This window comes from Serinus canaria, chromosome 15, assembly GCF_022539315.1.
Source record: "Serinus canaria isolate serCan28SL12 chromosome 15, serCan2020, whole genome shotgun sequence".
Taxonomy (NCBI): domain Eukaryota; kingdom Metazoa; phylum Chordata; class Aves; order Passeriformes; family Fringillidae; genus Serinus; species Serinus canaria.
Window position 1 is genome coordinate 9,078,676 of NC_066329.1, and position 71,405 is coordinate 9,150,080.

The following is a 71,405-nucleotide window of genomic DNA, read 5'->3' on the forward strand; positions in this document are numbered from 1 at the left end:
TGTGGAGCAAAGCTGAATTTGTGGCTTGTGCACATTCCTCTGTGGTCCCAGGGTGGTGACAGCCAAACCCCTGTGCTGCCTGCCCAAGATCCCTGCCTGCCCCACATCCCTGCCCTCTGGGATCCCTGTCTGCCTCTCATCCCTGCCCTCTGGGATCCCTGTCAGCCCAGGATTTGGTGCCCAGCCAGTGTGGGTGGTGGCAGCCAGCAGTGACTCTTGGCTGGGGACCCTCAGCTGGGGACCCTCGGCTGTGTACCCGACTGTGCAGGGCTTTCAAGGGGCCGGGTACATTTAATTTTTTTTTTCCAAGCTCTGATTTTCTCATGCCAATCCTTCAGCTGTCCTTGGGAACGCGGCTGCCAGCGCGGCGGCGGAGGGAGCCCGCGATGAGCGATGCCACAGAGCGACCCCTATAGTTAAGGTTACATGAGAATTTCTATAGGCTAAAAATTTTCCCAAACATTCACCTGCTGGGCTTAAATTTTCCATGCTTGTTGTTTGCCTGAAGGTGAATTGTTGTCAAGCTTGAGAAAAATTCCTTTGGCTGTGTCTGTGCTATGGGAGAAGAGAAAATACTCGCTTCCCACTGGAAAATCTTTAGCTACTTTTTCCCCCCTTCTCCTTCAGACAGGGCTACAGAAAATAGCCTGGAGTCTGAAAAACCTCGGAACTTGGCCTGGCCCAAGCACCTCATGGGAAGATTAAAGCGAAGGGAAAAAAGGGATAAGAAAATGGGAAACTGGGCAGAGGGGCTGGGGGAGGACACAGCTGTCAGAGCATGCTCTGTCTTGCCATGATTCCTCTCTCCTCTCTCTTTTTTTTTTGCTGTTGCCTCCAGCAGCATCACGAGGCGCAGATGGAGACGGGTTCGGTGTCTCGGAGCAGGCGGAGCTTGCCCGGGGAGGGGTGGAGAGCTGGGGCCGGTGCTGGCTCCTCACACCCCGTGCACACCAAGGTTCTGCCTTTCCTTCCATGCTGTGCAGCTCTGAGTGATAAAAACAAGGGGTGGGCACTTCCTCCTTCTCCAAAACCAGTGGTTAATCAGGGACAGGACTCCAGGCTGAGAAGCACTGAAATTTTCATGTTAAGAAACCCCTGTGGCTTCTTGTGAAGTTGGTTGTTTGGTATTTTTTTTAAGGTGTTGAGTTCCAAGCAGGATCTTTGTTGATGAGGAGTTGCACCATCAAAGGAAGAAAATATAAAAAGGTGGATTCTTACTCAGATTTCCCCTCCGTGGTGCTTATGAAGTTTTAGAAAGGGATTTTTTCTTTTTTTTTTTTTAATAAAAGTGCAATTTAGTAAATTGGGCCAAACAGCAAACCATGTAAGAACCTGCACATCCCTGCATGTGTTCTCTGGGTTTTGGAAATCTGAAGGATGTGTTTGAGAATGAGGAACCCCCTGAATGCATGGCCAGCAGTGCTGTGGGTCAGACAGAGTAAATGACTTATTCAGAGGGTGCCAAAGGTGGGATTTACACTTGACTCTCCAACCCTAACTGGGAAAACCCTTGTGGCATGAAGTGCCCAAGCTGCTGGGTGCAGGGTGAGGATTGACTGCTGTGTTCTTGACTGGTTTGCAGTTATGCAATCAGAGCATCACATTCCTGTCATTTTTGCATCTCATGCTGGCTCCTGCCTTTGGCTGGCAGGTATTTTCTGGAAAGGGAGGTGATTCCTGCCTTCCCCTTTCCCTCCCTCCTCCAGAAGCTGCAGGCAGTGCTCTGCCTCTCCCTGCAGGTGTGGTGACCATGGGTTTTGGTGGTGACCATGAGTTTTGGTGGACACTTGCCCTGTGCAGGGGGTTCTGCACAATGTGTGCTCCTGCTGTTCCCTGATCCCAGTTCCTGGGCAAAACCTGAAGAGGCTCCAGGAGCAAGAGGCTGCTGTGTCCTGCACAGGCATCCCAACCAAATCTCCCTCTCCCAGAGCAGGGGGTGCTCCTTCCCACCCCAAATCCTCCAGGTGCTTCCATGCTGTGCTAATCCCTCTTCCAGTGATGATTTTATCAGTCTCCAGATCTTGCTGCAGTATTCCACGGCTGTTAATGTATTTAATGTATTTAATGCTGCTCTTCCCACTGCTCCAAGCATCACAGAGACAAATGAAACAATATCTGGGCAGTGCCCCTTCTCCAGGCAGGGATTCCTGGGAGAGGGACAATGTTTGCATTGAGCAGCAGCTCCTCATGTCTGTCTGCTCCTGGAGAGGGGATCTGATCCGGCTCTTGAAGTGGTTTGGGCTGGAACAGAACACGCCTGTGCGGAGAACAGCACAGGGATTTTAGTCACTTCTTGAAATGGGGAAAATTGCCTCATTTTTCAGCATTTGGCCTGAGATCCCACACTTCCTAGCTCTATGTAGGGATTAGTTCATACTTTTTTGGTATTTTTGGCCCAAAATGAACGCTCCCAGCCAGAGGAGAGATAATTCCACTTGTGCTGATCCCCCGGGGCACATGCAGAGCTGCAGAAACAGGAAATAGGAAACGTATTACATACCTTTTCCCCTCAATTTTGTTTTCATAATGCATGGAAAACAGCAGAGCTCTGAATTATTTGAAATTTTAGAGTTATTTAATATTTATTTTTGAGAAACAATCTCCCTTTTCAGGGAGGCCTCGCGGTGTCAGAGCAGCTGTCTGGGCAGCTCCAGCTCCAACTCCAGATGGGGTGTGAGGGAGCTGGGGGCTGCATGGCCCCACATGGGGGTCCCTGTCCCCAAGCAGCCACCAGTGTGAGTGTCACAGGCCATTCCTGTGCTTGGCAGGAGCAGAAGGCATTCCCTTGGCAGCATTCACAATTCTTGGGTTCCTCCTAGGAAGGATCCATCCATGCAGAGCAGATCCTGTGACCTGGCTGTGTTAAAACCCCAGTTGGGGACAAGGGGAGCCTGGGATGCCCACAGGACTGTCTGGGTGCTGTGAGCCCTGCCCTCCCACTTGCCTCATCCTTTTTTCCCCTGTCTGTAGTTATTGCACGAGCCCAGCGGATTCCTGCTTCGTGTTTGCTACAATGGAAATAAAATCAAATGTCATTTGGAGACCGTATAAAAAAAGCAAAGAGCTAAAGAAAAGAATTAATGAAGAACTCATTATGCCAATCTGATGTTTTGGTTTCTAATTTTCTTCTCAAAACCCAGCCTCCCAGATTTGACAATCCATCTAATTATTGCTTGGCCTTTGGAGCGGTTTAACTGGCACGTGCTGGGACTTGGACAGTTTCTTATTAGCAGTGGGGAAAGTTGGGATTGAAAAAAGCCTTGTGTTGTGTTGGTGCATTTCTGGGTGTCAGAGGCTTCTAAGTGCCTTACGTTTTTCCAATCCATTCTGCATCTCTCTAATTTTCAGGGCTTTCAACACTTTCTGGCGAGCAAAGCCTGTGGATAACCCGAGTAAATGACTTTTTCCATGAATAGAGATTGGCCAGGGAAAGCTGAGTGATAAACAGAATAATCCTTTTTGTGCTTTTCCCAGCTCCAATCTTCTTTGCACACCAAATAAACACTCTCAAGCTGCTTAGAGCAAAATCTCTAATAGGCTGTGGTGGTGCTGAGCAGGGCTTGGCTCTGTGTCAGACCAAGGGACAGGACAGTGGAATAAAGTCCTAAGATTTTTTTGGGAATTAGTTTACATACCCCCAAGCATAGTGTATTTTGGCACTTGGGCTGCATTACAATATAATCCACCAGCACTCAAAATAGCCTCAAAAATGGCTTTTTTGCTCATTTCTTTGGCTTTTCCCAGAGCCCTGTGTGAGGACAGAGAGCTCAGTGTAGGGGACCTGGGACCTGCTAGGGTTTGGTGTCCATGATTGCCAAGTCCCCACTTGGGTCTGGCCCTGGGACACTGCTGTCACCTGCCAGCCCTTGGGGACCTGCTGCAGCCTGGCTCTGGGACATGGGGAGTGCAGGCTGGGGGTCACACCCTGGTGTGCTCATGGCCTTGGAGGCTCCATCTCCCTCTTTGTCAGCTTTGGGAATGAAAATTATTTGTTGTGTGAGGGTGGGTTCTTTCCCAAGTGGATAAATGTAAACTCAGTGGGTTGGCATGGGGGATATCTGAGGGGTGCAGAGCTGGGGTGAGCTGCTCATGTGCGTTCAGGATGTTTTAGCTAATGGTTTGACACTGTTATTGAAGAAACTGAACCAGTTTAAGGTTGAGGCCTCCAGAAATTTCCTCAGAGAGCAGAGGGGTGAGGCTGCTGCCTGCAGCAGCAGCACAGGGAGATCCTGTCCATGCTCCTCAAATCCAGGGTTTCCATCCTGCAACTTCTGCCTCTGCAAGTCCAGTAAAACTCTGCATTTCAAAGAGCCCCAGGTCCTTGGCCTGCAGGAATCCTCCTTTATTGGTGTATTAAGAGTGGCTTTGTAGAAATAACTTGTATAAAACCAGAGCATTTCTCATTCTCCCAGGTGGGAAATGAACAAACGAGGTAATATTTGCCTGAAGCCCAGGCCAGCCCCAGAACAGGTGGTGGCTGGTATTGTCAAGTAAGAAAATGATTTTGTAAGTAATTAGTTAAACTGCTCAGCCTACATCTCTCCAAAGAAATATCCCTTAAATTCATGGAGCCCATTGACTGAGATGCATCTGCTCAGTGTGTGGTGATGTGGGGCACAGCCAGGTAAATCTGCTCCAAAATACCCTCTGTGAACTGTGGCTGGAACTGAACTATCCACATAACTGCTATGTTTGGCCAAAAAGAAATACATCCTTTGTTTCTGGCAAATAATTCAGAAAAAAAAAAGTGGTTTTTTTGCAAATATTCCTTTGCAAAGAGTCCAGACTGACATGAATAGCAACAATATAGAAAATGAAAAAAAATTCCCATCTTGATCAGTAGTGCCTGAATGAACCAAAGCCTGACAGAGTGTGTTTGTTCCCCAGCTCCTAGCAGGGAAGCACAGGCAGGAAACCTGGGGAAATGTTTTTAAAGTGTTTACAGTGGCAGTGAGATGCACTTTTCACCAGCTCTCCGTGCCCAGCCTGCCCACGCTGGGGGGTCCTGTCAGAGGGGCCTCCCCTGCAGGTGGCAGGGGGACAGAGGGACAGGGGGGTCTCTTCCACCACCACCACTGACCTGGAGCGTGGTGGAAGAGCACAGTGGCTGTGCAGGATGACCCTGTGTCCCTGCTCCTCTTTGGGGGCAGTGGGTCTCAGAGATTTGGCACGGCTGCTTTAATTCCAAAATTAAAGTGGTTGTGGATGAGAGCCACCACTGTCACCTCCTCTGCTCCCAGTCCTACTTGCCCTGCTGGGCATCAAGGACTGGGCACCCAGTGACGTGAGGTGAGGTGAGGTCCCCTCCCACAGAGCCAGCCCAGCACACCCCTCCAACCCATGGCAGAAGGCAAAATGCTTGCCTGCTTCCCATGTCCTCATTTCCCTCCACTTGGGCACCTTCAGAAGCAAAACATTTTGGAGCAGCAGTAAAAATCTGCATTCTATCAGAAGGGCTTGAGTCCTTAACTGGAACTCTTCTGGTCTCCTGACTCAGGCCAGGTACCTCATGGCTCATCTGGGAAAACCAGGAAATTCATGATCTTGATTAGATGGAACCAGGCTTTGGCCCTGCTTAGGCTGGAGTGGCCCATCCTTCCCTGGAGGAATTGTGCCCCATCTTTGGCTCTTTCCTGCTCCTGCACAGTCCTGCCTTGTCTGCACTGGTTCTTCTGTTAATGGGAAGATCCCTTCCCTGGCCCTGCACCACGGGCAGCCCCACGATGGGGACAGAGCTGTGCCAAACCAGGCAACAGGAGATGCTGATGGGGGAGCGGGGAAATCCTTGGCTCTTTCCATGGTTTCTGTGGTTTCCACGGTTCACTGTGTCCTGGCTCGATTTTGGCAGCTGCTGCCTTGCCTTCCTGGGGTCAGCAGGTGGGAGACCAGCAGGATTCAGCTCTGCTTCCACCTGTCCTCTGCCTTTCAGACCTTCCTGGTGTCCCCTGCACACTCTGAAAGCCTGGAGAGGCTTGCCCAGCCCCTGTGTGCTGGCAGGGGAGGTCCAAGGTCTGGCAAGGAGTGCAGACGTGCAGCCCCTTTCCGTATGGTCCCCTCACAGCCAGAGTGGCTGCCCTGCGTCACCGAGCCTGGCTGCTGTCCCTGGAGCAGTGTGGCTTTGCCCTGCAGGCCCTTGGTGGCATTTGGAGACGATGCTACAGCTTCAAGGTAAGTGATGGAGAGGGCAGAGGCTGACTCAGCCCCTGCAGCTGCCTGGACATCCAGGAGTGCAGAGGAACCCAACTTTGTGAGTGTGGGGGAGAGCCAGGACCCTGCCCCTGCAGATCAATGCAGCCTTTCTTCTCCCAGCATAACCTGTCACTTGTTGGGTTCAGCCCACACTGGGAGGTTCATGCCCAGCCCCTGCCGAGGTTCTGTGCCAAGCAGGGAGGGAGGAGGTGAACGCGGTCTGTGCTGCCACGGAACCCAGCGAGCGCCGCGCTCAGGGCTGTCCCCAGTTCTCCATTTCTGCAAGAAACAGTGTCTGGCTGCATTGTGCCTGGAGCCTGCTAATTAGCTGTAAGTGATATAATGCGACTGGGATTTCAGCTCAAGCGTGAATGACCTATTCCCTGCTCGCCGTGGCGCTTGGCATGAGCGCTGCTCACGGACAAAGCGTGCTGGGAGGCATCCCCTGCCCCGAGCCTCACAGCCCGGCCTGCTGGCACCAAGCCTGACCTCACAAGTTCCTTTTTGCTCTGTCCCTTGTTCCTGTGGCTCTGGTGCTGTGAGCACAGAGCACGAGATCCCTGTTGGCCCCACAGCCCCTGGACTGATAGGTCAGGATGAGGCACTGGGGTTCTACCGAATTTCTGTGCAGCTTCAAAAGAGAAAATTGATTTCAGCAGGGAATGTGCTGAAGAGATGGGGGCAAGTTCTGCTGTGGGAATGCTGTGGTGAGGTCGCAGCTGGTGCTCCAGGTCTGGGGTTGGTGGAGGGGCTACTGGTGGCTCTGCTCTGTCCCACCTGACTGCAGGGCTCCATGGGCAGCTGAGGCCAGGGGACATCCAGCTTCAGGAGGAGAGGGGTGTTTGAGATCTTCATTGCAGATAAGCTCCACAGAGAGCTGGTGGTGCCTTGGGCTCTCTGTTTTCTCCAGATTACCATGAATCTACCCCAAATTCAAGCTGGGTTTGCCACAGATACCCAAGGTGTGTCCCTGGGGCTGGATGAGCACATGGGTCTGTGAGGATCCGTGTGTGTGACCCTCCAAAAACCAGGACAAAAATTCATTTGCAAAAATACACCTGGCAAACTCTGGCACCTAAAATTAGAAGTGCAATTTGATATCTGAGTGCCAGCAGCAGATGAACAACAGGTCACAGACAAATGTAAATTGCCACACGATTAACATTGGATGAACTTTTAAAATCTGGATGCCAGCAGATGCACGATAAAATTTTCCTACAAAATAAACATAAAGGGGTTGCTCTTGTGCCAGTCCTCAGTTTCTGCTGCATTTACAAAGGCAAGCTAATTGTGGGTAAAAATACTGAGTAGCAAATCCTCTTACCAGCAAAGGTGCAGTTTCCAAACCTGCCACTGCTCAGGGAGATCCTGCCCAAAGCCAGATATTCACAGTGTTTTAATCTGCTTGGCCAGAATTTCCTACTGCAGAAATCATACTGAGTAAGTAAAGGCTAAACACAAGAGCATGGGAAGATGAAATTGAAGGATATCAGTGGGTTCTGTGCTGTCACAGGGCATTTTGGGAAGGTGCTTGCTCCAGCACGTGCCCCACAGACTCACATGGCTGTTGGAGTGCCAGCCTGGAGCATGCTGCCTGGCTTTCAAGAGGAGCCAGCCCTCTTTGATGATGCAGAAATCATTTTACTTATTGAAGCAGTGAATGTTAATGATTATTAATTGGAAAAGGCTCTCCAGGGGCTATGTGTGTATGGGACTAGTGAGTGCTTTGCAATTCCAGCATGAAATGAGTTACTCCACAGCATTAAAATGAGCAGAGCTCTCCCCAGCATCCCCAGCAAGTAATTGAATTGTTACTGCGTGGCACCAGCCTTTCCTCCTCCCTCTGCACTGCCACCAGGAGCTGAGCCCCTTCACAGTGAGCATTCAACCTGAATTCAACCCAAAATCCAGGTGGAGAGATATGTTTTCAGCTCCCCTCTCAAGCAGTTGCAGATTCACCCCGTGTGCACTGGAGCCCCTGGGCTGCTTTGCCTCTGAGGGGTTTGTGCAGTGGTCACAGTCACACTGGGGATAGTGGGGACCAGTGACCCCGAGGGAGCTGGAAGGAACTGGTTTGGCTGCAGGGAAAGCTCTGAGGGGCCAAAGTGGTGCCAGGGATGAGGACAGAAGTGGCTGCAGCAGCTGCTGATGAGAATAGCTCAGTTTGCACAGGGGAACAAAGTTTTTGATGGCCTGTGCATTGCAGGGTGTGCAGAACCACCTGCCCAGGGGCAGGCTGAGTCCAGAGCAGTGGATCCAAGCTGCCAGGTCCATGCTGCACGTGGGAAGTGGTGTGGGATCAGCTGAAGGTGTGAGACTTGGGGAAAACTTGTCTTACAACAGAAATGGCCTCTTCAAGGCATCCATTTGTGCTCTGTGGAAGGGAAGGTGGAAGCAGGATCAATAAACCAGTGGTGACTTTTAAATTGTGGGAAGAGGTCACAGCCAGAGGGACAACCTGACCTGCTCATCATGCAGAGGGGCTTGTGCTCCTGCTGGGAAAGTGGCTGCTGCCACTTCCCTGCCTGCTGATGGAGCTTCCCAGCCCATGTGCTGTAAACACAGCCTTAATTTTCTGGGAAAAGGAGAGAAGTTGAGAACTGGAGAATGAAATGCCTGATGAAGGGCACCAGCTGGGTCTGTGGTCCTGCCGCCCATCATGCCAGTGATGTATTGCAATAACACATCATGGGCTGGTGGCATTTGGTGACTTATGGCTGCAATCTGTCACCAGGCCAGCACTGCTGGCACCCTACATCAGCAGAGCTTTGGGAAGCACCAGCACAGCAGGACCAGGCAGGGCACAGCAGGCAGGGGCAGCATCCCTCCAGCCACCTGGCTTGGTCAGGACACTGGGGATGGGACAGGGAAGGCACCAAGGGGATGGGAGTATTTTGTGGTGAGGAGCAATGGCTGGTGTGTGGGGAAGGCCCTGGGGCCAGATACCCATCTCTGTGAGCCAGGGCACACCTTTGCACGGGCCTGCATCCCTGCTTCCACTGTCTTCCAGAGGGTGAAGGAGGCCTGGCATAGATTGGAGGGGGCAAATCATTCTGGGGTGGTTGGTGCAGGGGCAGCTGAGTCTCCATCCATCAAGGGACACCCAGTGCCCAGCACAGCCCACACCTCCAGTGTTCACCCTGCAAAACTGACTGGCAGCTGAATGCCACCATGGGGACTGTCCCTGGGAGTGACCCACTGTGGGCTGGGTGGGCTGGCTGCCCTCAGGGCTGTGGGACTGGCAGGGAGAGGTGGCTCAGCTCAGCACAGTGGAGGGGCTGGTTGCTCCTGGGGCTCATGCTGGGGTGTGCAGCCTGGAGCAGGACAGCCACAGGCAGGGGCTGTGTGGTCAGGCAAGACCCCTGTGGTTCACAGCCTGCTCCCACATGAAGATTCCAGCGAGGAGTGGTGGGTAGAGCAGCTTGAGCCAGACTTTGTCCCTGCCCATGCACATGGCAGCTCCCTGAGCTCTCCAGGCCAAGAGGCTGTGAGAAAAGGGGCCTTTTGAGAGCTACAGCAATTTTCCCGGTGAATAGGAGTTGCTGTTCCTGTAACACGAGTTGTTCACACACATGCAGTAATGTCCTGTTTGGGGCTTATGTAATGGGATGGAGGGGCTCCAGTGAGGGACAGACCCCGTGGAGAGGCACTCGCGCCGTCTCGGGCTGGCAGAATGAGCCGGACTTTTCCAGGCCCTGCTGAGATGTTCATTTATAACTCCCACCGTCTGGAGGAAACCTTGCCAATCAAAACACGCCACGGGTTTTCCAACGGGTTAGGAGCACTCCTCTCAAAGAGGGTTTTTGAGGGGGGCCCAGGATATTTGATAGGAGTTAAGCTGTAAAATTAGTTTCAGAGCAGCGGGTTGTCTCCTTCCCAGCACGCTTGGCTGGCGGCTGCGGGAGCATTAACCCCTCATGGCTCTGCTCCCACCCTGCACTGCCAGGACACTGTATCCATCCTGCACCATGGGGACACCGTGTCCACCCTGCTCCCATGGCTAGGGACAGCTGTGCCTGGGTGGTTGGGCCATGTGGATGGTCATGGTGATGTCCTGCTTGTGATCCCAGCAACTCTCCCCAGGATCTCTGGTGGGATGTGCTGCTCCATGCCCCAAGCCTTTGCTCTGCAGCAGGGCCCTGCAGGAACATCTTTAGCTGCAATTCAGGTTGTTCCAGACGTGGTGAATGTACAAACCGACATGGCCACAGGGGAATGGGCTGGCCCCCACCTTCCCCAAATGCCTGCATGGAGACCACAACTGACCCACTCTGAGGCTGCATGGCCCTTGCTGGGAGGGCTCTGGGGCAGTGGTTGATGGAAGAGGGACCATAGCAAATGCCATTTCTATTGTTGGGAAGCATCAGGAACTATTGGTCTTGCTCTTTATCCTCTTTGCACATTCCTCCTCCAGTCCCTCCTGGGCTTGCTCAGCCCTGGAATGAATTTTCCCTTGCAGCTGGCAAAGGCGGGACTTGCAAGGAAGAAGGACCTGGTTTGGAAGAATCTGAGCACCTGCAACACCTCAGCCTGGCATGGGCACTTGCAAAATCCCAGAGCCTGTCTTGGAGTTTAGTTGTGAAACGAATGATCTCTTTGTTTTCTGCTGAATGATAATGAATCACTAGAAACTTGAAACCATTTTAAGGATGAATAAATGACACCTTCTAAGCTCCATGTTTATCTACTATTCTGCTACCAGAGCAATTTCATAGCAGAGCTATCAATGAATTTAATTTACATAATGGTTTATCATATACTTCAATATTTCAAACACACTTCATTAGGCAGCGCCACGAGCAGTTCCACACTCCCTGATAGTTCCTGCAAACTTTGCTGTGAAACACAGCCTCTCCACTCTAACTAATGCTTGAAAAAAGGAGGAAAAAACTCCTCAAATTCCCTAGAGCTGGGTTCAAGCAGCTTTTCCTTCTCTGCTTGCACAGAAGTGGCTGCCAATGGGTGGGGACTGGTGTGGGAACGGTGTTGGGGGGGACAGCAGGAGAGGGACAGTGGTGGGTGCACAGCAGTGCGGGGTTTGTGTGCCACAGTCTCCATCTGCATGTGAAGTGCCAGTGACAGGGAGAGTGTCACCAGCCTGGGACCAGGATCGACCATCTCCCGAGGGGAAGAGAGCGGTGCCGCTCTCGGAGGGCACAGCCAGTGTTGGGCGTGAACAGCGGCCCCAGCGATGTTTCACTGAAAGAAAGCTAAAAATAGGAATTGCTCCAGCTTCCAGGGGGCCTTACGGAGCAGCTCAGCCATCCTCGGGGGCTGTGTTCCTGCCGCCAACACCGGCCATGGGAAGGAACGGTGTGTTTTGTATTAAGTGTCGGCTGCAGGCAGGCGGGAACGTGCGGTCGGTCCATGCAGCGCCGGCTGCACAGGGCGCCCATCCTGCTCCCGCTGCCCCATCCCGTTCCTGCTGTCCCCACCCTATTCCTGCTGTCCCCATCCCGTTCCTGCTGCCTCCACCCTATTCCTGCTGTCCCCATCCCGTTCCTGCTGCCTCCATCCTATTCCTGCTGTCCCCATCCTATTCCTGCTGCCTGCATCCTGCTCCTGCTGTCCCCATCCCGTTCCTGCTGCCCCCATCCCTCTCCTGCTGCCCCCATCCCGCCGGTGCCTGGCACGGGTGAGCCGCGGGCTGCCGGCAGTGCCTGGCACGGGTGAGCCGCGGGCTGCTGGCAGTGCCTGGCACGGCGCTGCCAGGCTGAGCGCTGCCTTTCCCCTGTGAGCGTGTGCAGCACGTGTGTCACATTTCCGATAGCATCCTCTTACATAATTTACAGCAAGGATAACATAAAGGTTATTTTAAAAAATAAAACAACCTCCTTTACATTTATTAAATTTGCTGGAGCATCCCATATGCACCTTTGCAAACTCCAGGATTACCCACAGGGGTCTGATCTGCATGTCACATTAGGCAGATGGAATATTTTATTTATTCCACCTAGGTTGTAATGGAGAATTTAAACCATTTGCTGCAACACGTTTGTGTTCCAGGAAATGGTGTTGGATGCTGCTAAGTGCCCTGACACTCTTGTGGACCCTAAACATATGAGATTGTTGGGAATGTGGAGCTCAGAGCAGCTACTCCTTGGTAAACATTTTTGCAGCAACATAAAGCAATTCCAGTGCTGCCAAATAAATTTATTTTTTACTTCAGCCCCTATTCTTTGTTAAAAATAGGGTTTTACTTAGAAGAAACTTTAGGGTTTGGTTTATTAAGCTTTGCATTAAACTGAATTTCACACTTTTGACCATTAAAGCCATTGCAAGGGATGGACATGAGAAACTTTAACCATTGAGCAGTGTCTTGTCTTTTAGTAGCCTGTCTGTGGAGTGTATTAAAGATTCAGCTGTGCTCTGATAAGAATCATGAAGGATGTATATGTTTGCATTGTTTTTGGCAAGAAACATCCAAATGATCTGTATTTATTATATAAAATTGATTTTTTTGGCATGCATGCTATTTTTCATGGATTTTGGCCTCGTACCAACACAAACAGGGTGATCTTGAGCAAAGCCATGCATTTCTAAGGCTCTGTTTGGAGAATTTTTGAAAGAATCTGGGGTCATGGATTTGTCTGTGAATTTACTCTCCCTGCAATAGAAGCAGTGGTGGAAAACCACATTTCCAGCATGACTGCAAGGTGTCAGTTGCTGTTCAGATTTCACCAAGGTTTGCAGCTGATCTTTGCAAGGGGAGCTCTGGGGGCTCAGGCCAGGGAGTACTGGAAGGGGCAGGTGCTGTGGAGGGCTCAGACAGGGACAGGAGCCACTCACCAGTGCCAGTAGAATCACAGAAGGGTTTGTGTGAAAGGACCTTAAAGCACATCCAGCTCCAACCCCTTGCCATGGACTGCAACACCTTCCACTATCCCAGGATGCTCCAAACCCTGTCCAGCCTGGCCTTGAACACTTCCACGGATGGGGCAGCCATCACCTCATGTCTCAGCTTCTGCTGCCAAAAGGTTCCTCCTCTCTAGAGAGGGATGAATTGCTCTGCCAGATCTGTGTCCTCCAGGGACCTGCCCAAGCCAGGGGTTTCTACACTAAGAGCATTGTGGTGGCTCAGGGAGCTGTCAGAGGATGCCAGGAGAAGGACCCTGGCTGGAAAGTCCTATAAATTCCTTTCTGAATTGCAGAGATATCAACACCATAGGCTGCAGGCCAGGCCCTTTGGAGCCATTCTGGATAGGACAGAGTGATGTCCCCTGTGCCACCAATGCTGTCAAGTTCAGTGTCAGCTGTCCATGCAGAGGTGGGGGATTTGCTGGCACCAACAGCACTGGAGGTCAGACCTGGCTGGACCTGCCAGAGCTACCCTGCCCTGGCTCTCAGGAGGACCTGGTGAGAGCTTGGGGTCTGAGCAGGTGAAATCTGTGCTTCAAAGAAGAACAAATGCCCCTCCATGGCAGGGTTTGATTTGAGCATGGGACAGAGCATGTCACCTGCACTGTCCAACCTGGGGGACCCTGGTTTGTCACTGGAGAGCTGCCCCAGCTGTCCCTCCCCTCCCCTCAGCCCTTCATCCCTAGGAGCTGGACTGGCTCTGAACCCGCAGCAGTTTTGGCTCCCAGAGACACCAGGCTGAGCCTGCAGCCACTTCCCCTGCAGATGATGGTTATTTCAGTTCCACAGGTGGTGTTCATATATTCCTCTTCAGATTCCACTTCCTTGCACAGCCGAGTACAATGTAAATAACTCAGTTGTCATTTAAAAGGGAAGGAGGACTTGAACAGGCAGAAAAACCCCAGACTGAGATTTCAGCCACGGCATCGATCACAGACATCTCATACTCCTCTGTTCATGTTAATTTATTCTGCCAGCTCCAGAAAGATGCTGAGGACATGAGGATTGTCAGTGGGGAAAGCCCCGTGGCTTTTAATGTCTGCAAGGACACTGCAGGTACTCGAGGCTGCTGTCCCACACGGGTCTGCCCCCAAAACCAGAATGCCTCAGCCCAGTGGGGTGGGGGTGATGGGCCAGGCAGGTCAGGACATTGATAGCATTGTCTGGGTGCTGCTCTGGGACCTGCTGGCACTTGGAGGCTTATTCACAGCTTCTCCACACTTTTGTGCTGGGTGCTAAATGAACAGCAGTACCTCATAATGCCCTGTCCCAGCCCTGCCCCTTCTCACTCAAACCCCAGGAGCAGGGTTTGATCGATTTTGACAGAAACTAATTAGGGGGGAATGCCAGATCAGGAGGGGATTGGGTGGTAGGGACCAGCTCACTCCTCCAGGCAGGGCAGTGAGGGGGTTCCTGCTGGTGTTTGGCCCAGGGGCTTGGCAGCATCACCCCCAGCTCTGCTCCCTCCAATCAGAACCCCTCAGCTCCAGACACATCAATATTAACCTTTTTGAATTTACTTCTCTCTGTGTTTTTCTCTTGTTTTTGAAGAAAAGCCAGAGTGAGAGAGTTAACAGATCACTCAGACTTGATGGATGTGCTTGACCATGGAGGTGATCAGAAAAGGGAACATGAAACTCTGGAAGTTGACTCCTACCACCCACACAGCAGAATTGTGATTAAAATCCTGTGACCCTTTGTGTGAAGATGTTCAGTAAAGAGAAGTGTTGGATAAAAACTTGACACACTTTTGCTCTGAGCCTTGCTTTGAACCATCCACCCTTTGGGATTTTCTCAGTAAGAGTCAGGGACACGCTTTGGATGGAAATGGTGACCTGAGTGCAGGGAGAATCCAGGGGCTCTTTAAAAAGGTGCTGTACATAAAGGTCCTGGCTGGGGTAGAGGCCATGCAGCCTCAGCTTATTTCTTAGCTCTTTCCTCAGAGAAAGGCCTTCTCTTGCAATTCATGATGATAAAAATATAACTTGTATGTCTTGAAAAACTCTGTTGAACCTGGAAAACAGCCCTCCCAGAGACTCTGAGCTCTTGCCTTTCAGAACATTGTTTGTGGAGATAAAAATATTTCTGCCACACTTGTCACATATATTTGAAAAACATATTAATCATTTAAACAAATATTAGCTCCGAAAGCCTATAAATACATTCACTGGGAGGAATATACCCTTTGTTGTAATATTACAATGAAAAATATGCTAATATAGTTGCCTAATTGCTCATGTTTGAATAACCTCTTTTGTGACAATAAATGTTTGTGGCAGCATCATTCAAACACGAAATGGAGAATCTGGTGCCAGCGCGGATTACGTGTGCTGCTGCCACCACTCCTGATGTGAGAAGAAAAGTGTCTCTTCCTTCCCCCATGTCTGGGAGCTGATGTGGCTGGAGAGCAGACATCACAGTGGATATCACCAGCCTGGCACCATGCCCAGGCCCAGCAGCCCAGCACAGGCAGGGATGCTGGACCAGCTGCTGCTCCTGGCTCCTGGCATGTGGGTGAGGCAGTCAGAGCTCTCTGGGTGAGCAGTGCAAATCCAGAACCAATGCTGACAGCTGGGAAGATCCAAAACCTTGAGATCCAAAACTTTGCCATGTTTGGCTGCAAAACAGGCTCAATGTGAGTGCCTGGGCAGCAGAGGTGGGGTGCAGGTCAGGGGCTGCTTGCTGCCAGCCTGGCACTTCCCAGGGCTGAGCTGCTGTGTGCCAGCCTTGCCTCGCTGTGGCCACCCAGCAAACCTCCCACCAGGAAGAACCTGATCTTGGTTTTTTATGCTTCTCTTTTCTCCATTGCTGCCTGCATTTGCAGCAGGCTGTTGGATTTACAGAGGAGGCTCTGGAGGGTGACACAGGGATAAAGACTGAGGTGAGACCTGGCTTCTGGGGTCCTGCCCTGAAGCAAAGTCCAGGTATCTCTGAGCAGAGCCTGTTTAAGCAGCTTCTCAGCTGTAGTTTCTGCTCACGGGGTTCTCAGTGACACCATTCTTCCCTCTCCTTGTTGGTACTGTTTGCCTCACTGCCACCTCACTAGCTGCTGAGACTTTTGGTCAATGAAACCCTTTGCACTGACTCGTGGGCACTGGGCAGAGGCACTGGGGGGGCTTTGTGTACAAATTCACTGATTCTATTTATCCTTTTTGGCTTGACTGCCCTTTAAGGGTTTAAATAACAGCAACAGAAGGGACAGATTCTGTGTGTCATAGACTCACTTTCCAGAACTCCTCTTGCCCTTTCCCAGGGGATGCCCTGTACTGGGAGCCAACCCTGCAGTGCCATGTGGCACATCCTGGCCGTGCTGGCACAGTGGGAGCAGTGCCAGCTCCCCAGGCACCCTTTATGCTCCTGATTCTAATGGCCCCTATCTCATGGAGATAGAAATCTGGGCTCTTTGGTTACAGCTGGGGCTTTGGGTCTGGCTGTGAACTGTTTGTCACATCCTCTGGCTCCATGGCATCACTGAGGCTGGTTTTGGTGCCTGGCACTGGTGGAAATCCCTGTTCACAGACACAAATGGGGAGGTTATTGTAGTTTGGCAGAAGTTGATATCCACTGCAGCATTCCTCAAAAGGGAATTGGCTCTCAGAAAGAGAGATATGGCTCAGAAAGGAGTCACCTCCCTGTGCATTAGCCACTACTCCTAGTCTGGGGATGCAGGGAGGTCTCTCTCCTCCCCCTCCTCTGCCTTCAGCAACACACAGAATGAGGAAGACTTAAACACAACAGCAATGAAGGGAAAATATCATAAAGTCCTCTTGAAATTCCCATCAAACTCAATTAGCAGGGCAATGATACACCTAAACAACTGCAATGAGTTGACTTTTTATGCTTTGCTGGAGAGCTCCCAAGTTGATAATTAAATTGCACTGGGCTGCAAGATAAGTGGCTGTGAGTGTCTCTGTGCAGCAGCTTTGGAGGTGGATGGCCCAAGGCAGGGACAATCCCCAGACAGGAGCTCCATGGAGCCAAACCCTCACCCTGTGCTCTCTGCCTGTGCACAGCCAGGTGAAAAAATACTTCTTGAAGGGCTGGGCTGGGAATTGGGCAGCCTCTGGCTGGAGCAGCAGCTCTGGCAGGTAGGGGCTGCAGGAACCTCTGAGAGACTGGGAGCCACAGGAGCACAGCAGAAACAAACACACAACCACCAGAACAGGGGTGAGATAAACATGGTGTGGTTGGGAGGGTTCATTAGGGCTGTCCCTGCCTGGGTGAGCAGGCAGAGCTGTGCTCACTGTGAACCAAGGGCTGAGGAAGGCTCCTGCTCCCCTCCCCGTGTGCTTGTGGTGGACTGAGAGAGCAGGAGGATGCTTTTTGTAACAAACACTTTGCTTTCCACAAAATGTACTTCTGGGATGAGTGACAATATTTGTTAATGTGGATTTAATCTGGTGACTAGCAGGACAAAATGAAAAGTGAAAGGGGTATTTTTGGCAAAACAAAGGCTTGGTTACAGCTTTGTCAAGATGAAGCATTTGAGCCTTCTGTTCTGGAAAGATGCTCTGCTCTGAGATAAAATTCAGTTTGATCAACAAAAGGAAAGGGGTGGGAGGAAAGGCAGTGTCCAGACCTCATGGAGCAGGTAAAGCCCTCGAGTGGCTGGTCAGGAGGTTGTGACTGGGACAGTGACAGCATCTGCCTCAGAGGCCTAGATGTTTTAAAATAAATAACGCTAGATACAAAGAGGTGGCTGCCAGGGGGCTGCAGCAGGGCTGCCTCCCTCTGCCAGCCTCCACCTGCACCGAGGGTGATGCTCAGAGGTAGAGACCCCCTGCCAGCAGCTGAGGGTGGAGGGGAGCAGAGCTGGTGTGAGAGGGGGGGATGAGAGGGCACTTCACAGGTGTGAGCTCACCCTGGAGGTGTCCAGACCTGGCCAGGTCCCTCTCGTTCCTCTGAGGCATTCCTCCCTGCTGGTACTGCAGCCAGGCTCCTGCATCCAGCACCTTCCCACTGCTCTCCTTTGTGCCCCCTTCTCTCTGCTCTCCAAGGCCCCATCTGTTATTCTTCTGCTAATCCTGCTCCTCCTGCTTGCTCCCTTCTCCTTTGACTCTGAGACCCAAGAGTTCAGCTCAGCATGGTGAACGTTGTCTGAGTGTGGCGTCTCATCTTGCACATTTGGGTAAGTCAGCCGTGGAATTATCCTATAATGTGGAAATCATACAATTTCTCTCTGATCTTCCCTGAGCTGAGCATTTCATCTCACTTCTACCAAATGCAGCATGACTAAATAGGCAAGAAAGGGATTTGAGCCCTTTTGTTACTTAAAATGTGAATTAGATGTTCCTGAGGGAAGTTTGTGCCGCATTTGCAAGTTAAAAATGCATCAATTATTTGTACATGGACCCCTTCCTGAGCAATGGAGGAGCAGAGCTGGTGCCTTCAGAGGACCCACCACCCACAGAGGCTCTTGCTTGCAGGTGGCATCCTGTGTCCTAGGTGAAATACATCCTCCTGCTCAAAGGAGGGTGGGCTTTGAAGGTAGGTCTGACTTCAGAGCTTGAGCAGGTTTTCATGGGCCTTTTTTCCAGGTGAGTTGTGAATATTTTCAGGGATGGAGAATCCACAGCCTTTGCTTCAGCACCAAATAACTCTCACTGTGAAGCATTGCTACATTCAACTGGAATTCTGCTTTCCATGCAAATTGCACTCACAGAGAAGCAGTTGGTGTTTTGAGGAGCAATGTTGTCCCACAGAAAAAATAGGACAGGCTTCCCCTGCCTGTCCTTCTGCAGCTGGGTCTGAGCTGTCTGTGTGATTTTGGGGGAGCTGAGAGCTGTGCCCTGTTTCCCTGGCATCCCAGTCCCACCCTGTGGGAGCTTCCATGGGTGTCCAGAGCTGCTGCTGCACAAACAGAAGCATTTCCCATTTCCTGGGCTGACTCTACGTGCTGAACATCCCTGGGTTTGGTTTGGGGCAGGAGCCTTCACACCCGAGGTTTCAGCTCGCAGCCATGTCTTGTTGGCTGGATGAGTGTGTGAGAATGTGCAGCTGCAGGCTGTTTGTGGGATGTGCTCCTGCTCTGGATCTTCTTTTGGGACTTGGAGTTAATTAAGGAGTTGGAAGGAGCACTGGGTAATTTACAGGACAGTCCAAATGGTTTGAGCAGCAGCTCAAAGCAGGGCATGGGAAGGAATAATCAATGGCATTGGAATGTAAGCCAAGGGACTGTTCTCTAGGTAACAAATACAAGCTCAGGGATTTGGGCCCATTTTTACTTAACTATCCATTATTTTTGTGCAAAATATGTGAGTTCTTCAATGTGAATGTTTTGGATCCTCTGAGTTGCAGAAGCAATGGCTAATGAGTCTAAGATGGTTTGGGTTGACTTCTTATATATTTTCTCCCAGGATTACAGTCAACCCTCCTGCTGGCAGGAGCTCCAGGCTGCCAGTGCTGCTGAAGAGTAAGGGTGATATGTGCTGGTGTTTGGAGGACAGAATCATGGGCATTTACCCCAGAATGATCCCTGCCATTAGCACAGTGTATTACATTCCATGTATAACCCAAAACATGGAGTGTCCCAGCAGCATTGCTATGGCACCGAGGTGCAGAGCTGTGGTGGTTCTGCATGTGATGGGAATTTGCATGCTGGATGCATAATTACAGGGCAGTGATCTCCTCACAGGCAATACTGGTCTTTCCTTCAATTACACAGGGCACAAATACCCAGGTGCCAATAATTATTTCCAGTGAAGCCACACCTGCTTTTCCTGGGAGCCAAAGCTGCCGTGCTGCTGGAGCAGAGCAGCAAAGTCTTGGTTGTCAGGCAGAAGCACCCACAGTGTCCCCAGCACTGCTGAACATTCCCTCAGGCACAAACCCATTTTTCACACCAGCACGGTAGCCCCTCGTCCCTCCTTCTCCAAGTGTCACATCTTGTTTGTGCTCCAGCCTCTGGTGACGACATCCCTCTGGATAAATATTGTCTGACTGACCTCTTGCTTGTGAATACTTTGCCCTTAATGCTGTACTTGAATTTTCCCTCATCTGTTTTAAGGCTCTTAATCTTTGATGCCAAAAATCTTTGTCCCTTCCTGTTTTGGGCCAGTCCCCTGTTACTCTGCTTCTTCTGGGTTGTTCCTGTGTGAGACCCCCAGAAACCACTGCCTGGAGAATCCTGGCTGCAGCATCTTTTGGAAAATGGAACCTTTTTCCAAAGCCCTTTGTGATGAGCAGCCAGATGCTCAAAGATGTGGGAACTGTGAACAGGACTTGAAGCTGCCAAGAGAGAGGGGTTGGATGCTGCACCTTCAGCCTGGTGGGAATGGGAGGCAGGCAGGCTCTGCAGCGAGCCTAGCTCATCTTGCAGTGGGGCTAAGTCAGCTCCTAGGCAGGAGAGGCTCACGTGAGTGTGGCCACTCAGAAATTCCCCCAAAATGCAAGCAGCAGCATGCTCAGCCTTTTCCTGGGCACTTTCCCCACTCCTTTGGTTTGATCTGTCTGTGCCAAAGTCCCCCAGTGAGGTGGTGCTGTTCGGGGGTTTGGTGCCGTCTCTGCTGGCACATCCTGGGGTTCCAGCTGTGTTGGGGGATGCTGGTATTGGAGCCCATCTCCATCCCACAGCTGGTTTATGGGGACATGGATGTCACCTACCCTGAGGGAGATCTGGGATCCCAGCTGCCTGCCAGGCGGGGATCCCGGTGCTGAGGGAAGCAGGAGGTTTCTCCAGAGCTCCACAGCGAAGGCTGTGCCTTCCTGCCCGCCCAGCTGTGAGGCTCTGCAGCCACTGGGAAGGATCCCAGCTGCTAGAAGTGACAATTTGACTCAACAAGCTGAATAGGGAGCTCTTCCCAGTTCCAAACACTCTTTCTTGATATGAAAAAGGTTAAAGAAACCCAGCTGCTTTCTGAGTTCAGCTGAGCTGGAGGGTGGGATAAACGTTCCCTGGAATGGGAGGGAATTAGCAACATTTTGTCTGCCTTTCTGGAAAAGTGCTCTGGCAGTGTTATCTCTAAACAAACACAATTGGTGTGGGGAACAAGTATTGGGGTATCTTCAGCTCTCTCAGTGCCCTGGGCTCTTGGCACTCACCACACCCAGAGGGTGATGGCCCCAGCAGAATTCCGAGTTCAGTTCCTGGTATCACTGGCTATGACAAGATGTGAGTTTTCTTTAAAAGGAAATGGGTTTTGAGAGCTCTGCTCCCAGATTCTCCTAAGGAGACCCAGTCCTGATCTCCTGAAGTGGCTGCACACAGGGAAGCCCCAACTGCTTGGAACGGTGAAGCACAGAACGAGTTGCACACTGGAAATTTAAACCAACATTGATTTTCGTTGTGTCCCTTTAAACCTGATCTAGATAGAGTTGCACAGGGAACTCCTGGGACAGAATTGCTACCACCTAATTGATTTTGATTTTATTTTCACTGCAGCAGTGTAATTATGAAAGCCAGCCGTAATTATTGAAACACAACTAGAAGTATTTCATTATTAAAATACCCCTATGACTTATTATTAATTCATTAAATAAATTTGGATTATATCCCTCAATAATTAATGCACTGAAGTTTATTCTGTGAACTCTTCCTTTTACTCATAATGTGTCAGCTGTTGGTATTAAAGGGAAAAAATTCCCACTGAAGTATCAGAAAAAATAGACAACTCATTATAAAGGGAAGTGGGACCAGGGGGCTTTGGTCTGGTTTGAAATGGGTCTCTTGGGAAACTGGAGTTGGGCTGAGTCTGTGCAGCTCAGCATTTGTTTGGGAAACATTCCTGCAGATCCTGAAGTGCTGCTCAGACCTCGTCTGCACAGTGAAAGTGGATGGTGCCTCAGGTGCTGCAAGGGGAGGGGTCTTGGTGGCTTCTGGGGAGGGGGGCATTGCTAGCAGAGAAGGAACTGTTTTCTGGAACAGAGAGAATTTAGGCAAGTGCTGCAGGATCCGGTCTTGTGTTTTTCTCTCCTGCATCCCCTGCTTGGGTGACAGGGTGAGCGAGGTCATGTCCCTGCTCGTGGTTTGGCTTTCAGGGAACTGAGGTCTCCCAGGAATTCAGAGGCTGCTGCCAAGTGTGCTGGGGCTGTCCTGGGGGCAGGACATGTGGGTGTCCATCCCAGCTCTATGTACACATCTTACCCCCAATCTCTCTGGCAGCACCAGAATTCTCCAGGTGCGATTCTCTTCCTCCAGCTGCAGGATCCACACACAGTTCCCAGCTGCAGTCCTGGATCCAGGCAGAAGTATGTGCCTGGATGGAACAGACCCAGGGCTTTAGGGATTTACTTGGCTTTGATGGGGCTCCTCTGCCCAGGAAGGACAGGGATCCCACAGAAGAGCACATCTGTAATGGCACTGCTTCCCAGCTGTGCTCCCAGGAAGGCTTCACTGGTGATGCTGGCACAGGATGAGTTTGAAAGACTCAGCTTTCCCACTCAGCACATCTGCGTTTCACACGTTGCATTGGATGGGTGTTTATAGAGAAAAACAGACAAAAACATTGACTGAAGAAGAAATGTATTGATTCAGAATCTGCACTTGTGCTGCAGAGCTTGAGTCAAGATGGGGGAAACAAAATGTCAGTGGATTAGTTGTCACTGGATGTTGGGAAGTCTGTGTGATGTATCCTGCTCAGGATCAAGGTAAGATGCAGGTGTTTTGGTGGTGGGAGAGCTCTCCAGCTGCTCAGGTTGTCACACCCTCTTCCAGGGGATGGACAGTCTGAGCAGAATCACAGCATTACCAGCTCTGCCTGATCCCATGAGCTCTCTTTCCCTCCATTTTCTTCTGTCAGACTGAACTTCTTTTGGTCTCTGCCTCTCCTTAGGAACTTTTCTCAGAGCCTCGTTTCTGTAGAAGGAGTTCTGTCTTCTCAGTCCAGCATCCCAATTGTCTCTTTTCTGTCCTTTCTCCTTGCACTGGAGATGGAATGGGCTCTGGTTTATTCCTCATGATTTGTGCTGTCATGGATGGAGGACTTAGCTCTCAGGCTGGGACCACAGTGATCCTCTGCCCTTTTCCCCTCCTTCCCTTCCCTTTCCTGGCTCATGTCTCTCAAGGACAGCCCTCAATGGTGCCAGGTCCAGCCCCACAAGCATCTCCCTGAGCTGGATCCCCCTGGGATATGGGACCTGGGCTGGAGGCAGTGCTGATGCCAGAACACAGCTTGGGAGGAGTCACTGGTGCTGGAAAATTAACCTGCTTTTTGTTTGCAAGGAAATCCTCATCAGCACCTGATGTTAAGAGCAAACTTGTGCTTCCCCAGCCTCCCTCACACTTCCTTCACTGTGGAGCTTAATTATCAAACTGTTCTGCAGAGCAGTACTGTGGTTCCTGCTCCAGAACGCTCCTTTTCCAGCATCCTGCAATTCTCTCCGACCTCAGAGGGTAAAGCACTTAAGTTGCCCTTGAAGACAAAAAGAGAAAGTCTTGTTTGAGGTGAAGCCAGTATCTATCCAATTTTCAGCTGCCGTCACATCGAAATGAGAAATCTGAGGCAGAGCCAGGCACAAATAGCTGATAACAGACTTTCAGGTGCACCTCTTCACTTATCGCTTCTGGGGTCACCTCTGTTTCTAAAGACTTGTTTTCCTTAAAAAAAGATTGCTTAGGACATTTAACCGTGTGGTGTGATAACAAAGCCCTGCGAGGCGTTACTTCTGTGCCTGGGCTGCTGCAGAGACGCTGGTGTTCCCGAGTGTGCTTCTGAGATGGTTCCATGGATGGGATTGGATGGAGCTGGAGCAGCTGAGCCCTCCCTGGATGCTGCTACCTGGGTTGGGTCCAGGGCATTGCTGGATGGTGGTGCCTGTGACACACTGGCAGGTCCTTGCTCCTACCCTGGTGCACATCTCTTCCCTCCACACAGTGAATTCTCCTCTCCCATAGCCCCCTTGGGATGGATCTGACCCCCCTGAGGGCCCACAACAAGCCCAGCCCAGCACAAGAGAGAGTTCTGGACCAACAGAGGCACAATTTGTTCAGAAACTGGGCGTTTGGCACGTACAGAGAGCTGCACACAGACTGGCGCACAGATTTGTTTAGCAAACAATAACCTGTGTTTTGTGCATGAATAAATAATTAACCTTATTTAAAAGAAGAATACCCCCCAAGTTTTGCTGTCTGCAAATATCTCTCTCCCTGTCTGGGCTCGGTGGTGTCCCCGAGCCCCTCGGGAGTGTGTCTTGTGGTGCAGGAGGTGGCACCTCTGGCACTCCCCTTTGCCAGCACTAGTCACTGAGTGGATGCAGTGCCCAGTGGAGTTCCCCTGTTCCCCCTCTGAGTGCTGGTGCCAGATTCACAGCCGAGTCAGAGGCTGTGTCAGCTGCCTGGATGCTCCTGTGGCTGCTGCTGGGAGTGGGGGAGCAGACACCCCCCGCCACCTTCCCCCCTCAGCTGCTGGCTCCATTCTCACACTTCAGCACAATGGTTTTCTGTGCTGCATTTCCTCATGTCTGCTCTAGCCCAGATTTCTGTGGAACAAGCAAAGCCTTTCTCCCATCTGCTCATGAGATCATTCCTTCATCTGAACAATCCAGCTCTGAGGAAGCTTTTGTGGACAGCCAGCCTCCAAGCACTCTGTTGTGCTCCACCATTTCTGCTCCTGCACTTAATTAGACTCACGAAATGCGGTGGGTACAGGACGTGTGTCAAGGTGCTGCAGCTTTGCTTGGCTGAGTGAGGCATTCCCAGCTCCCCAAGCACATGGCCCAGCAAAGACATTGCTCCTGGCCTGGGGACTGAGTCCTGCCTCAATCCAGCCCAACACCCCAAGGGCTCAGACTCCAATTTGTGTCATTATTCTCCCTGTCTGCTACTGATCTGGCTGTTCAGGCTTCTGCCTTCCCAAGCTTTATGTTGGGAATTAGCTTTTTGATGCTGAGGATTCTGTGTGTTGGCTGTCATGGGTTCTTCCCACTGAGGAATGAGCTCTGAAGGAGCAGACAGAGCTGCTTCCTGGGAGTTCAGCAGGGGGAGGGAGGTCAGCAAGTCCTTCTCTTGCTGGGGAGTCACCACACTCAATAAACCACGTGCTGGAACAGCAGGCGTGGAATTCCAAGACAAACACGCACCTTCCTGTGCCAGGGAATGATCCTATGTATTTGTGGAATTACTGAGCACTGGATAGTCCCTTGGTACTGCATGGTTCACCAGAAAATATTCTGCCACTGCTCTCCCAGAGCTGTTCCTGCTCTGCCTCTTACTGATGGGGCAAGAGGTAACTCCTGTGGTTGCTGTGTATCATTGAATAGCACCAGGGCCCCTCAGTGGAGGGGAGTGCTGAGCCTTGGAGTGCTGAGCCTTGTGTCTGCAGCAGCCCTTGCCCATGCTTCCTGGGCTGCCTCTCCACCATCTTTCATCCTTTTCCACTTCAGAACTGTTTTTCTTTGGTGTCAAGGAATAACTTTAGGAAAGGACCCCCAGATCCCAACCTGATTGAGGATGAATGGGGTAAGAGAAACAGGAGGAATTTAGGTAATGAGTGACTTAAAGAAGGAGAGCCAAGAATGTCATCTTTGGAGAAGGAAAGGAGAACTTGCAAGTGTTTTCATGCTGTTGTTATTTTCTATATGTGTTTTAAGACAGGTTTGGCTCCTGCCCAGACCTCCCCTATTACAGCACATGTACGTTCAGCCCATAGCTTGGCTCCAGCCCTTGACCTGGAGAAAAGGCCTCACTGCTTGTAGCAATGACCACCCCCCCCTTATTTCAGATTCAGAGTCCAAGCTCCTCCTGCCAGTGGCATCAAATTTGTTTATTCCTATAATATCCTTGTTCTTCCCAGTCAGACATGTTCTTGTTTTCTGTGTCACTTGGAAGCCAGGTGTCACTCCATGGACTCAAGAGAGCCCTGAGTCTCTTGAAGGTGAGGAAGGCACTACACTGTGCAGACACACCACAACAAAGTGCATCTTTAGCTGCACAGTGAAGTGTTGGCTGCCAGTGGCAGGTCACTCATGGTGGGATGCCTCCCCATGCTGGCAGAGCGGCCATGTCACCAGCCACTATCCCCACATCTGACCTGGCATCTCCCCCAGTGCTGGTCACAGGAGCCTCACAGGCTGGGCATTAATGTTGAGTCCCAAGTAGTGACCAGGCTCCAGGCAGAGCTGCTTCTTCATTCCATCATCCCCCAGTTTCCAGGGCCAAATCCGAGTCAGAGAAAAGGATCCTCCATCTGCGCCTTGGCAAACGCGCAGATGCAAGCCCAGATGGCAGCTCCCACTCTGCCGTACCTTCTCCCTGTTCTTTTCATGGTGCCGAAGCCTTCTTCGGAATCAGATGCTGAGCATGTGTTCAGTGGTTGTGTGCAGGGACTGGAGCTCCTGTTTCAGCACAGGGACGGGATGGGAGGGCAGTCATTGGTGCTGATTGCTAATTTGAATAGTTGGGGTTTTTTAGCTCCGGCATTGACACATCCACCTTTGAATATGAAATAAGGCCATGGCATGGCAGCTTGCCAGAGGATTTTGACACCAGTGCAGCACATTGCTCTGGACTAGCCAGGCTGGTCTTGGTACAGGCTGGTCTGCGATCCAGCCTGGCTCAACCCTGCACTGTAGTAAGGACATGGCGAAATGTCCTGGGAGTGCTGGAGCAGAGCTGCACCTCTGGGTGGCCAGGACACCCTGGGAGCCAGAGCAATTACCCGGCTAATTCCTGCCGCGGAGCAGGGCGGGTGCAACGCCTCACAGGCTGCTTCCATCGCGCTGGCACTTGCCAGAGAAATGCTACTGATCCCTTGCCAAGGGCGATCCCTCCTGCAGCTGGGCCATGCCCGTGCCAGGCCAGCCCATCCCACTGGCCAGGGACATGCTGGAGTGCTGGAACGCGGATACCCTGCCCCGGCTGGCGTCAGCCAGGGACATCTGTGACCCCCCTGCCAGCCCCCAGGGAAGGGAATACCTGTCAGCGTGCCAGAGCCCTCAGATGTCTCTTTCTTATGGAGAAGATTTCGGGATAAAAGGTTCAGTCTAATTTATTCCATCAGTGTAACAGTTAAGCATTCAATTCCAATATTGGAAACAGCTTTGCCAAAAAGCAGCGATGGGAAGGCAGTGAAGACTGGCTGAGCTCAGTGTGCTCTGTGACCCTTGCTGCCCCTGCCCCAGTGGCTTGTTGGCTCTGGGATCCTGCTGTCGCCCCCTTTGACATGGGGCTTTCCCCCCTCCAAAACACAGAGCTGGCTCCTGTCATTATTTCCATCAGAGGGAATTCTTGCTCCCTGTGCTTCAGCCTCTCCCTCCCCGGGAGACCAGCTCCTCCAATTGGCCACTGCATAGTCCAACTTCTTGCAGAACTGGAGGAGGTTCCCATCCTCTTGTTTTTATCCTGGTGCTCCAATACCTGGAGAACAGAAAAATAAATGCTATTTTTGAGGTAGGTGAATCACTGAGGAACTTCAGCAAAAGTGAGGGAGCACCGTAAGCTGCAGCTGAGTTCAGGCAGTTCTGCTCTTGGAGGAAGGAAGGAGAGAGGCTGGGGAGAGAAGCTGCGGCTGCATGAGTGAGCATAAAAGTGGATGTGTGGGAGAGTTGGGACAAACCCCAGTGCTGGAGGCACTGAGGGCTGGGACCTACTGGGGGTGGCTGGTGCTCCCACTGCCCATGAGGTTTGCACATCATTCTTCTGGCCCAGTGGCCCCTCTTGGAGATCAGGGACGTGGTTGTGCCTGCTGGACTTCAGCCTGTGGATTACAGGCTTCCAGGACCACCAAATTCCTCCAATTTAAATAAACAAATCCTGAGGATAGGGCTTTGTAATTGAAATGCTGAGAGATGCTTTCTGCTGGCATAGGAGGGTGCAGTGCTGTAATAAGCTGTCCCTCCCTGGCGCTGGGAGTTATTGAGGTTGCTTCACATCTATGACAGTTTAATCAGATCCTGAAAATCAGGGACATTATATTTTGCACCTGCTCATGAAAAAAAAAAATGAATGATGCGGCTCCCCATCATGGATCTTTTATGCACAAGGCAGGCTCCCGAGAGCACATCATCCAGAGGGGAAATGGAATTACAACACAGATGAAGACTAAGCCCAGAATGTGGCTGAATGTCACACTGGGTGGAAAAAGAGCAGCTCCTCTCTCCTCTATCCTGCCTCCACAAATGAGAAGCAGGGGAAATTTGTGAAGGTTCTTCCTGGGAAGAAAGGAAGCTGCAAGTTCCAGATACAGTGGGAGATTTTTAAGAGAGTATTTTGGAGATAAGTTGCCCTCAGGATGACCAGGGCACAGGGATAGATACATTTGCTTCTTTTTGCTTGTCTAATCCTGGTATGTGAGAGCATCCTTGCTGAGTTTGTGCATTTACCTCTCCCATTGTCAGTGCTTAAAAAGCATGAAAAATACAGCCAGGAGCTTGAAATACAAATCCGTTCACTTATAAGTGGCCTTAACATCTGTGAAAGGCTTCGAGTCCTTAGACAAGAAGCAAAATAATGGATTTACTTTTGATTTCTAAAACACCACCCAGAGGTGAGGAGTGAATTCCACAGAAATCAGAATGGATTTGCTTTCTTTTTCCTGCAGAAGAGCAAAAGCAGAGATGTCAAAAAGAGTTCAGCAGTCAAGTGCTCTCATTACCTGTCCCATCTGGGACGTGAAAACCTCGCCAGAGAGCCAGTAATCATAGAAATCACAGAATCATTAAGGTTGGAAAAGACTTCCAAGATCATTGAGTAAAACTTTTGACCCCAAAATTTTATCACCACCTGCCAAAAAGCCCCTGGAGCCTGTGCAGAATCCTCACCTCTCCACTGTCCCCCCTTGTACAACCTTCTTGCCCCTGCGATGTTGAACATGCCGCAGCATCCACTGAATCTTTACCCCCAATCTCCACAGCCATCAGAAGCTGACATTTTAAAATTTGTTTTATGACAAAATGACAAACTAAAAACACTTTTCTCAGGGGCTGCTCACCCAAACCCCTCACACCGGACTTTTCTCTCCCACAGTGGTGCCAGCAAAGGTGGCATTGAACTGGCTCAGGCAGCTCTGTTCTTGTCCCCACAGTGGCACCTGCACTTGTCACCTGCAGAGGTGGAGTGGTGGCTGCTGGTGGAGCTGAGCAGCCCCAGTGCCACACTGAGCTTACAATGTGCTGCACCAATCCTGCTGAATAACGAGCAGGTCTGGGGCAGCCTCAATCTGGTAATGGAAAGAAAGGATCAAATATTCATGGCAGATTGTTTGTTCAGCTCTGCCAATGGGAATGGTCATGTGAAAACAGGCACAAAACTCCTGCAGTTTTTTTGGGTCTAATATTGAAATAATATTAGGGGTCTAATACTGGGATCTAATATTCAAATTACAGTTCTTTGTTGCCATGATCTGCCTTGGGTGTGAAGAGATCTGACAAAGGCAGAGTCCCTGACAGGAGAAGACCCTTCCAGCAGTTGCCATGCCTTATCTCTTCACCTAAGAAGGTCTCCAGACCAGTGACAAGGCCTCCTGACAGGGTTCCCTGGAAATTACCAGCTTATGGTCACCCTCTCACTCACTCTTCTGCCAGGGAAGCCTCACTGCTGTGGATCATCTTCGTTTGCAGGACAGGAAACTATTTTGGAGCAGCCTGTTGCATCCAAGGCTGCTTTAGAGATTCCCAAAGAGCAGAGTGGTTTTGGGGGCAGATACAAAAGGGAAGAGACCAAGGAGGATGTTGTTCAGTGCTGACAAAACATAAAGCTATCTGAATTTTCCTACTCCTAAGGCCACGTGGCAAGACTTGCAGAAAATGTTGAGACACAAGGCACAAAAGGGCTTTTTCTTGTTGGTGTTTCTGTAGATGTTCTGACCCAGGCCAATACCTGGCCTGCTGCTTCTCATCTGCTCTGGACAGCCCAGAACAGCCACAGGGGCAAAGAGCACAGCCCTGCCCACTTGCCCAGCTTGCACTGGCACTGCCTCACCAGGCTGTCTGCCACAGCGTGTCGCATCCTCTGGGATGGTGCTGGGGCTGGGGCCAGCTCTGGGCTGTGGTGTCCCAGCTCTCAGTGGGAACCCCAGCAAAACAGCACAGTGGGACAGGAGTCTTTTCCCACACTCAGAGGCTACCTTCCCTCTCTTCTCTGCAGCCCATCAGCTTTTCTCTTTCAGCTGGAGCCAGTTGTCATCCTTCCATCCATCCCACATTGGTTTTTCAGTCCTCTGAAAGCCTTTTCATTCCTTTCCTGCCTTCCTAAAATAGCACATGCTTCTGCTGGCATGTTCCCTGGCTGCCACGTGGGAAGAAGCCTGCCCTCCTTGGAGATTTCACACCTCCGGGAGGAGGGTGTGCTTCCCATTGGAGAGCAGCCGCTGCTGGCAGAAATCTCCGCCTCTGCACAAGTTCCTGAGCCCAGAAGGATTCTCATGGCAAATCTTCTCCTTTGCTGGAGAGATGTGATAACTCTTGGACAGGGTCTCTCCTAAGAACTTGTCACAGGGGAGAACTCTACTTTGAAGTTCTTAATCCCACTCTTCCCTCGGAATGAGCTCCCCAGGACAGAGATCTCAGCTCTCCACAAAACTGAAATGCTTAAATAGGAGAGTCTTAAATATTAGAGGAGATTCTTGCAGCAGTTTTGAGGAAGCCCAGTGAAGCTGAAAGTGCTTGTCAAGCCACATCCCTGCAGGTCCCCTGCAGCTGTTAGCAGGCAGCCGAACATCTGCAAGGCACCCGTCCCTGCTTGGATGGGGCTCAATCTCCTGGCAGGTTTGGTAAGAGGGCTGGAATTGGCCTTTTTGGCATATTCTGAGTTCTTCTTCCTGCCAACTGCCAATCTGCACTCTGGCAGCCACACTCGGCAGAGCTCACTCACCCGCCCTCGGGTGCTGGAGCTCAGGTGGGTGTTGGGATGCCCTCCCAAGGCTGGCAGGGTCTGGCACTTGGCACAAGGGTGGTGGGAGTCCTACCAGATTGAGCCTTTCCTTGTCTCCATTTTAATGGCATCCAGCAGAGCCAAGAGCCTTGCTCTGTTATTTAAACAATCCTGTTTTTCCCAGGCAGGACAGCCTTGGAGAGAGCTGCTGAGCTGTGAACAATGTGTGGCATCTTTAGGAAGGTGGAGGGAGAATCACACAAGCAAATCCTTTCAGTGACAGCTGGCCTCTGCCTGCCTGTAGCCTCTTCTTGGCCACAGCCTCTGCCTGCCCACAGCTATTGCTCGGATTGGGAATGAAGAGCATGGATTCTAAAAAAATGCCCCAAAAGCAAACATGCAATTTCTCTGGTTTTCACTGTCCCCACAAGCGGAAAGAGAGGCATAGGAAGGAAATCCTGTCAGAGCTGTTGGACAGAGTGTGCCCAAGCATGGGGCAGAGCAGACACATCTGATGTCTGCAGTGACCCTTCTGCTGGAGTGACTTCAGGCATGTTGGAAAGGAGGATTCATTCATCTTCTCAGCAAATGTTACTTTAAATCCAGGTGGTTCAGCATAAGAGACGGTTTAGGAATTATGCAGCTTTCTGACTGATGAGCTCCTATGCTGTTGCCATCATTCCCCTAATAATTATGCCCATGCACAGCTCTGTGTTTGATTGTGCTGGAAGATGGATTCTTGTTTCCTGCAGGCATGCTGGATAAAATGACTTCCGTTTCAAAGCTCTGTTTGCAAAGTTCCCTTTGTTCCTGCTGCGAAATTCCTGCGTCGAGCAGAGCCCATTCTGCTCCGCAAGGCTTTTGAGCACCATCTGGGTGGGTTCCCTGGGTTGCCTTCAGATTGTTCTCAGGATGCAGTCGGTGCTTGTCAGTCAGGCTGATGCACTGGCCAACAAAGTAACACCGAGAAGAATGCTTGGTTTAATCTGTCACAGAAAAAAGCAGCAGCTCAGTTTGAGGGCTGAGTTTTAGGTTCTCAGTCCAGCTTTTACCTCTGCAAAGGCAGACCCAGGTCTGGCTGCCAGAATCAGACTCAGCGCTGCTGGGACCAGTGGACTGATACTGGATGGCAATAAGAGAACAGACTGACCTTTGCCCTTTCTTTCTGTTTCCTCAAAATCCTTCTTTTACGGTTCTTTTTCTTTTTTTCCCCCAAAGAAAGCACAGCTCCCTACCCAGCAAAGTCCCTGGCTTTCCTGCACAAGCCAATTGCAGATTTTTTTTGCTGGGAGGAAAGCTGCCAGTGTATCCAAGTTCCCCGGGCAGTCAGAGGCCCCTCAAGATTCGCCCTCATCTGGACTTTTTTCTAAAATTTGGTGCCTCTGAAATGGCTGTGGAAGGACTCAGAAACTTGTGTTTGGAAGCTGAATTACCTTTATATCTGAGCACTTCATGGCTGATAAATGAAATGAGAGCGGGGTCTATGTGTGGCAGTCAGAAAAATCATATGTACGTGAGCAGAGCTTCAGACCCAGTCTGTAGCTGTTACAGGAGATTGGTGAATGCTTTAATTTTCATTTTTCTAATAAGTATATAGAATCACAGAATCATAGAATCACAGGATAGTTTGAGCTGGAAGAGACTTAAAAGATCATCCAGCTCCACCCACTGCCATGGGCAGGGACACCTTCCACTACATGAGGTTGCTCCAAGCCCCATCCAGCCTGGCCTTGAAGACTTCCAAGGATAGGACAGCTACAGCTTCTCTGGGCAATCTGTGCCAAGGCCTCACCACCCTCACAGGAAGAATTTCTCACTAATATCTAACTTAATTTTTCCCCCTTTCAGTATGAAGCCATCCTCCCTTGCCCTGTCTCTCCAGGCCTTTGTAAATAGTCTCTCTCCTTTCTTGTCAGGCCTTTCAGGTGCTGGAAGGCTGCAATAAGGTCACCCAAAGCTCATGCAGCTTTGCTTGCAAAAATTGCACCCAGGCACTCTGTCCTATCCATTTCCTTATGTGCTTCTAGTTTATTTTGTTGATGTCCAGGGTGACTCTAGGATGTGAGACCAGTCCTGGCCAGAGGTTGTGAGAGCTGATGCTGGTGGCACTGGGGAATCCCTGTGCTTCTCACAGCTCCCATGGCTCCAGCGGCTCTGGCAGCTGCCCAGTGGCACTGTGTCCTCCAGGCAAGCAGCAGGGCAGTCCCTGCAGCTGGCAGAATTCCTGGATGAATTGGGAAAGTTGAGACATCTGGGCCGTTTTCTGCCTGCTCACACTTGGGCAATCAGCCTTGGAAAAGGTTTGGAGAGACATGGCTCCAGGACCCTGATTTAGAATTAATTTCTGCTGTGAGCTTCGAGTCCAAGTTAATCACTGTTGGATTTGGGATTACCATGCTTGTAGGAAAGGCTGCTAAAACCCCACTTTTGTCATGATCCAGCAGCTCATAGGGCTTAGCTCTTGACTGAAGGAAAATGTGCATGTCAGGGAGTTTTGTGATCCCCATGGGGTGCTGGAGCTGCTTGCACTGGGAGAGGAGAAGGAGAAGGAGGGCCCTCACATGTAGTTTCATTTCTAAAATGATTAAATTGAAGTTGCACTTAAATTCAAACCAGCCATTCAAATTAACAATTCTAATGTTCCTATATATTGATCTGTTGGTTGAGACCATTTGGAGCAGACCATAATTAAACCACAAAAGCCTGGACACCAGAAATGCTGAGGGAACAGCACAATAGCTTGGGAAGAGTCACACAGTCCTGCCCTTAACCCATTATGTCCCTTTTTTCCCTGGGAAAAGCCAGGCGCTGTGCTGGGAGCCTCCCTGATGGTGCACAAGAGGGGCAGCACCAGGATGTGTCACAAGCCCAGTGTGGCAGGAAGGTGTTTTCACACGGGCAGTGGGACAGGACCCTCTACTGCCTGCTGTGCTGCAACATTTTGGCTAAAAGGACTTGTCCCCCTTTGCAGGGACTGGAGAATCCAGCCCCTGAGGGGCTGAAGGCTGAGCTCTGGTCAAGGCTGAGGGAGTGATGGGCACAGTCTGCACTTGGTGGGATTTGATGCCTTCCCACCATTGCAGACTCATTTCATGTTGGTCCTTAAACCTGCGTCTGGGACAAACGGAGGGAGGGCAGCAGGGAAGTGCCTCCAGCCAGCCCATCCCTGCTCCCAGCCCTGCTCCAGGGTCTCTCTCACTCCTCCCATGTGTCCAGAGCTTTCTGAGCTGCTGCCAGGGAGAGGTGAAACCCTGGGATGAAACGAAGGGCCAGGAGGGCTGCAGGGCTGCCCCAAGCAGTCCCTACCAAGGCACTGGGCAAGGTGCTGTGCCCACAGGGACACTGCACTCTTTTTATAATTCATATGCATATATATATGAAATTAATTTTTTCTGATGCCTACACTACTTCCCCACGACAACCATCTGAGCCTGTTTATTGATATGTTTTCTCCCCTGTGTGCACTGATTCAGTGGCTTGCACAAACTCCCCAGATGATCTGATGGAAGAGGGAATCAGCTCCTGGGCAAGCGCAAGCCCAGGGCAACAGCTCTGGCTGCTGCAGGCTCCAGGGGCTGGACATGGATCTGCCAGCCCTTCCCAATGGGTCCATTCACCCAGCTTTGATAGACCCCAGCCTTGATTTCTGCACAAACACTTCTATCAAAACGGGAACCTAAATATACTGAATAATTGCAAGGAAAAAAGCTTTATTCCTGCATTCCATTTTGGCTTTAATTACAGAAGGTTGGCATTTTTCATACCATTTAAAGAGAAACGAGACAGGAAAAGGTCAAAACACAAGGGGCCTTGAACATCTCTAATCCCGTAATGGAGAGCAATACAAGGCTCTAATATTTGAACAATCAACGTGGACTTTTGTTATGAAGCCCAACATGTGATGGAAGAAGGTAAGAGGCTTTTAGATCTATTAGAAAACTGGTGTGCTGGGAATGGAGGGAAATGATGATGGGAAAATTAAAATTCAGCTCCAGCAGAAGGTTGCAGTGTTCAACTTGCAGCTCAGTGCATCGATCTGTTCCAGCATTTGACTTTCAACCATGACAAAACTGTGGGCAAATTAATTGTTCTCCAGGATATTAGGCATCAGAGTCTATTAATCCTCTCTGGAGTCGGATGCTCCATGAATACTAATGCAAACCCAGCGCTGCAGTTGTGTCTTTTCCCGCTCGAAGCTGCCGCTGCTGCTGCTGCCATGGGGGCAGGGAGGGAGGGAAGCCTGGGTGCCAGTCAGCCATTTGCTGCTTTTATTCAGATTTAAGGCTGATTACAATTGGGAAGAATCGTGTAATATGGCAAATCCTCCTCTGAGCCAGGCAGGCTCTGGAAACCAGAAAGCGAGAGGCAATGTTACGTGTTTTCCACAAGGAAAAAGTGAAAGGCATAAGTTATTTATGCAAATTTGATCTGTATTCAGACGTGTTTTAAGGAAGATCTCAGGAAATCATTTCTTAATTACACATATAGATTGCACTTACTGTGCCTGCATCTAGGCTCTTTTCTCCCAGACTAAAACATGTGGAATAAGTAGCTCATTTCTTGTGATTGTTTTACAAACATATAAAATGTCTCTCCCTCAGTATTCCCCTTTCCCAGAACCCTCCCTCTCCTTGCCCCACACCTCCTAATACTCTTTGGGAGTAGGAGCCCAGTTCAGAGCCTCTGCAGATTAATTCTGAGCTCTAATATGCATATTTCTCTCAAGGAAATGGAGGCTGCAGGAAAGGGATATTGAAGATGTTTTACCTCCGCTAATGCTGCACATTTAAGTAATCCTCTGGAATTCCAGAACAGCTTTAATCATCCAAAGCCCAGTCAGGACCATACTCCGTATAATTAATTCACATTGCATAATGTTGCCTAGTGAAAGCGAATACTCTTCCAAATATTTGTCCAGCCTGTGTATCCAAGCTCATCCAGCACGTGGGATTCCAACTTCACGTTTTGCTTCAGAACCAGGTTGCACTGAAGCAGCAAAGTGAGAGCAGCAATACTGGGGTTTGACACGAGCAGCTCTCCACTGACAGACTGGTGGTATGTTCCTGTCTAAGGCATGGAAGTTCCCTGTGGATCACGATGAGAATACCTTACATTGACAATGCCGGATCCTTTTGTTTCCTCTTTCCCCTTGCAGTTTCTCTCCACACTATTCTTAATGCTTACAGATTGCTGCAAAGAGGGTGTTTGAAGTAAAAGAGCAGGCCTGAAAGATTTGGGTACAGGGGGACCCTAAAATAGGATACCAGCTCAGTTGCTTGGGGTGGTGGGTAAGGTGTGAATAGCTGCAGAGGCTCTCCCGGTGCTGGCACCACACAAAGCAGATTTCGGAAAGCCCATCTGAGAGGAGATGTGGATGTGCTGAGCTCCTACCCAGTGAACTGGGACTACCCAGGGATAAGCTTTCCAAGGGTCCCATTTTCCCCAGAGTGGAAGCACTGCAGTGCACAGGGAGCAGAGCTGCTCGCCTGCGCTCTAACTGAGGAGATATTTATGTCTGTGCAAACACAGCACGCGCCTTCCGCATGATTTGGAGCTAAATGCAGTGTTACTTAATTAATGCATATGTAACACACAAGGCTATTACACCTATTAGAGCTCTTGAACAATTAAAATTCCAGTGTCCTCTCTGCCACAGGGTGCCCACGACAAAGGGCTGAAAATGTTCTGTCCATAAACTGGCAAGAGCCAAGAAAAACCCCAGACTGACCAACACCAGAAACAGTTCTCAGGTTTGTGTGGATTTATGAAAGACCTGTGAGAGTCTCAGACCCAGGGAGGTGGTGACAGTGGGTAAACCCTCAAGTCTCTTCACTGCCTCGTGTCCCCTCAGGGCACCACGCTGCCCAGAGGGAGCTGAGACAGGGGTGGGAGGATGATGGCCCGAGCAATGGTATAGTGGTTAATGACAAGTTGTGCTCCCTGGATTCAACCAGCACCAGAGCAGGAAATCCCCTGAGAAGCCAGGAATAGATAAATCTTTGTGAGAAAACTTGTTCTGGAGATGTTTGCAGGCCAGATTCAGTCCTCAGAGGCTGAAGCTTCCTAAAGCCCCAGTGCTGTGCTGGATGCTGACTCTTCCCACAGATCACAACATAGCCACCAGTGCCCTCAGGGACACACCAGCTCTGGGCTGTGCTGCTGGGGCTGCTCTCTTGCTCAGGGTGCTTGTGCCTTTCCAGACAGGCTGAGAGACCATGGGGACTGATGCTCCTGCAGCTCTGGGGCTGAATCCCAGTGGTAAGGGATGAATGAGATCTCCATGGTGTTGCCCTGGATGTGGCAATATTGGTGCCAGCCAGTTGGCTGCAGCCAGCCAGTCTGGCTGTAGGTCTCCTGGATCTCAGCAAGGTGCTTCCCAGCACAAAGCTGTAGCAGGTCCTGGGTCTGGCATGGTCTGGCCAGAGAGGCTGGGGCAGAGGCCTGGCATTAGAGCTGCCTCCTGCCCTGAGCTGCATAACCCAGTCCTGCCTCCCATTTCAGAAAAGCTGACTTCAAATAAAAGAGCCCTTTGAAAAATCATGAGGCATTTTATTCATGATTACGTTTTGTCCAAAGTCTTTTGACAAGAAAATAGGTGATCCAGCTCAGAGAGTGTTTCTTTTCTAGTACATAAGAAACCCATTACACATCTTTTTTAAAAAACAAAAACTTTCTTATTCCCTTTGAGCAGTGTGGCCAGCTGTCAAAGGAGAAACTCAGACTCCAAATGGATTTAATACAAACCAGACCCCGATGCCTTGTGCATTGTTTAACCATGGCTTCAGTTTCCTTCTCCTCCTTTGCTGCATCAGGTACTTGCCATGTAGAGTCATAAGTTTTTAATGTTTAAAATATAACACATTGTTTCAGTTAATGTAATTGTCCTGCCCATTCCCCCCCGCTGCTCCCCACCTCATCCCCTGGGGTTTTATCTCCTTTCTCTTGGTTTTGGTGTGATGGCAGCTCTCTGAGGGGAGCCTGTTCCTGGCTCAGCTCATCATGGTGGTCTCCAATGGACAGAGCTGCTCCTGACCTCCCCTGCACCTTTTCCATCATATTCCCTTTTCCCTTTTAAATAAACTGGCACAACTTGGAAATACCTGGAAGCTCTGCAGCAATGACTGCCTTGTCTCTGCATCTCCTGTTGGAAACTCCTACTGGTGGCTTGGGAATCCTGTGCATCCGAGCCCTGCACCAGTGGCTTCACACCTTCTCCTCTCTGGTCAGCCAGAAGGGCATGAACAGCCACTGTGGAACAGAAGTGAGGACATGGGTGAGATGAGCCATGGGCATCTTTGTCTCCAGCAACTTTAAATTCAGCTGGTCTCACCCCTTCTGCTCCCTGGTGGTGCTGGGCACAGCATGGACTGCGGTGTGCGCCAGATATAAACACACAAATACTTAATTACAGAGAAAGTAACGATTTATGAAGTTCATTGAATGAACAGCTCTGAAGGAAAAGACACTCAGGAGGAAATCCTAAGTATCCCAAAACTGCAGATCCAGGGACCTGGCAGCTGCCGGTTTATCTTGACTGTCTATTGGTGCTTCCACATGGGAGTTTTGGGTCCTACCCTGGCAAGAGGCAAGAAGCCTATTTGTCCATTGCTGAGGAGAACATATGGCTTTTCTCTTGGGTGCTTGAGCTGAAATCACTGATGAATGATTCTGCTTTATCCATGAGAAAGGGGAACTAAAGAACCAGACGTGGTTGTCCCCAGCGAACTCACATGTTCATGGGGTTTTGAGTTGAAGAGGAAGGAACTGGCCAAGACATGGATGACATGGTTAAGATGGATTTGTGATGACTGTTGGTGAGCTCTGGAACACTCAGGAATGCTGAACACCTGGCTGAGATCACTGTAAGTTCATGTACAATAAACCTTGGAACAGAGGCTAAAACTTCGTGATGGCAGCGGCTGTTCTACAAGAGTGTGCAAGGGATTGAGATTCCCCCTGGATGATGTGAGTCTGGACATCACTCCTGCTCAGAAGTTGCGTGTGACCACTTGATGAAGAGCTGAGGAGCTGGGGTATAGTAGATACCAGGTGAGAATGTTTATGGAAGATAGACGTGTCCATTGAAATAAAATGTATTTTAATGTAAGTAAATACAACATCATCTCTCTCATACTGACCAAGAATGAAGTATTTTCTGCCAGAGCAGGAGATCGTTTCACATTCCCTAACAACTTTGTAAAGCATCTGAGCAGACACAGGCCACAGGCACAGTGCCCTGACCTTGTGATAAAGAGCTAATTCATTCAGGGGATACACAGAAGGGAGTAGTAAGTAGGAGTAGTGCAATGATTTTATGGCACAGTAAAGTTGCCTGGCATAGGTGAGAGGGACACCAGAATATTGCCCATGGCTCCAGTGTCAGGGTTTGTGAAGGGATCCTGAAGATGTCAAAGAAGCCACAAAATTGTTTATGAGATGAAGAGATTGAGTTACAGAAGAAGAGATTAAAGAGCTTAAATAAGATCCAGAAGAACAGTGAATGCCTTCATTAAATCCCAAAGTACCTTCTCAGGAGAAAGTACCAGGGATAGGGGAACCCTAACTTTTGCAGCAAAAGCAGAACAGAGCCAAAGGCTACAGGCAGGAGCAAGACATTTAACATGGAAATAAGGCTCAGACTGCGGGAGGGAGAGTAATGACTGACTGGAAAAAACTACCCGGGAAAGTTGTGTATTTTCCATCTCCTCACACGTCCGAGACAGGCGGCATGGCCCGTGGGGAGCGAGGTGTGAGCTATACAAGTTGTTTGCCCACGCCTGCGGGAGAGAACAGGCCTGAACTGGAGAGCAGTGGCAGAGCCATGGGGTGTCTGTGAGGGCAGCTGACCCTCACCTGTGGGGTGTCTCTGGGGGCAGCCGGCCCTCATCTGTGGGGTGTCTGTGGGGGCTGCTGGCCCTCATCTGTGGGGTGTCTGTGGGGGTTGCTGACCCTCACCTGTTGGGTGTCTCTGGGGGCAGCCGGCCCTCACCTGTGGGGTGTCTGTGAGGGCAGCTGACCCTCACCTGTGGGGTGTCTCTGGGGGCAGCCGGCCCTCATCTGTGGGGTGTCTGTGGGGGCTGCTGGCCCTCACTCACAGGGTCTTTTTGGGGGTGCTGGCCCTCGCCTGCTCAGCGTCTGTGGAGACTGCTGACCCTCACCAACATGGTGTCTGTGGGGGCTGTTGGCCCTCATTTGTGGTCTGTGGGGCCAGCTGGACCTCACCCACAGGGTGTTTGTGGGGGCTGCTGGCCCTTACCTGCTCAACATTTGTAGGGGCAGCTGGCCTTCACCTGAGGGGGGTCTGTGGGGTCTGCTGGCCCTCACCTGCTCAGTGTCTGTGGGGGCTGCTGGCCCTCACCTGTGGGGTGTCTGTGGGGCCTGCTGAACCTCACCCACAAGGTGTTTGTGAGGGCTGCTGGCCCTTACCTGCTCAATATTTGTGGGGGCAGCTGACCCTCACCTGTGGGGTGTCTGTGAGGGTTGGTGGCCCTCACCTGCTCAGTGTCTGTGGGGGCTGCTGGCCCTTGCCTGCTCAGTCTTTGTGGGGGTTGCTGGCCCTCATCTGCTCAGTCTTTGTGGGGGCTGCTGGCCCTCACCCACAGGGTGTCTGTGGGGGCTGCTGGCCCTCACTCATGGCTGCCATCACAGCCAGCACCGGCCCTGCCACCAGCTGGGCGTCAGGGCCTGCTAGGGCCTCACTTGTGGTCTGTCGGGGCTACTAGCCCTCACTTGTAGTCTGTGGGGGCTGCTCGCCTTCACTTGTGGTCTATGGGGGCTGCTGGCCCTCACTCATGCCCACCATCACAGCCAGTGCTGGCCCTATCACCAGCTGGGTGCTGGGGCCTGCTGGGGTCGCTGCCCTTATTGTTCCCATTGATGTCGCTTCACAAAGTGTTTCATCATTTCCCGAAGAAACAACAGCATGATCCTTCTGCGGGAATGTGAAGTGGCAGCTTCAAAGCTTCAAGGAGTGGAGCAGCTCACCCAGCAAGGCAGAGGCTCTGGCATCTCATCCTGCTGCTGTGCAGCCTCCAGGGGCTTCGCGCAGAACCAGCGAGGATGCTCAGAAATGGGAAAGAAAAGCATCAGGAGGGAAACAACAACAGCAGCATCAAAGCTTGGAAATATCAGTGCTTTCCGACAGGTTTGAAAACAAACACAAAAAATAAATGAAAAAAAAAAAACCAGGGAAAGAAGTATCTTCTTAAAATGAAGCACTCTAAAGTGCTCCTTTGGGGCTGGAGAAAATCTCTGTGGCTGCCAGTATTTTGAGAAAAGCTGCAAGTTAGTGACAAAATAATGCATTTCAATTTCCCTGGCACAGCCAACTGACAAAACCCCCGGTTCTGCCTGCTTGCTCCTTCTGCCCTGCCGTTGTCAGATGCTGCCCTGGCCTGGGGAGCAAGGTGTGGGACAGGACATTACTACTGCTTTGGAGAGGTGGGAAAAAACGTGAGCAGTGGGGGTGAGGGTGCAGCAGCACTACACCAGATCCCACTGCAGTGGGGACACTGGGCTGTGGTCATCAGGGAGCTGGAGAACCTCTGCTAAGAAGCTTTAGTCGATGACCAGGGCTATGGTGCAGGAAGGTGATGCCCTCACCATGAGCCCATGAAAGGCAGCTGTGACTCAGTTACCCCCATGGCCCATGTTTGTGGCCCTGCCTGCAGAGGCTCCAGAAGAGCCCTGAGGAATTAGCAATCCCATGTCTTGATTTAATTTTCGGTCTACTTTAACTCTAACAAAGCGGTAAATTGCTTCCTGTAGTTGTTTTACTTTTATTTATAGGGTAATTTGCATCATGAAGACAAGTTGCCCTATCAATAACTGTGGAGCAATTAAGGTCACCTGTCCCCTCCTCTCCTTCCAAGGGTCTCATCTCTCACTTGAATGTCTCATCTTGATGGAAGATTGTGATGGATTGGCCTTTGGGAGGCTGGCCCTGCTCTCCAGCTCCACACAGATTCCCAAAGCTCAGGCCAAGCTGCTGCTCTGCTTTTGCTGTGCGATATTTTCCAGAATAAAGGGATTGTTTGAGGGCCTTGCAGTGGAAGTTATTTTGCAAAGGAGAAGGGTCCAGGCATTCCTCGAGAACAAAAGTGGAAGGGAAGATATGTGGTTAAGCAATTAATATTTCATTGTGAAACATGGCAGGGTTAAGTTCATTGCTGAGACCAGGTTGCTCAACTGAAAGAATTAAACCTAACCCTCATACATACATTTTCTCTTTCCCTCTTCCCACTTCCTTCCCTCCCAGAGAAGCTGAGGGATATGGGGGTCAGTGGCTGGAGAAGTGGCACTGACCATGTGGCCAGTGGAGCCAGGGAGTGCAGAATGAGAAGGGAGAGAGGGATGAGGCTGGACGCAAAGTGTCTCCTATGCTCCTCTCACTTCTGGGGCAGTCTAAAGTGGTAGCAGTTGTTGGGAGGTCAGGATAGCTGATGTGCTGGATAAATGCACATCTAGGCTGATGTGCTGGATAAATGCTCCATGCTCCCAGAGGTGGGAATGAGCAGGACGGGCAGAAGTGTCCTGGCCTGTGTGGGTGATCTGCACATTGAGCTGAGCTCTGGGTCTTTGTCTTGGCTGCAGGAGCAAGTGCTGTGCTTCTCCATGAGCCTGGGCTCTCTAGGGATGTCATCTCCCACACAGATGTCACCCCAGGCATGTCGGGCACCTGGCTGAGCAGTTCTGGTGCACAGAGCTGCAATTCCCGTCCCTCCTAAGACAGCACATACTCACACTTTCATTTATTCCACTTCAATAAACATCTGAAGACATCCGTAGGAAACTTGTACTTTAAAGTAAAAACATTTCCCAAACACCTCTTGGGGAAGCTTTTCCTTTTCTACAAGTAAGAATTTGAGCCTGTAAATGTGAGGAATGGGAACAACGCTTGCAGTCCTCCCCCGGCAGAGCTTGGAGATCTGCAGCTCAAACTCCCTGGGTGAGATCTGAATCCTCTCTACAGCAGCTGGCAATAAATCCTGACATCCTCAACAGAGCAAACAGGCAGCATGAAGCAGAACAAGCGACCTGCTGCTGCTCTGGGGACGCCTGAAATGTACCTCTGAGAGCTTGAGGTCAGCTCATTCCACCAGCAAATCCCAAGCTCCTGCTCCCACTCGCTATCAGGGGACAACCCTCACCAGCACCACCTTTCTGTGGCTCTGCTCTGCCTCTCCCACCACCACCAAAATCCATCAGCTGGTGGCTTCACAACCCAGGAGCCATGCGAAGAAATCTCTATATCTACCTTAGCAAAGTGCAGGGAGAAAACCTGGACTTGGGGGAGACACAGCCTTTGTCATACCAGACAAAAGACCTGAATGGCATTTTCCCATGTTCCATGCAGTATCTTCTGGTGAATCATTGATGGTGAGCCATGAAGGACATTTGGGAACTGACTGGGAACTGTTTGTTGACCAGCTCCTGCTGATGCCCCATTCCAGAGATCTGGGATAATACCCAGAGATGTCCTGATTTCCAGAGCTTTTCTTACCTCCAGCACCTGTGCCTGCTGTGGGACTCAGATCCCCCATGAGCTTTTCCCTCTCCACCCTCATCAGCCTCTCCTGCCTGTTGTGTGACACTGATGCCACATTCCAGTTTCCCAGAACCAAATACTCCTGGTTTATATTTTTTAAATCCTTTCCCTGGAACTGTTGGCTGGCTGAAGGCTGCAGGGCAGTGCCTGTGCTCCCCATTGCAGGGGGGTCTGGGCTGTACCTGCCAGGCACACAGCCCTTCCTTCCCTTGGATTTTGGAGATGGTTGCTGCTGCTGTCTGCCCTTCCGAGTTATTGGTTTGCACATGTTCACAGGGAAACAGTTTTAAATATGGTAATAACGAACATCCAATCCGTTACCCCAGCGCTTGGGGACAGAGCCATGGCAGTCAATCTGCAATTCCAAATCTGCATATTTATGCAGTTTCATTAATTATGTATTATGCAGCATTAATCCCAATAATATGTGTATGCTTGTTCAGTAGAACAGAGAGAGGAGACTCGCCTCGCAGAAGAATTAATCAGAGAGCCATTCACAGATCCCACATTGCTTTAGGTTGCAATTACAAGTATTTTTACTTAAAAGGTTTTGCATTAAAAAAAATTAATTTTACAAGATTTTGAGGTCCCCATGTAGCCACAAAAATTTAAGTTGAGCTCTGAAAAATGGCTCCACCATGTCTTCTAGTAGCAATCACAGCTGAGCAAAGAGGGCCTTTGAAGAGGGATTCCTGTCAAACAGGCTGTTAATTATCTTGGTGGAAGAAGAAACTGAATTTCTCTGGGCACGGAGCAGAGTTTGTGTGCTGTGTTTGTTCGGAGGTGACCGAGGCCACTGCTGGCTGCTGCAGGGCTCTAAGTAATCAATAGGATGCATTTAGAGTAAGCAAACGAGGTAAGTTCACTAATTGTGGTGTTCCACTCTCTGTTGTGAAGGCAGTGTGTAGTCAAGGGTCACTCTCCAGTGTGGGACAGATGCCCCAACCAGCTCAGTCCAGCTCTGTGACATCCCTAAAGTATCAGAAGATTTACTCTTGTTGCTTTTATGAATAAGGAAAAAAAAAAAAAATCAGGCAGCATACAGGAAAGAGAAGGACCAGGGGTAAATACCCAGTGCCAGACTTGTTCCTGAGGTAGGGAGGGGGAGCCTGAGCCTGCAGGGCCGAGACAGGTCCCCACAGCCCTTGCTAGGGCTAGAACCAAGTGTGGCCATTTCTCCCAGTTTTTTGGGCTCTTTCCCCTGAATGTGAAAAACCAGGACCTGTTTTCCAAGAGAAAAACACAAAAACAGGCACCAAAATGGAAACTTGCTGCCTTGTCCTTGCTCCCTGCAACAGGAGCAGTGTCACCAGTAGTGTGGCAGCAGTTGGTGGGCACAGTGGCTCCTGGGAAGGTCCGAGTGCTATGTTGCTCCATACATGATGGCCATGCAGAATGCCCTCTCCTGCCTGTCTGTGCCCTCACCTGCCTGTCCCTACCTATCCCTGCCTGTCCCTGCCCGTCTCTGCCCTCTCCTGCCTGTACCCCTGCCTGTGCCCATGCTGCTGGGGAAGATGATTCGGAAGAGCCCAAGAGGAATTGGCCCTGGATGGAGCAAGGGATGGATAATGCATATGCAGTGGGTATGACTGATGTAATAAAATAATATCGTCAGGACATTTAGATAGGAAAAAATGCAGCAAGGTAATTCCTCACACTGGCGTAATTCCTGACACTGGCTCCAATTTGTTTTCATTAGTGGTTTGCTAATGCATTTATTAGCCATTACATACGTACAGCAAAATGATGAGGTTTCCATATCTATATATGCAAATGAAATATGTCTGGCACATCTGTGGATGGGCTGGGTGAACACTGGGCTCGTTCGCATTTTCCTCATGAGACTTTTCTGGATTATTTTTTTGGACTGCAATGGAAAGACCACCCACTTTTCCTCAAGTATTTTATTTTCTCTGTGTGGAGAGCTGGGGGATTGTGAGAACACAGGCCCCTTTAAAACAGGCAGAAATATACCAAGAGCTTCAGGCTCTGACAAACTCTTTAGAAAATCGGGTGATTTGGGTCCAGCTGTGTAAATGTTTTCAGTTTCGCTGCTGGGGCCCCGAGTTTGATTCGGTGCCAAGACAAGCCTTGCTCAAGTTGTTTTTGGCAAAGGCTCCTGGCTGAGGAATGTCAGCATCACTTTCAAAATATGATGGTTTGTAATTTGGACCACAGAATGAAAACTGAGCTGCTGGTACATTTTGCCATCATCTAATTACCAGGTCCCCAATTACAGTCAAGGAGCAGCTCCACAGCCGGGTTCAGGGAAGGCTGTTCCCATTGTGAGGCATTTCTCCATGTACCGTTTCCCTGAACACATTCCTGGAATGTAGACAGGTTCTTCAACACTCCAGCAGAGGTTCACATGGATGTGGATATGGGTTTGGGTGGGGGTACCGGGGCATGTGCCTCACTCACCAGCTGCTCAGCTCATCCCAGCCAGTGCCTGGTGCTGGTGGAGCTGTTGCCACATTCACATTGCCATTCCTTCAGCCATCATCCAGCCATGCCTGTTGCCATATAACAACACTGCATCAGCCACAGGGTGCCACTGATAGGGTTGTGGCACCCTGGAACATTCTGTGACACCTCAAGAGCGCTCCCTCTCACCATCCCTCACTGATCCCATGCCTACTGCACACTGCCAGGGATGCTTGGGGTGGCAGGATGCTGTGTGGATGCTGTGAGGTGCCTGCCCCAGCTTCACCATCTTCCCACCATATCCCAATGAAACTTTGGATTTCTGTGAGGAGCAGGAGTCAGAACGACCATGGTGGTTTCCATGGCAGCCTTGGAAGCTGCTGCTGATATGGAATCTGAGCACAGAGGGCTTCCCACAAAGGCCTCCTGTATCTACAGGGATGGAGCAGGAGTTACTAGATGGATATGCTAATCTCATTATTCATGTACATAATTACAGTCCCGGGGTTGCAAAAATTTTTAGGTAATGAAGGATGAGAAAAAGAATTTACCCAACTTTTGGAATACCCATGAAATATTATTTGAGTCTTGAACACAAATTCTCTGCCCAGGCTACTCAGAGGGAGGCTGTGCTGCTCAGGAGCTGCTCAGGGGACAGGACACAGGCAGCAGGAAGCAAGAGGGGGCATCTTTTTGGGGTGGGCAGCAAGAGGAAAAGTCATCTTATTGCACACATTAGGGCTGATATCAGCCATTGGCTGACATAGGTTGAAAGACCCCTAGGAAGTGGGTGGGAGTAGAGGGTGCTCTCTGCAACTCTGAACTCTGGCACTGGAAAACTTCTTGCCATTTTCAGTTCAAACCAGTTAACAGGCAGCTCATACCTGCCGGTTCCCACACCATGCTGGCCTTTGATCTGGTAAAAGAAACTCAGAAAGGCCAGAGGTATATGTGTGAGTCAGCTCTGGTGTCCTCCAGCTCCCTCTTCCTCTCTCCTACCAGTAGCTCATGGGCTCGCTCTGGCCAACAGTCTGTAGAGCTCCCTTTAATTTTGTGTGTCTCTGTGTTTAAGGTCAGTAGAAAGCAGGATCTTCTCAATGCCTTTGAAAATCAGACTGATAGTACTTCAGAGGTCAGACAGTGTAAAATGAAAGTGCCCAGAACTAAAAGCCATTTTTGGTTATCTGGCCCATAACCTCTCCATGGTTTTGCGTCCTTCTCTGCAGACTGGAGTGAATAACATTAACCTCCCTTGCTGGAGGGCAGAGCAGCTTACAGACTGCTGCAACATGAACCAGTGGTGATGAGAATTCTTTTTATTATAAGAACACAAGCTCAACTGACACCTGCAGCTCCTGCCTTTGTGAGTTCTGCTCCCCTCTCCCTGCATGGGGCACTCAAGGAGCACCAGCAGTGTCCCAGCCATGCCTGGGCAAGGACTCCCAGCCAGACTTTATTCTCAGCAACTTTTTCTTGTGTGTCCATCACACCAACCTTGTCCAGGCCTGTTCTGGGCTCAGTTTTCTGTGTCCTCTCAGTTGCTGCATCCCTGGAGAGGTCCCTCAGCAGATCTCCTGCAGGTACCTCACCTGCCACGTTTCCTGAGGGATGACTGAACACCTGATCCTGCACAGCGCTCCGTACAGGACAGGGTGCAGGTAAAACTTGCTGCCTGGTAGATAATGTGCCCAGAAATGAGAGCTCCCCTTGGTGTGCCCTGAGTAATCACCAAAGATAAATGTGGGTGCAGTGTCATTAGAAATGCCTCCTGCTAATGCAGCTTAAGTGCTAATTCTTGTAGCTCTTTCATTGTAACAGCAAGAGGTTGATCTTTAATTGGGTTTCATGCTCTAAATGCTTCGATGACAAAAGTTTGAACAGGTGAGGAATGACTTACAGGAGCTGGATGAATATCTGTGAGCACTGGGAATCACTATCCACTGTCCCTTCCAGATGTGATGAGAGAAAATGGAACTGGAGGCGCAGCTTGGGTTGGGGCTGCTGGTTTGCAAAAGATGACAGAAAATTATGAATATGGTTGGATTTTGCCTTTCACCCACAGCAACATCAGGTGGTTTGGGGTTGATTGGGAGGGTTTAAAAAACCTTAAGCTTTGCTGGAGGAAGAGTTGTGACCTGAGTTGCGGCACTGAGCCATCCAGCACATTTTGCCACCTTCATGTCCCAGGAGACCCTGTGCTGGCCCCCAGCCCTGATGGCAGTACAGAAATTCTTCTGCACCAGCTGAGCTGCTTCGACCTCTCTGAATCACCCAAACTGTCAGTAATGTATTGGTCCTCATTGCTAACACACACTTAAAATGCTAATAGTGAGTAAATAGCTTTTCTTTTCATACTTCTTAAAATCAGATTTCTTGTTGCAAGATGGTGGCTCTGGCTGCTGCTACTATGCCTTTATTACTGTCTGTATAAGATGGACTGTGGAGATCTCATACAGATTTTATGGGAACTATTTTATTTATAAGAATTTTCCTAGTATCAGATGGATCTGACACTTCTGGAGTCCCCTTTGCCATTCCCATGCAGGGAGACAGCAGGAATGTTAAGACCCTGGGGCTCCCACCTCCGACACTATCCCGGGGCTTTTGTGCCCTCCCAGTCAGACTCAGGGCTGAGCTTCTCTGGGGCTGAGCATCTCTTGGGGCTGGGAGGAGGAGCTCAGTCACATTAACCAGGGAATGCTCAAACATCTTGTGTGACCCAACCCACCCTGGGAAACATGAGGCGATGCCACTGCTGAGCTGCCAGGTCCCCGGGAGCTGCTGAGGAGCTGTCCCTTGTCTGGCAGTGGTAATTAAAGGGCTCCCTGGGCTGTCTCTGTGATGGTGCTCTGGGTCTGGGCAGGGTGAATTTACAGCAGGAAGAGCTCGCTGCACTCCCTGTTGCTGGGATTTGCATATCACACTGAGGGAAACAAGACAAGCAAAGCACAGCTATAAATCACCAGGCCAGAAGGTGCGTTTTGTTCCTATTCCAGGTAGGAGGATTTTTTTAAGCAAATACTGAGGAAAAGCCCAGAGCCCCCAAAGTCCTGTGTATGCTTGCTTGTGTCACCCTGCTGTGGTGTTATGGTGATGGGAAGCAGCTCAGCCCTCTTCTTGGGGGCTCTTGGCTCCTTCTTCCCTCTATGATGCGGAGGAGCTGGTGGCCCAGGAGGCAGCTGGGAGCCGAGGTGAGGGGCTGGCACACACGCACCAGGTACCTCACACCTGGGCAGGTGTCAGAGCTGGGTGCAGGAGGTGCTGCTGCCTCAGGGAGAAGCAGCAGCTCAGACAGTGTTGCTGAACCATCAGCTCCCATCACTACTGCTGGGTTGCTGCTTGCTCTTCTCTGTTGGCACCTCTTCCCCCAAACATGAGCTGGTTTCTGCCTACAGCGCTTCAGAGCAAGTGAGGACACCAGCTCAGGCAATGGTACAGCAATAGCAGATGAGCCTGAAGCTGGAGGGTTTGCAACTGGTGCTGAATGTTTAGGAGAATCCAGCCCACTAGAGCCTTTAATTCAGGCTGAGATTTGCTTTGCGTGAGGTTATTGGATATGCCTGAGTTCTGAGCAGGAAACAGCTCATTCATCCTTTAAAATCCTTCCCCCTCCCTTCTCCTCTCCTCCCTCTCATGCCCAGGTGGGAAGCTCAGATGTGTGTGTGTTGTACCTGTGCCATTAATGACATCCCGTGCTGCTCATCCCAGGTGTTGGTTTGTGCAGAGACAGAGCGCTGCATCCCACAATGGCAGCCCTCCCCTGGGATTGGCAGGTGGATGTGCTCAGATCCATCAGGGCCAGGAAAGTGCCCTTGCTCAGTAACTGAGGCAAATATGTGTGAAATAGGATCACTGCTATAAATAGCAGCGGGCTCATGAGAACATTGTTTATTGCTGCGGTGGGTGGTGTGAAGGCTGCCCTGCACTTTCCAGCAAGGCAGGAGTGATGCTATCCCACTCCCAGCCCATTTATAGCCAACGGAAAAGATAAATGCGTTGGGTGGGAATTTTGAATTCCATAAAGACTTATTCATTGTTTTTAGCCCTCTCTTGCTTTCTCAGTGAAGACTGCAAACCCATCAATCACACCCCATAAGCTTCTTCATGAATTGCATCCAAATGCCTGCAGAATTGCCCACCACCCCAAAGCCTATCAAAGTCAGTTCCTGCCAAGTGGGAGCATGGATCCCTGCTCCCAGGCTCCTCTTCCTGGGAAAAAATAGCTGTTCCTTGTGCTATTTCTGGGTGACTCTGCAGGCACCTCCCATGGATGCACTGTTATGTTTTCTGCTAAGGCATATTAACATCTCCAGAGGACTCTGGCTGTCAGCTCCAGCCCCAAACAGTTCTATGATGCTGAATTTTAAGCACCAGAGTCAAGAGCATTAATCACGCACTTAAAATGAAGCACTTTGGTAAGTCTGCAAGATCAAGGTCTTAAACTGCAGGATCCTTGGAGCAGGGTCTTCCTTTTGTGTGTGGACAGATCAGCACTCAAATAAAAAACCTTGCTAAGAACTGCCCAAACTGCCATGGTCTGGGAGGAAGTGCAGTCCATGGGAGTGAAGGCAGCAGGAGCAGGAGAATCCACCTTTGCCAAGGCTTCTCTGTGCTCCTGTCCCTGTTATCCCTGTCCCTGGGGCTCTCCAGGGCCCTCTCCGCTGCTGGATGCTTGCTGCCTGGTGGATGAATTAAGTTATCCTTTCCAGTAAGTGCATTTCTCAGTCACATTGTTCACCAGAGGAGATGTGAAATCCTCGCAGCGTTCCCTCTTGTGCATAATGTCACATTCCCAGCTCCTCTCCCTCCTGCCTCCCGCCATCAGCTGCGCCGAGCTGAGAATGCCCACGAGCGAAGGCACGGAATATGCATGATATGCTCCATCATGTAGGACCAAATCATTTGCTCCCTCTATAAATCTATAGCCAAATCACTTTGTTTCCACATAAGAATCTCACGCTGTGTAAAACTAAAGGAGGAAATAATCGTGTGTCTGTCGAGATGTTTATCTCAGTCCTTCGCAGCCTCACCAGCTCCTCATCTTTTAATGAGGGAAGGAAAATCAGTCCTCTCCTCCTGCAGCAAGGGGTTTGGGGAGGAGATGCAAATGCGTTCCCCTCCCTGAGTTTGCCGTGTTGCTGTAAAACAGCAAACTTAATAAATCTCGCACAATTGGGCACAAGTCTTGTTTCCTTAAAAGCGATGTTCTCTATAATTGTCTATGACACAACATGCTACATATTAGTTATTTTTCCCTTAGTAGATCATCAGAGCACAGTGAAGCATTGCAACCGAGGTAATTGAATGTCTTCTTTAAAACAATACACTGCAAAAAGTCTCCTGACAAGTGCCAGTGTCTTATTTTAAACAAATAACACCACGGATTTGGGGGAGAGTGAAGATTTCTGGAGGAGAGTGTGGGTTTGGACTGTGGACAAATGGGGGCTTGGCATCTGCTGCAGGAGAGCAGGTGAGCAGGTGCAGGTTGGCGTGATCCATGAGCTGGTGGGGATGAGAGATGCCTGAATTCTCGGCAAAGCCATGGAGGGGACCTCGCATTTAACTTTGCTGCTTTAATGCACATTCATTTAATGCACCTGCCTGGTCCATGCTGATCCTTCAAGCTGAAGCAGTGCTGCAGGTGGACAGATCCTTTCTGCTGCCACGTTCCCAGGGTGCCAGGCAGACTGAGCTCCCACCATTCTGGGATTCTGGGGTCAAGAGATCCTCAGCTGGTCCAACACCACCTGCACCTCCTGGCCTGTCATTTTAATTCCTGACCTGGTCTGGCACAATCTGCCCCTCCTGTCCTGGCTCTTGGAACCAGAGCACACACAGGCAGAATATTTGGGCAATTTGGGGGAGCAGTGAGCAGCCCCTGCCTGTACCTGAGCACAGGGAGAAACGAGGACCCCCAGCCCCCCCAGCCCCTTCCCTGCGCATTGATGCACTTGCCTGTAAATACAAATGTGGGTCTGTGTTCTCGGAGGGCTGCATTCCCTCTGCAAAGTGTGACATTTCCTGGAAGGAATTTCAAAGGGCTTTGTGCAAGGTGTTAAATAAGCTCTTAAATAAAACTGAACCAGTGAGTGCTGAAGCAAAGTGAACATTTAAAAATGTATGTGTACATTTAATTAGTCCAGGAACAGCGATAAAAGGAACCGCTAAGACACGTTTATTAAAACTAATGCAAGACAAAAATATATCTTAAAATTTTGATGTGATAAAAAGACTGTTAAAACATTAAAAAGTTTCCCTGTAGGTTTTTTAAAAAATTTCTTTTAAGCATGTCACAAATTCTGTGAAAGAATAATTCTTCTTTTATCCTCTTTTTCTTTTCCTCTTGGCTTCAGTCCCTTGCCCTCCTGTTTTGCTACTGAGCAGGAAGGAAGAGGTAAAATCTTTGGCAGTTTTGAACAGTTTCAAAATTTTGGTCCAAGTTGGATATGAAAAATTAAAAATGTCATGAAAAAATGTAAATATGGTAAATGATTTTCCACCCACCATAAAAGTGAATTTGAGCACAAAGATTCAAACCCTGTGCTAGTTGCTAGAGCCAACTCAGCTCCCTCCCAGGGCCGGATCTTCCAATTCCTTCTGCTCACCAGGAATGGATTCTGCCAAGCACTGCCAGACCCTTCCATCCTGAAAGTCCCAGTGTAATGCCAGTGCTGCTGCAGCAGTGGGGCACAGGAAAGAAAATGCATGTTCTTGTTTCACTCAATGTGTTACCAGTCCCTTGCACAGTAGGTGTAATCAGTCTCTCACTCTTCTTGTCATTTGAATTCCTGTTTGCTGTTGCAGCTGGGTCTGAGCCCAAAAACCAAGGATGAATCCTGTCTCCCATGGGAATGGGTGCAGTTTTCCACCACCCCAGTCCTGGCCCAGCCTTCTCAGGGTGGAGCTCACCACAGCTGCTGGGAAAACAAGGTGAGAGTGGAGGGTCCCTGGGTGTTAGGAGTGGCTCCGGTCTCCAGGGCTGGCCAGGGCTCGCAGGATGCCCAGTCCTGCCATGGGTATCCCTCCCTGGCTTCAGGCCATCCTGGCTGCATTATTCCACAAGAATTCCCCAGCTGGTGACAGCCTGGCCCCTGTGATCTTGCCAAGGTGTGAGCAAGCAAGGAGAGGCTTGGGAGCCCCATCAGAGCCAGCCCAGATAGACACAGCACTGGGGTCCTATGGGGGTGAGCGTGGGGTTGTTGCCTTGCACTTTGAGCTGCATGAGTGCCTTTGAGCCCCTGCTTTGCTCACCTCCACTGCTATTTTTATTTACTCTTTACAAATCCTGTTAACAGGATGGAAAGAGAAAAGACTAATTCACTTTAACTCCAATGACTTGTTAATAATTGATGTATTGACACGAGCAGGCTGCCTGGTGACCTTAAACAACCACCCAAATCCTGTGCCGAACTGTTTGACCTTTTAAGCCAGTTCAGATTCTTCCCACAGAAGAAACTGGTGTCCGCTTTGATTTAGTGCAGGAAAATCCCCCTTAACCTTCAGGTGTCGGTGAGGATGTGTTTAATTTACAGTAAAGCCAAGTCATGATCAGCAGGAGAATGAAAAAGTCCTTCTGTGGTGAGAAGTTATTACCAGTCCCTCCACAGCAATGATCTCTCCAGCTCAAGAAGCCAATACCTCTTTAATTATTGAAGAGATGCCTCCAACAAGAAGTGGAGCCACCAGCTCTGGGAACAGGCACCTCAGAAATTCTGTGACACCCTGGTGTGGCAGGCTGAGCAGGGTGGTTGTAGCTGGGCTCAGGTTCTGAAGGAGCCTTTCATTTCTGGAGGAGCCATTCCAGTCCCCCTGCACGTCCTGGTCAGCAGCTGCTGCTCTGGATTTGGCCCCTCTGAGAGAGGAAAGGATGATACGTGGTGCATCATACAGGGCATCCCACCACTGCTCACCTGTGTGAGTGTGCAGGAACAGATCAGGATCCATCTGTGTGTGTCCAGTCCTGCACACATCCATAGGTGTGGACCCAGGGTGCCCGTGCACACCCATGCTTTTCCCAAAATGTGCCTTATCCTCAGGGTGCTCCCAGGCAGCACTGGGAATCCTGTGAACAGTCCCATGTCGCTGCCTCTCCTTTCCACGTCTCCATTGGGAGTGTGCAGCAGCCCTGGGCAGTGCCTGACTGCTCCCTGGGGTGCTGAGGCCCTTCTCTGTGCAGGGATCAGCACCTCAGGTTTTAGGTACTGGTCAGTCTGTGTGTTTGCCATAAGAGCCCGGTGCTTTTGGAGGAGTGCCCAGCCGGCTGCACTGGGCACAGCACCCTGATGGCAGCAAACTGCTGCAAATAACTGAATATCCTTTAGATTAACACTGGGGGCAGATGCTTTAATCCTTCGGGAGGGATCCCAGAGTGCCCAGGGGACAGAGGCTGAACAGGGGGTGCACAGAGCTGCCCTCACCAGGTGCCTCAGAGTGAGGGGGGAGGTGACTTTCTCCATGCAGGGCTGTCACCAGGGCATGGCCATCCTTTCCTCACACCATGGTGTTCTCCCAGTACCCCCGGAGGAGCCTGGCATCCAATTGCTCAGGGGGCCCTGCTGTGGCCTAGCCCTGCCTCTGTACTCCCCGGCGCGGGGTGGGGAGAGGCAGGCGGTGCAAAGGCTGTTCAGCAATTATCAGCAGGAAAATCTGAGACTTCACCAGGCTGCTTAATTAAGCCCCCATGTGGCCTCTTGGAGATTCATCACACGGCGCTGGAAATTGTTCCCACCATCCTCACTCCCCTTGAAGGGCAGGGAGCACTGGGAGAGCCTTTGTTTGGGGATAGGGGAGCTTACTGCTCCCCTGCAGGGATGTCCCTCGGTTTGTACCGCTGTGCTGTGCAGCGTGTCGAGGTGGGGAAAAAGCCCTGCCCAGCAGAAGGGATGAGGATTTATCCTGATGGGAACAGTTTACTCAGCCCCTGCAGAAACCCATCACCGCTCCTCTGCCTGCTCCCCCCGGCATAACGCCGAGGAGCACTTCGTGCTCTCCAGCTGTGTCCGCCCATTTGCCCAGAGACCTCCTGGAAAGGGGAGCTGATCCCAGGGGGAGGGCGAGGTGCAGAGCTGGGGGCTTGTGGGGACACCCGAGAGCACTGTGGGGGTACGAGAGGAGGGAGCAGGAGGAAGCCGGGGGTGGGCACTGCCCTGTGCCCCCCAGCCAGGCTGGTCAGAGCCCCCGGTGCTGCCGGTTCGGTGCCGGTCCCGGCCCTGCCACAGCGGCAGGGGAGGCTGGGGGAGCTGCTTTGTAGAACTGAAGAAACTCCTCCACCACAGAGCCTGCAAGCTCATTTACATACTCCTAGTTTAATTCTCCTAGGGTATGCAAATATATGCAAACAGCAATCCAGAGAGAGTCAGAAATAGCACAGAACATTAAAATCACCCTACTTGAATATTGTTTTATGCAAACGATGTACGCACGCAGTGTGTAGCTGATTTAAATAGAAGCAATGTCAGCATGGCAGTTATTTACCCTTCCAATGATCTTAGCAATTTTTTTTATTAAACTTATATAAAATATATTGAACAGGCACCAAGAATGTAGAGAGTATTTTAATGTTAGCCTTAACTAACACTAAGGAAAGGGCAAGCTTCTCCAGCTGCCTGCACGGAGGGCAGGGAAGGGTTATTTTTCATCATTTCGCATTTGCATGAATGATACAAGATTTGTAAACCCTGACGCTGCTGGTATCGATTATCCAAGCACCATTCCCGCACCTCCGGAGCGCTGCCCCGGTGCTGCGCAGAGCCCTGCGGGAATGCCTTTGTGGTGCGAGCTCACAGTGTCCTGGGGTGGGGATGTGGCATGGGGACACCTGGCTGAGTGGGGACACTCGGGGTGTGCGGCTGCTCCATCCCCGACCCACACTCCTGGTGGGGCCTGCGGCGCTGGCATCCTGCAGCACACCCAGCATTCCCAAAAAAGCTCACATCTGAGGAGAGGGGAGGGCTGCTACAGACCACCTGGGAAAGGACCAAAGCAAACCCCCCCCGGGGAGCAGGGAGGGCTCCTCTCCATTACAACATCCCCCAAAAATGTCCTTGCTCCAGGGGGTTCCCTCACACGGAGCAGGGCTGGACCTTGCAGTGCCCGACCCGGGGGCCAGGCTTGCACCAGGGCAAGCTCAGACCATTGCACAGGGAGATGGGCTCCTTGGATTTGTGTCTCTCATTCACAGCCACGGCCCCACACCAACCTGTCAAGGCTGGCTGGGGCCACTGGGACGGGCTCTCCACTGGGAGACGATCCCTAAAAAGCCCTGGCATGGGTTCCATCCCTGCTAAGGACCTGGGCACACTGGGCATACCTAATGCTCCTTGTTGGCACAGCTGCGGGCAGGGGACAGTCCCTGGCCAAGCCCCAGGGGTATGATACAAAGGACGCTCCCACCCCTTGTGGGGCTTGTCTTGCTCAGATGCCCTTATTGGACATCAATCCCCAGAGCTGGGCCCCACAGCACCCTGCCCCATGGAGTAAATGAGTGTCAAAGAGAGGGAGGAAGGGCAGCACTGGGCAGATGGCTCCGTGTGTCACACAACAGACAATGGCTGTGTTCCACCATGGGCATGGCAGGGGCTCTGTTCCACCATGCGCATACCGTGGGCTCTGCTCCATCATGTATGCCATGGTCTCTGCTCCACCATAGATATGTCAGGGGGTCTGCTCTCCTGGCTCTCCTAAGGGGTGCACAAAGCATTGAGTCAATGCCCCTTCTAATTAAACACCAAGGGCATTATGGATGTGCCCCACATGGAGCGTTGGTTGGGCACAGGGGAGGCACATAAGGACAGGCCCAGGTCTGACCCAGCCTCATGCAAGGCCGGGACAGTCAGTCTCTTCCCATGCTGTCAAGCCACCAGGGGCCACTAAGTCAAATTCTAGGACTTTCGCTCAGTGTTTTGCAGTACAATAAATGGTCCTGGAGTCCTTTTCTGCAGTAAGTTTTCTATCAGGTACCTCCATGTATGAACCGCACATCTGAAAGTAGGAGTGGGCATAAAATGCATTTTGTTTACTTCACTTTGTTTTAAATATTGTCAGGCCAGTGCCTGGCTGCTATTTGAATGATCATGGCTGCAGAGGAAACGACTGTGAAGGATATTTTTTCAGTCAAGTTCACAGTTGCATTTTATCACCAGTTCTGTTAAAGACATATGAGTGGTTTCATTTTTGCCTCAAAAGCCCCATCTCCACAGAGGCAGTTAAACATCGAATTTTTAAATATACGTAGAGCAAAAAGGCTCAGAAGTCATTGAGTGAAATATCATGTGTCTGTGCAGGTCTGAAGGGGAGCATGTTGCAGCAGGCAGCGCAGGGCTGGGAGTCACATCGCATTAGCACCACGTGCCAAGAGCTTCCAGCAGCCCCAGGAATACCCAGGGATGCTGGGCACACTCCCAGTGCCTGTGCCTGGAGCACTGGACACAGAGCTCCTCAGCCCCTGCTCAATGCAGCCACCTCAGCACACGGGAGAACTCATGTCCAGCACCAAATTTCACTTCAGGGGATGTGGAGGCTGGAAGAGCCCATGGGAGAAGCACAGAGCAGAGCTCCCCTCTCCACTGGGAATGTCACTCCCTATATAGGAGCTGCCTGTCCACTGTGTCTGCAGGCACTGGGAATCACTGTCAGCACTGTCAGACAAGGGCTGGTGTGCCTGCACAGCTCCCAGCTCACAGAGTGCTTCCATCCTGCCTCCATCCTGCCTTCTTGTCCAGCCCAGTGGGATTTGGGGTCGTTCAGCTGTGCTTACACTGGTGGGTGGCTGCCTGCCTGTGCTCTGGAATGATATTTAAACATCAGCAGCTCCCAGTGCGTGGCTTTACTGCAGAGGGAGTTTTAGTGAGGAATCATGAAAGCACAGCCTGGTTTGGGATAAAAGGGACCTTAAAAGTCCAATTCCAGCCCCCTGCCATAGGCAGGGACACCTTCCACTATCCAAGGAGAACAGAACAGCTTGGTTGGATGCAGGAGAGATTTCCTTTGCTGTCCCTAGGAGCTGAGCAGCATCCTAAGGGCAAAAACAGTGTGGTTGTTACTGAAAACAGCCTGAATGTGTAAGAGAATTTGTCTGGTGAGGCTGGAATTCCTCCTGGCAGGGGGTCCTGGCTGTGCCTCGCTCACAGCCCACTCCAGCCCCGGGGGCCCGTTGCTGGTTCCCTGCCCAGAAACAATTTTCTCCGGAGCAGGCTGTGGTTGGGAGTGAGCAGCTCCGGGGGCTCTGCTGCGCTGTGTGCCAGGGCCTGGCTGCCCTCACGGGGCTGCTGTCCTGGGTGAGGAGCTGCAGTGCTGGCAGTGCCACACTCCTGGGGGCTGGTTTGAAACCCTTTGGGGATGGGAACTTTGCTGCTTAGTTCTGGTGCTTCTCCCATCACATTATGGGTTACTGACAAGCTGGGAGACGTCTCCTTTCTGAAAAGCTGCTGCCAGGGCACTGCCATCCATTTCCATCAGCAGAGCTGCTGTACAGGTGGCTGATTTCCCTCAGGATTGCAGGATGCCATGGGAGGTGGTCTGGCAACCTTCCTGTCCCTCCAGGGCTCGTCCCTGGGAACTGCATCACCCCAGGAGGGTGAATCCATGCCTCACCCAGCCCTGCCTTGCCCAGCTCTCTCCTCACAGTGGCCCTGGACCCTCTGGAGGGCTGGTTCTCCAAGCAGTGTTATCCCCACCATTCCCTGAGATGCTGGGCTCCATTCATTCCTGTTTTTGTGCTGTCAGCTAGAAAAGTCATGTTATCAAGCATAGCTCAAATAGCCTGGATCCCAAAATCCTCCTGGGAGGAGCTTTCCCTGGGGAAGGGGAGGCAGAGCCAGGGAGTGATGCCCCAGCCCCATCCCAGAGGGAATGTTGGTGCCTTGCACAGCCCCCCGCAGCAGGGCAGCCTGGGGAACCCACCCACACCACAGGTCTGTGCCCCTACAAGTGTCAGGAACATGCTCAGGTCCAGAGATGATCCCTGGCACCAGAGAAAAATTGTAGTGTCTCTGAGAGAGGAACAACAACAGCCGCCGATGTAGCTGTTTGTGTTTTTATCACTGCAGCCTTTGGAGGGTGTTCAATGGGGACCTGGTGTTTATTCAGGGAGATCCTTGCTGCTTCGACCTTCCTGAACTGCCACATTCCTTCTAATTATGATTGGCAGCTCATGGAAATTTGGGCTCTTGATTGGCAGCTGAAGTAACTTTCTTCCTTCCCACAATTCTTCAGGTTCCTTCCCATCAATAGACATAATGTTGGCCACTTTTCTGGGATAAATAGCAACCTTTGCCCCCCTCCTTTATTTGGCAAACGCTCAACACTTCATTCTTTTCAGAAAGCCCCTTGGAATGCAGCTGAGAAGGGCCTCAGCAGTGCTGCACTCCTCCTCCTCCTCCTCCTCCTCCTCCTCCTCCTCCTCCTCCTCCTCCTCCTCCTCCTCTTTCTCCTCCTCTTCCTCCTCCTCCTCCTCCTTCTCAGAACCCGTCTGGGGGGATTTTGTACCAGAGCAAACAAAGGCTCATTGGCAACATTTCTGGATTTGATTTCAAAATAGATTTGTCACTCTGGAATAAAATAAACTTATTTCTCTGCTGTTTTTTTTTCTTAATTCCTCCCTCCCAGGTTTCCCCAGCAGCTCTGATTCCGGAATTGCTGGACAAAGATTCGCCTGGGGTAAAGGGAAGCTTTCTTCACTTCATCTTGCTCTGCTGAGCTCCAGAGCAACATCCCTGCTCTGCAGCAGCACAGTGACCAGTCAGCAAGGGAATCTGGTTTGTCTCAGAGCCCAAAACACTCACCCCTCCCCATCCCATGGGGCATCCTCTAGCCTTCCCCCTGAGCTCAGTCAGCACCCAGGAAGCCATAATTTGATTCCACTTCTTAGCTCTTATGATTTTTTTAAAAAACCACCCAAGTGATGCAAAAGCTCAAACCTCAATGAAAGCACAACCTGGCTCATGGGAGTTGCTTTCTCCAAGGAGAGCAAGGACATTTTGAAGAGGGGACTGGATCCCAGAGGTCCTGGAGATGCCCTTGAGAAAGGGCTGTCCTGCTCCCAGGAGTGTCCTCTCCCAGCTGAGGGGTCTGGAAGTGCCAGGGGGGCAGGACCCAACATGAGTAACGCTTGCCACAGCTCACTCTGCGTTTCAGTAATTAAATAAAACTCAGTCTCAGCTCCTAAGAGCTTCTTGTGCTGAACAATAGCCAGTTACAAAAGGATTTGAAAAATGATGAAGGGAATACTCAAGGGTTGTGTTCGAAAAGAAACAAGGAGGCTCCCGAGCTGCAGAGATTGCCTGTGTGCACAATACAGACACTCACCCTCCACCAGCCCCAGACTGAAGTGTTTCAGAGAGGGATGACAGACCTTGGCACTCGGTGCTTCTCAAGAGCAGGGTAGATGAGGAGACAATTAGCAAAATACAGGATCATTTGCATTTTCAGGAATACTTGAAGGATTCTCACTCTCTGCCAAATTAAAAGGGGAAGTGGGATGATACACATCTGGGATGGCTGGATGAGCCCTGAAAACACAAGAGCTGGAGCAGAGAAGCCTCAGGGACTGAGAACCCAGGGTTTGTACTCTCACTGCTCCCTCACAGTGGCCACCCTGGATCCATACATGCTGGCACCTCCTGCAGCCCAATGGTTTCAGGAACCAGACCCATTTTTTTGTCTCTCACTGATGTTTGAGAGACCTGCTAAAGGTTTCCCACAGTCAGGGTGGTTTGGAAGAGCCTTTGCTGTCCTCCTTGGCACAGTGACACTGAGCTGAGCTGGCCTGAGCCCTGGGCAGGGACAGGGCAGCCTTCCCCATGCAGGAGCCCCTTTGTCATGAAACATGGAGGAATGTCATTGTCCCCACACTTCTGCCAGATTTGGTTGAAATCTGCTGGGAGATTACAAAGTTATTGCAGCAGACATGCAGCCAGAGCCAGCCAGGCATGGACAGCACCATCACAAAAACTGCATTTCATTAGAGAACTGAGCTGAAGCCACACTGGATCTTCCCTTCCTCTCCCCACAGCCCCAGTGTCACTCCCCTTTCCATGTCCCTGCTCACTGGACTGACTGGCTCCAAAATACTCCAATTGCTTCCAACTCTTCTCTAGAACAAAACGGGCAAAGGAGGAGGAATGTGAAACCCTTGCTTAGATTCTCAGGGATGAGACAGAGAAGGTGAAAGCCCTCATGGAGCTCAGGGCAGTGAGGGGTTACCACAGGCTTTGGGGGGCTCTGCTGGAGACCCCAGAGAGGCTATGAGCCTGTCACTGCTTGGGGCACTGCATGGTGTGTGATGGATTATGTGGAAAAGGCTGAGCAGCTGATGATTTTTGGGGTCACTCTGCACAAACTGCAACCTTCCCTCCTTTGCACCCAGGCGATTTCTCTGCTCTTGTGCTAATTCAGCCCCACTCTGCCTTTCCTGCCCAGCTGCACAGCCGGGCTCCTTCCTGCCTGTGGGGATGCTGCTCTCAGGATGTGGTTTCTCCGGAAGCGCTGGAGCGTGGCGGGTGCAGGAGCATCCCAACGGCCAGAGGGGCCTGGTGGGCTCTGCCACCAGCTGTGTGCCCACAGAGCCACTCCTGGTGTGTCACAGCACAGAGGACACAGGGACATCCTCCCAGCACTGTCCTTCCCCTGCTCCTTGCCGCTGGCCCCACATCTCAGGCACTGGCACTGAGCTCGTTGGTTCTCTGCCTGAAATGAATCAGGTCAGCTCTGACCTGCATGTATCCCTGGGCTGGTTTTCTGCCACATTAACCCCGTGTCTCCTGGAGAAGCCCAGGCAGCTCCAGAGATGATGCCAGCATAGGCAGTGGCCCTGGGAGAAGGCAAAATCCTGTCACCAGCATCAGGGACTCACGGGCTTGGCTCAGCCACATCTGCCTGCACCGTGGATAGGTGGGGAGGGGGAATTGGGCTGCAGGGATGGGTGAGAGCAAGGAGAGGAAGGAGAGGACACAGAAGGAGGGAAAGCAGCCCTACACAGCAAACCCTGGAAACACTGCCCAGTGCTGCAAAGCCACCAGTGGGATGCTCCTCACACTGGGTATTTATCAGGAAGGGACTGGTGGGAATGCTGTGGCAAGGCCAGGACGTGGCTGGGTTTGTGCTGGGGATTGGAGCATTCACATCTCAGCAGAATAAACACAGGTAGACAGGCAGAAGCATCCACCCTCCAGGGCTGCTCTGGGGTGGGTGATTTGACACAGAAAAGGCTGATCCTGCACAGGAGCAGTGCAAAGGGCTGGTGCTCCTGAGGAGAATGGGGATGTGGATATTTGTGTCAAGAGAGAACTGCCTCTCGAAGGGACAGAGGGCAGAGAGAGTGAAGGTGACACTGGCCCTGGTGTCCCTGCATGGGGGCAGGACACTCCCCAGGCCCCTGAAAGCATCCTTCACAGCGGAGCTGCAATGGGCACCTTGGGAAGGGTAGGGGAGGAAGAAGAGGGTTTGCAGTACTGGTCAGCACTCCCAACTGTGGCTGTGCTCCCTCTGTTTCACATGGAGCTCAAACCACTCCTTATGCCACAAAGCTTGTTAGTAGAGCTGGCTTGCAACAGATGGATACAGACGGGTGGGGAGAAGGGGAAACAACACGGCACTACCAGCAGCACGAAGTGTGCTCACCAAAGCACAGCAGCAGCCGAGCTTTGGAGGCAATGGAGAATTCTGAGGAGCATTTTGGTTCCTTTGGGATGCTTGCAGGTGGTTTGTCTGAAACATGACAGCCAGCATGAGACAACATGCTGGTTTGGGAACCCTGCAAGTGGTTGATGAGAAAAAGAGCACTTGGCTGTTCCTGGTCCTGTGAAAGCACTTCAGCAGGAGATGGGAATGAGCAGGCTCTGGCTGAGAGCTGAGAAGCCACATCCCATCCCATCCCATCCCATCCCATCCCATCCCATCCCATCCCATCCCATCCCATCCCATCCCATCCCATCCCATCCCATCCCATCCCATCCCATCCCATCCCATCCCATCCCTGGTGCTCATCTGTTTTGCCATCACCCAGATCTGTTCACATTCCAGATGAGGTGGGTGCCCTGCAGTTCCAGCAGCTCAGGCCCTGGACCAGACTCCCCAACCCTGGTGGCAATGACCACTGACAGCAGCATGGCACTGGGTCCCTCTCAGCTGCTGCTGCAGCAGCACTGGGATGTGCTGTATATTAAGTGGAGTGGCAGCTGCGATATTGCCAACTAAAACTAAGTACAAAATTTACAGCAGTAAATTCTTCTCTCTTCAGGGTGGTTAATTATCTTAATTACTTTTATTATCTTTTATCTTTTAAGATCCCAAATTGCTTATTTCTGCTTGTGTTGCCAAAGGGGGTTGCATATTTTTTACTGGCGCACGCTGTGCTGAAGCTCTGATACGCGTGTCTGCGTGGTACACTTTAAAAGAACTTTGATTTATACAAGACTTCTCCTCGGGATTTTAATTGTACTAAATAGGGAAAACAAAGTTCAGTGAAATATTGACTGACTGAAGAGCTGACAAGTGGCTCTTTCCTTTTGTTTAAGACAGGGACAAGGCCACTCCAGCTGCCCGCTGGGTGAGCAGGAGGGGATTTGGCTACTCTGGGCCACTGTCTAAGGGCCCTGGGGAGTTTGTGACCCAGGGAGTGGCACAGGGCCATAGCAGCCAGGGGTCCCAGTGTGGTGGGCAGGCAGTGAGGAGCTGGGCAGGCACTGGGCTGGGGGATCCATCAGGCAGCCCATGGTGCCAAGGGCTGTGCCCATCCCAGAGCCCACGCAAGTGCTCAGCCACCACGTTGGGTACCCACCATCCCTCCCCATTCCATTCTCTCTCCCTTCTCCAAGCTGTTTCCTGCTGCCTCCAGGAAGTTCCCCCGAAGTCCTGGCCCCAGGGAAGTGCCTGGGATGTGATTTCAGCCAGTGATTTCATCCCGGGGGACCACAGCAGAGGCATCGCTGGCAGCTGCCTCTGGGAACTGCCCCAGCACCAGGGCTCCTCTCAGTGTCCCCTGTGGGCACCTCTCTCCTGCTGCCTCCTCTGCAAATATGCATCCCCGGGGAGCTGCTTTCCTCTCCTCTTCCTGCTCCCCTGCCGAACCAGCATTCTTTTTTAACAAGGGGGAAGAAATTTTCGGGAAAGGTGCCTCATCCCCTGGGGATTGGCCTCGGTGGATCTGAGCAGAGAACAGCCCTGCACCAAAGGGGAAGGAGGAGGGAGGAGGAGGGGGGAAAGGTTTTTTTCTATTCCACAGAGGAGCCTCCTAAATGCTCCCAGGTGCTTTTCTAATGGAATGGCGATTTCCTCCGTGTTTATTTTCAATGCTGTCCCGCCTGGGGAGCTGGGTGGGGGGTTTGGGGGGAGCCAGCCTTGCCCCAACTCTGCATGCACTGAAGGTTCCTCTCATGGCATTCAGCTGACAGGGAGGGAAAGAGCTTTTCATGTGCAAAACAAAGGGGAGAGGGGGCTTTTCTTTGCTGCCTGCTGAATGCCACACACCCCTGGCCAAGGGGGGCAGCTCGGGGCTCTGAACAATCACGACATGAAAAGCAGAGAGGGAGGGAGAGAAAAAATTCTCCCCTTCTCATGAGAGCACTGTAGCCTCTTGTTGGTGGTTCTGGAGAGCTCTCTGTCACCCCAGGAGAATCGTGGCTGTGATTACTCCAGGCTGTGTATAACCCCACACCTTACAGGTATTTTTTTTCTCTCTTCCTCATCTTTTAATAGCAAACCCAACAGAACTGCTGCAGCCCTGCTTCCTCCCCAATTGCTGTGCTGGCTGCCTGCTGTCAGATGAAATTTATGCTGTGGTTTAGGAGTAATTTTTAGTTTGGGAGATTTGTCCTCCTGCCACCTGCTATAAATGACCCCCGTGAGGTGGCAGAGCTCTGTCTGTCTGTCCTGGTGACACCATGACATGGTTGGTGACAATGCTTGGCCCATGGCACAGTTTGCTGTCACTTGTGGTGCCTTAGCTTCACCTTGCCTGTGGCTGGCACAGGCTCTCAAGGCATGGGCACCCCTTATCTCCTGCCCCTCTGTGCCTGGGGAGCATCCAGTTTTTGGCCATCAGCTGCTGTGCAGGAGCTGTGGAGGTGCTGAATTTGCAGCTTCCTGTCTTGTTCGTGGTGATCTACAGTACAAGGGGATGTGCTTAGGCAAGGCCACCTCTCTCTCCTTTTGGAGAGTGCATTTTCTGTTCCTTACAGATGCTGGATGGGCTGCTGGCACTGTGGTGAGCCCAGCACTGCAGCAGTCTCAGCCTCTCTCTGCCTCTGGGGCTCTGTGCTTTGCCAGGGCAGAGGGGTGGCCAGTGCAGACACATTCTGGATTTTGCTTTTCAAGGGGAGGAAGATTCACTGATGCTCAATATCCAAGCCTGCAGCCTGAATTTTGCAGGGCTTGAGGAATTGAAGTTTCAGTGTTACCTCTGCATTTTGACAGCCGAAGTGCCTTCCTTGTGTTTGTGAGCCTGGAACATCTGAGGGAGTTTCCTTTTCAAAAACAAACATCCTGAGGGAGAGGCTGCAGCCACTGCAGGGCTCGCCCACAGTGCTCGAGTTGCTGCCACAGAGCTGGGCATGCAGGGGCCTTGTCCCCTGTCACTTGGGTGCCCTGTCACCACATGGCAAGGCTGGCAGGGACACATGGCCACCCCCAGCCAGACTCAGCTGCTCTGAGCACCCATGAGTCCAGGCAGAGCGAGTGCTCTCTCCTCCATCTCATTTCATGCAGGAACCAGCAACATCAGGATTTGCTATTTATTTTAAATTGCAAACTTTTCAACTGGAAAGGAACAATGGGGAAAAACCAACGCGCCTGGGTCGACTTCCATGTATAAAAGTATCCCATGTCTTTAAGGCAGTGAATTTTAAAAAGGCACATAATTAGCAGGCTGCTTCCTCGTCTGTATTCTCCTCATCTGCCTGCCCACATAAACATTCGGCACACAGCACTTCCAGACACTTTTTAATAGAATCGCTTAAAACAATTAATTACCAGAGTTTTCATTCAAGCTGCAGTGGAAAAGATACGCCGGCAATAAAAGGCATTTATTCGTTGGTTTCTGGAGGCCTGTTTGTTATTAACATGTAAATTAAATCATCACAGATGTTCCATTTTTAATCTGGGGATGTGAAGTGCAGGGCTAACCACGGCCCAAACAGCCTGATTTTATTACACACACATTCATTAGGAACCAGCAGTATTATTGGATATCATTTTTCTTTGATGCATTTTTTAAACCAATTATCAGTATAATTTGTTCATTTCCCTCCCTATTTGTTTTTCTCTTGCCATTTATGTCAGGATTCTCCAATCAAGGGCGATGCCTTTGGCTCCTCGTGGCCTCCTCCTCACTGCTGGCCAGTGCCACCACGGAGCTTGTGCCTGGCTGTGGCCTCATAGGCTTCTTGCTGCAGCTGGGCATGGGCAATGACCAGTCTGGTGCCAGCAGAAGAGGTGGTTTGAGTATGGAGAAGCTCAGTGTAGAAATACAATGAAAGGGGATCCTGGAGAGCTGGGGTCCACCAAAATCCAGAGGGAGAAGAGAAAGGGCCAAAGACTGCTGGATCTGGGTGGGACAGTGATGACAATAATGCTGGACAGCTGGGCAGGGGTATCACTGCTTCTGTGTATGTCTGAAAGAGGAAGGTTTTCTCTTCCTCCTGCAGGCAAAACCCAGCAGTGCCAGCCTCTGGCTGCTGAGTGCCACCTTGGGGTGCTCTCCAGGGCAGGACCTGGAGGATGGTCACCCATTGTCCCCAGAGGGGAGCATGGTAGCTCCAGTAGCTCTGTGCCAGCTGTCTGCTCTGCCCCCAGGCACTGACTGCATCCCTGTCCCCAGCTGCAGGAGAGCCTCGGGAGCCCCAGGAGGAATTCTTGATGTAGAATCGATTCTGATTGCATTGCTGCAGCGAGCCCAGGAACAGTTCTGGTCTAAAAGCAGGATTTAGATTAATGAGGAATAAATAGCTCTGGCTCCTGGGTGGAGGGGGGTGAGGGGGGGGCGCTGGGTGTGGCTTATCCTGTACCTGGAAGTGTCCAAATCCAGGCTGGCTTGGAGCAACCTGGGGTAGTGCAAGGTGTCCCTGCCCATGGCAGGGTGTGGGATGGGATGAGCTTTGAGGTCCTTCCAGCCCAATCCAGTCTGGGATTCTGTGGTTCTATGGTGGGCACTGGGCATGGAGCCAACAGGGCAGAACTACAAAGAGGGTCCTGCTGAGGTAAGGGACATCCTCACCTGTCAGACTCTTCAAGCAAAGCGGGCATTGCACATCTCAGTCTATTACTGCTTTGATTTTGGCCACTGGCAACCTAGCCCGTGGTGGTACAGACAGGTAGATAGTGGAAAATCATCTACATCTGAGAAAAAACCCAAGCTTTTTTGGACTGCAAAACAATAAATGTTTAATTATCACCTGGAATAATTTTCCAAAGTGAAAAGGTAGTTTTTGTGCCCAAAGAAGCATCTCATGCTGGAACACTGCTCCTGTGAACATGGGTGCTTGTCTGAAAAACAGGGAAATTACTGCTGGAATTTACTTCACAAGGATTCTTTTAAAAACCACCAGAAGGCAGGTAAAACCAGACAAGGAAACCAGAGTATCTCCACTAATGAAAATAGTTTTCAGCCTGAATAATTTTTTGCAAGTGTCCCATCTTGCCTTGTCTTCACCTGCATATACACCTGCCAGTTCACAGCTCTGCCCATCCCATCCCATCCCATCCCATCCCATCCCATCCCATCCCATCCCATCCCATCCCATCCCATCCCATCCCATCCCAGCATTTCCCCTGGAGCTGTCCCCACAGGAGGACACAACCTTCATGGCCTTTCTCCTTGGGAATCATCCTGGTGGCCGAGGCTGCCTCATCCCACTGCCACCCTGTGTCCTTGACGTGATAACTGTCAGAGAAGGGGGGGGTGGGAGGAGCCTTGCAATGACCAAAAACTCTTGGAAATGCTTTCATGCTAAAAATCCCATGTTTGACAGAAGTGTGAGATACCTTGAGGCCTTCTATTGATTACCTGGGAGCAGGAGAGCACTGGCGCTTTGAGCTGTCACAGTTCCAGGCATTTCTGAAAACGATAGAAGACTGGAACAAAAACACCACTAAGGCTCCTGACACAGCGTGTTAAGCAATAAAACATGTTTAATTGTGTTGTCTTAAGGCTATAACCATTTCCTGGCTGAAGGTCACTCACTACCCATACTGCCAGTGGGAGAGAGGAGCTCTGACAGCTAGGAATCCAAATAGGAAGGAGATATCTGGGAGATTACGGCGTGAACAACACTGAAATGCCAATGCCAGAGCAGTTAAAATGAGCAGCACAAGCAGCAGGACATCTCCTGCCTGGCAGATCTATACAGGGGATGTTGCAAACACTGCTTGGGGCTTCGATCAAGGACCCTCTGGGGCACCTTGTCACCATGTGGCACCATCAGTGTGTGTCTGTAAGCTGCCACAGGACCCACCTTCAGCCACCATTGCCTCCACATCTATCGAGGACCAGGCAAGCTCCTGGTGGGAGCTCAACTCCTCCCAAAGACCCTTCTGCCTTGCTCCAGGGCAAAGCAACCAGATGTGCTCTGCTCCCTGCACATCAGCTCTGACATCTGTGGGTCGTGTCACACAGGTCTGCCTAGCTCCCCAGGGAGCCAGTGACTACCTGGGGTCATGTTGGGAAGGATGGAGTGATTTTATTTTCCTCAGTTAGAGGCATCATAATCATAAAATGTGCATTTGGCAAGAAATTCCAGGCATTCCTGACCCCAGATACTGCCAGGCCTCCCTGCTCTTGCACATCCACACACTTTGTCCTCTTCTTGGTTAGTCTTGGTAACTTCTGTGTGAGAGGGGGCCCTGAGCATGGGAAAGGTTTGAGGTGTCTTGTGTCTAATGAGAAACAAAAAAGATTAGATTGTAGCAAGGTATTTAATTATTAGGATATTGCAGCTCTGGCTGCATCCTTTGCCTCTCCGTGGGGGAAGTGCCAAATTACATGTCACCTCAGAGGGCATATTTTCTGTAGTTTTCAGAGCTCCTACAATGGCAGCTCATGAATATTTACTGAGCTGCTCAGATATGCAGCGGTGGGAACAAATAAAAAAACCCTTGTATTTGCATCTCCCACAGACACTAACAAACCATGTGGCTCTGGTAGGGAGAAGATGGGAGATTGCTGTTGCCTTTCCAGAGGGATAGAGGAAACAGCTTCTTGTATAATGAGATTGACTTTTAAATTGAAAGTGGTGCTGGTTGTTCTGCAGTTCATACTTCCATGCTGTGCGTTTGCTCCCTAGGCTCTAACATTAAGACATCTTATGTACAAGCTGGGAGGATTCAATTAGAGTTTCAGTTATTAATCAATCAATTAAGCCACAATCTTTGGGATATACATTTTCACTCCTAAAGAGGTGTGATGCTGGCACGGTGAACTTTAGGGACCCCATTTCAGCTGGGCACACAGGCAGGTGTCTGTGCAGAGCTCCTGGTACCGGGGCTGGTTTGGCACCGTGCTGGGCAGGGAGAGCAGCAGAGCCTGGGCAGGGACAGTGAGAGCTGGCACTGGGATTGAGCGCCAGGAAATGCCAACTCAGCTGGCATTTGAGAAATATTCAGCTCCTCTTGCTTTTCTGCCAACTGGAGCTGTTCTGCCTAGAGCCAGCACACGGATGGAAGGATGGACAGCTCGGTTGTGCTGTCGGTCTCTCACTGCTGCCTTGACAGCAGCTTCATGCTCCTGCTGGAGGAGATCCTGAATCTTCCTTGCCTGGAAAAATCTGTGTATGAGTCAAGAGACTCAGAAAAGGACTCCAAATTGACTGTCCCATCCAGCTGCTGCCTCGTCTCTGCCCCTCTCCCCTACTCCTCCTGCTCTGTGTCCCCTCGCTGTCTCCTGCTCTGCCCTGGAGGAGGAAGAGATGGGTGTGACACTACAAACTCTGCAACTGATGAGCTTCTCCCAAATCTCTGGCATTGTCCTGCTATAAAAAGGAGCTGAGGCAACACTTCCAGGTGTTGGGAAGCATGTGGACAAAGAGAGGTGGCTTGTCCTTAATTTCTATAGTGTGTTTCAGAGGCTGTAGCTATGTCAGGGTGAGATTCACACACCTCTTGGGCCAGGGAAAATGTTCCTCATGCCCTGGTATTTCTTCATTAGTGACACCTGCCCAGTCCTGGCTGGACAGGTCCATATTCATGGGCTGCTCAGTGAAGGGAGGAGAGCAGAATTCAGAGCAGGAATGATTCCCTGTGTCCTAGTGCCTGGGATATTTAATCAAATCTGTAGCCAGAAGTCCAGGGGAAGAGTCTGGAGAAAATTAGCTCTGTGGTTTCGAGCTGAAGTTTGAACACTCGAAGAGAAGTAAACGTGCAAGTGCTGTCTATAGGCAGGGAAAAAAAGCCAAGGGAGGATTAAATGGCAATGTTACCTTTACTCTTGTCAAATACCTAAGTAGAAACATTGGTTAATGCCCTTAAAAAAGGCCCATTACCACAGGGCAGGGAGTCAAAGAGCCTGGCTGCCCTAATACTCAGTTATCTCGTTCCCGGATAATGGAATGACCCCTCGCCTGCCCGAGCTGTACTACGATATAATAGCATGAGCCGTGTGAATAAAGAGGTTATTTTTGGAATCCAATTGAAGCAGTGCCAGAGCCGGTGTGACAGGGGAAGGATTGAACAAGATGCAATGTTCTAAGGGAAGGGGAAAAAATTGAATTTTGGGGAAGGTGGCACTGGCAGTGAACTGTGCAAAGAGAGGCACCATGGTGCTGGTGGAGCACTGTGCCATGGGACAGATTGAGGGGATGTTGGGACTGCAGCCTGACCCAAAACAGAGCAGGACAGAGGAGTTGAGCCCCCAGAGGAGCCAGAATTCCCCCAAAATGCTGAGCAATGGTGGCTGTGGCAGCCCTGGGCAGTGCCAGCCAAGAGCCAGTGGCTGGGGAAGGGTCTTTGCCAGCACCCCGGTCAGTGCCAGTGCCTGGTCCTGGCTCTGCCCTGCAGCCTGCACACCCTGCAGCTCTCTTCATGCCCCTTAAGCACATATATAAAGGTAAACCACAAAATAATATCAATTATGCTGTGCAGTATCTAACACACAGAGCTGCAGCTCATCCAGCAGTGAGACACAAGAGCACAAGAGATTCGGCATAAACAGAGATGAAAATGAATATTAATTTACAAAGCAGCACAAAGACAATGGGATTCAAGGAGATTGATATCACAAACTCCCCTTATTCAATCAGATTAGGGACTCATCTTCCCCAAACACCAATTGCTAATCTAGATTTGAAAGACAAATCCTCTTGCAGAAGGGCTTTGCCTTTATCTTGTCCCTCTGATGCCTCTACTTAAGATTTTAGCACAATTTTGGGGAGGCTGGGAGGAGGGAACCTTCCCAAGCAGCATTTAACCATTGTGATGCTGAAGTGTCATTGAGCAGTGGTAGGGTCTGCAGAGCATGGGCTTCCCTGTGCCAGTGGCAGCAGAAAACATGACAATTCCTGAGAGCTTGGCAACTCTGGGGAAAGCTGTGTGGCAGCAGACACCAGCCTGCCTGTTGTGTGTCCCAAAGAAGGGAAGCAGAGGTGTGTGGAGGTAGTGCCCCTCTCCTCTGGCAGCTCAGGTGCTCCATAATTGCTGCTGAATGGGAGGAAATGGAACCAG